At 34.6% G+C, this 72089-nt stretch overlaps 1 long non-coding RNA gene across 2 annotated transcripts; it reads right to left on the bottom strand.

The window, feature by feature from the left end:
- Positions 1-26537: 26537 nt before the first annotated feature.
- Positions 26538-38187, bottom strand: LOC125491772 (uncharacterized). 2 transcript variants are annotated; one of them, XR_008968359.1, is made up of 3 exons: positions 37525-38187; positions 27760-27824; positions 26538-26732 (listed from the first exon to the last, which is right to left on the bottom strand). It is a non-coding gene; the product is annotated as an uncharacterized LOC125491772 (long non-coding RNA). The 2 variants fall into 2 exon arrangements; XR_007268434.2 differs by lacking the exons at positions 26538-26732; positions 27760-27824 and adding an exon at positions 35188-35452.
- Positions 38188-72089: the final 33902 nt, after the last annotated feature.

The following is a 72089-nucleotide window of genomic DNA, read 5'->3' on the forward strand; positions in this document are numbered from 1 at the left end:
AGCAGGAGCATTGGTTAACCCAAATGGCATTACATGAACTCGATGTGACCATAACGCGTTCTAAAGGCAGTCTTAGGTACATCCTTATCAGCTACCCTCAATGGATGATAACTATAACGTAAGTCAATCTTTGAGAACACACTCGCTCCATTCAGTTGATCAAATAGGTCATCTATTCTAGGCAAAGGGTACTTGTTCTTGATGGTAACATTGTTCGACTCTCTATAGTCATTACATAACCTCATACTCCCATCCTTTTTCGTCACGAACAAACAGGAGCTCCCCAAGGCGATGCACTAGGCCTGATATAACCTTTATCCAAAAGCTCTTGCAATTGCGTCTTCAACTCACTCATCTCAGGAGGTGCCATTCTATAAGGTGCCTTAGATATAGGTGCAGTTCCAGGAACTAAGTCTATGGTAAACTCAACGGCTCTTGCAGGCGGCATACCTGAAATTCACTCGGAAATACATCCATAAACTCGTTCACTATTGGAACATCCTCAAGTTTTAACTCAGCTTCCTTACTCACATCCTGCACGCTACAGAAGAATAGCTCACACCCCTTTCTCATCAACTTCTTCACTTGCATAGCCGAAATAACTCCAAACTTCTTGGGTTTCCCAAATCATCTATATGAGGTCAATTTTCCCGAAGGATTCCTCAACACTACCTTTTGAACTTTACAATCGATATTGGCCTTGTAAAGACTCAACCAGTTCATCCCAAGAATCACATCTAGGTCTCCCAAATTGAATTCTATTAAGTCATATGGAAATACAAAGTCTCTTATCTTTAAAGGCAATTTCTAAACACCTTGGTACACCTTATGATCTCTCCAGTACGTATTCTAATAGGCAAATCATTCACTACCAAATCTACTATCCAATTGAATTTCCTTAGTCCAACCTTGCTCACATCACTGAGCATTTAACTCCTCAGTGGCTACTACTCCAAGTGCAAATATAGACAATGCTATGAACTTGCTATAATACTTAAAGATAGTCATGCTCTCCATCCTAAGGTTGATAAACTTCTGGGCTTTTAGTTTCCTCAAACAGTCATAACATACCCTCTTTTCTCTTACAGCAGCAATAAAGGATTTCCAATTAACTCTTTCACAATACTGAGTCTAGTCTCATTCTCTTTCTACTATAAGCCAGTCTCATCTTTCAGATACATTATAACTTGACCTACTTTCACACTCTCAGGACAGTTCACAGCCCAAAAAATCTTTTCAAACGCCCTAATCCGACTCTCTAAGAGGATAGGGTCAGCTTACCCCTAAGGTACGGTGGTTTAATTTTAGCTACGTACTCTCTCAAACATGTCCCCATCAAAATCGGGACTCTCAGGTCTTTCTTGAGTCGAATTCTCTGCCAATAGGCGAATAGCAGAAGCTAAGGCATCATTGATGTTTGACACTCTACTTCGCGACTGAAACTTAACGTAACTCTACTTTAGGTTCCAGCACAACTTACATGTCCATCTAATAAGGCAACATTTGATTTGATCATTAAAGATCGCATCAACAAACAATTTCACTAGTTCCAACATGAAATGTTCTCTAATAATCACTAATCATCCATGTAAAATATATTCACATCACACGTGCAAGTAGAAACAAGCAAGCAAGAATATAATCACATGATGAAAAGAATGATAATAAAATAAGAAAAATATTCCCATCACGTGCCCAGAATAAATTCTTACTCACTCATATATATAAATAATAGATTTCATTCCTCAACGTAATAAGAATATTCTCCCAATCCAAAATAACCAACTTATTCCTCAACAATATCAGAATAAGGAATTTAACCCATTGTAGCTTGACTACTTTCCAACAACTAATCTTAAGCATCAATAAGTACTCTATGGAATTACACCATCATTCTCATCCTTATTTCCTTTATACTTTTATGGAGTAAACATTTCATCTTCAAAGTCTCCAGAGTCTTCACTATAATAATAATAATAATAGTAATAGTAACAATAATAAATCGAATTCCTAGATCTAGTATATCTTCAAATCCTTTTGGGTTGATGTCCATTTTCATCCATCTCTAAAACATTCACATCGCTCAAATAGGTCTCCAAATAATATTGTAGATGTCCTTTCAGGTTTGCACTCTAGTACATTCAAACTCTTGAATTACTTCATATATCACTAACATGGATGCCTACTTTTAACACATAATGCATAATGATCTCTAAGATAATGTAACTATAACTTCTAGGCTCATGACATCGAACATTCTCATCATCACTCAATATAATTGGGTTATGATGGCTTCCTACTCTATTAACTTGCCTGACAATTCCGTTAACTTGTCTGGCAGACATGGTTAGGGATCTACAACAAATAAACTATAATGGTTTAGCACTCTCTCTAACGTGTTCCCACAAATAACAAGGCGTAAACAAAAACAAAGGCATGTAAATATACACTTTGCAGGCAAGAATTATAAACAGTTAGCAGGGAAGAAAATAAATATTCATGCATCAATAGCAGGGAAGTATAATAATGCATCATTACAGAAAGAAATGATAATATGCATATTTGCAGGGAAGAAAAATAATAATGAGGCTTAACTAATTTTCTAATGCAGGCATATAATATTTCTATCCTATATGTTCTCCTATACTACCCATTCTCACAATGCAATACTATAAACCTTAAAGGCATGAAAAATAATGCAGACACTTTTATAAATAACATTACTTAAGTGTCTAAAAAAAATTTCGAAATATAAAAAAATTTCGAACCTATGGATTTCCGAAAAAAAATTTCGACTCGACAAATAATAAAAATTTCGGACTTAATATTTATTCGAAAAAAAATAAAATTTCGAAGCTCGTATTTTCCCAAAAAAAAAAAATTTCGAAACCTCAAATTTCCGAAAACAAAAAGTTTTCGGTATATAATGAAAAAAATTTCTGGTTAAAAAAAAAAAAAATTCTATGTTCAACTTTTCGAAATAAAAACGTAGGAGCAATACTAAGGTTTCCTTCAAATAACTAATAAGCTAGGTAACTTAATAAGCTAAAGTCACTTAATAAGCTAGTTAGTTAGGCGCCTATAAGTCTTAAACTAACCTAAAGCTCCCAGATACCACTTTGTAACACCCCGATAATTCTCTTTTTCTAGAAAATACTTTTATAATAAACCTTAGAGAATTACCCAGACATTATCCCCCGTGTGATAACGTTTCAGCTTACTCAGAATTTTGCAGCGGAAAACAACTTACTAAAAATCAACTTTATTAAAACTTATGAAACCAATAACAATGTCTGAAACTAAAACACACCAACTTAAAACTAATGTCTGAAAACATAAGTTCCTACGAAAGCAACTTAAATGATACTAGCAATACAATGAGTCTCTCCATTCCAGATTCCCAATGAGATGCATCTGCGAACCTGTAATGTCAATGCTTTCTTGACTCTGCTCCCCCGAAGGATCACCACAGGATCAATAGGCAAAGCTATGATCACACACACAACAAGCACGTAATCAGCAAAGCTGAGTACTACATATCAGGCATAAACAAACCTAAACATGATACTACAAAAGTAACTTGCAGGGGCAAATAATAATATAAACATATAATAATCTGCAGACAACTATTACTGAACTAGACTCCAAACTTTATTTCTTTTTTTAAATGGAATAGTTATTGGACGATTTGACTTATCTAAAAATAGGAAATATGGGAGCTACCACATATTTCAAAAATGACCTACGATATCGAGGAACCTTTGAACTGAAAGAGGGATGGTGATCAATCCATTCCTAGAAGAACCCATGGCACGCTTACCATGAAATTCCAACCCTTAGTGTCCAACTCTAGACGTGCACCAGTCTAAAGTCTATAACCTATTCTCGTTTCACTTTACGTTGTATATATTTTATTACTTGTGTTGACACAACAAACAAGCAACACATAACTAATACTCAAACAGTCATAACAGAACCTCTTTTTATCTTTGGATTAACAAGTGATCACAACTCATCAATCAAGACTCCTTTAACTCCTTTTTATACTTTATTGTCTTGCTTGTTGAACCTCGCCAACAATAAACTTTACCTTTATATAGGTAGAACTTGTAACTTACCAAATAAGGTCCACGGTCCTTATAAGATAATAAATACTCAAAGAATACATGTAAGACATGATTCACTCTAATTTATATTAATTCACTCACGAATTAATAAATAAACTTGACTTATCCTGCTTGCATCAATCTTCCATACAAACATTTATAATCATAATCACTTCTAGTTTACATGTAGCACACATGCAAATAACATGTAAAAACAATTCCAGTAATCATATATATGAACAAATAGAGTCCTATACTTGATACTAATAAACAAAATACTCTTAGAGCATGCTTCTAAATCACATAGCACGTAGATGTAACACCCCGATAATCCTCTCTTTCTAGAAAATACTTTTATAACAACCTTAGAGAATTACCCAGGCATTATCGCCCGTGTGATAACGTTTCGGCTTACTCAGAATTTTGCAGCGGAAAACTTATTAAAATCAACTTTATTAAAACTTATGAAACCAAATGACAATGTCAGAATTAAACACACCAACTTAAACTATTGTCTGAAAATATAAACTCCTAGAAAACAACTTAAATAAAACTAATGTTACAAGAGCCTCTCCATTCCAGATTTCCCAATGATATGCATCTTCGAACGTGTAATGTCAATGCTGTCTTGACTCTGCTCCCCCGAAGGATCACCACAGGATCAATAGGCAAAGCCATGATCACAAACACAGACAAGCACGTAATCAGCAAAGCTGAGTACTACATATCAGACATACATAACCCTAAACATGATACTACAAAATATACTTGCAGGAATAAATAATAATAAACATATAACAACTGCAGACGACTCTTACTGAACTAGACTCTAAACTTATATTTCTTCTTTAAATGGAATAGTTATGGGACGAGTTGTCTATACTGAAGTAGGAGATATGGGAGCTACCACATATTCCAATTGACCTGCGATATCGAGGAACCTTTGAGCTAAAAAGCAAAGGTGATCAATCCAATCCTAGGAAAATACATGGCACGGCGGACTATGTATCCCAACCCTTAGTGTCCAACTCTAGACGTGCACCAGTCTAAAGTCTATAACCTATTCTCGTTTCACTTTATGTTGCATTCATTTTAATACTTGTGTTGACACCAACCAAGCACATAACACACATAACTAATAATCACATAAACATCACAAAACTCCATTTTATCTTAGAATTGACAAGTGTTCACAACTTATCATTCAAGACTCCTTTAACTTCTTTTATTCTTTACTAACTTGCCTGTTGAACCTAGCCAACAGTAAACTGTACCTTTATATAGGTATTAACTCATATTTACCAAATAAGATCCACGGTTCTTACAAGATAAATAAATACTCATGAGTCTATGTAACACATGATTCAACCTACTTACATTAATTCACTCACGAATTAATACATGAACTGGACTTATCTGCTTGCATCAAACTTCCATAAAAACATACATACTCATAAATACTTCTAGTTTACATGTAGCACATAGGCAAAATAACATGTAAAACAATTCCAGTAATCATATATACGAACAACAGAGTCCTATACATGATACTAATAAATAAAACATCCCTAAAGTATGTTTCTAAATCATATAGCACGTAGACTATGTACGTACCTTGTGTAAACAATCGGTAGGCCACTTTTACACTCTAAAAGTCCCTACTATGAATTCTCCGCCTAGAAAATAAAATAATAAAATAAATACTTTGAACTAAAAATTTACAGCAACTTTAAAAACGTCCCAAACCTTTTTAAACGTCTTTAAAATCGTTTTTATGTATTAAACTTTCGTTATTTTTAATCCCTAGTATAGTACAACTATTCTAGTGATTAAAAATCATTTAAAAACCCTTAAAATACATACTTTCTGAAATTCCAGCACTTATAAAAATTTAAAAATCTTCTGAAAATAAATTTAATACATATAAAATCATATTCTAACCAAAACTCATATTTATACTTTAAATATATTGTTTCTAGTGATTAAAAACTCTAAAAACTATATCTTTCATAATAAAAACTGAAAATGATAAATCTGAAATTTATTATTTTTACATATATGACAACCGAAATATATTTCCATATAAAATAATATTTAAAATCATAATCATGCTAATAAACAATAAAATAATAATTAAAATAACATAATAAACAATATTATAATGGAATCTTAGAGAAGAAGAAAAGAAAAACAACCAAAACAAGGAGGAGAGGAAGGGCGCCGGACGGTTGGCAGCGCAAAAGAGGACCGGCGGCAGCTTTCTTGGTTCAATCAAGGTTTTGTGACGTTTCTTGTTCAACAAGAAACATTACTTAGCGAAGAAGAAACAATCTTTGAGAGAAAAATATGAAACTCACGCACAAAGGGAAGAAGAGAGAGAAAACCGGCGGGTGAGAGAGAAAGAAAAGTATCACGTGCAAGGGAGGAGAGAGAAAGTAGAGTGTAGGGTAAAATATTTGGGTTTTTAGGATATTTAAATAGGCTAATCCTTTTGGGCTTAGGAAAAGATATTTCAATAATTAAAACTTTGATGACTAACAAGATGGGCTTATTAGGACTTTAGTCATCAAATAATCCTTTCCCTTTTTATTTCTTTTGGGCTTTCGATTCCATTAAGCTTTCTTTTCAAATATGCTTTTAATAATTAAAACTCTTATTAAAACATGCTTAATTAAAATATTACAAATTTTATTAAGCTATGAAAAATATTTTTAGTTGACTTTTAAAATAGTCAACCCTTTTTAAAAGTTAAATCATTTTCCAAACTCATTTGAATTTAAATATAACCACATAAATACTTTAATATATTTATGAATATTCTTTAAAATTGTGGGGGATTACAGTAGACGATGTATGTTCCTTGTATAAACCAAACGGTAGGCCACTTATACTCGCTAAAAGTCTCCTACTACGAAATCTCCGCCTAGAAAATAAAGTAACGAAAATAAATATCTCGAACTAAAATTTAAAGCAACTTTAAAACGATCAAAACCCCCTTAAACGTGTTTTAAAATCGTTTTTACGTACCAAACTTTCGTTATTTTTAATCCCTAGTATAGTACAACTATTCTAGTGATTAAAAATCATTTAAAACTCTTAAAATGCTTATTTTCTGAAATTACAGCACTTATAATATTTAATAAATTTTCTGAAAATATATTCAATACATATAAAATTATGTACTAACCAAATCTCATGATTTATACTTTATATATAGTTTCTAGTAATTAAAAACCCTAAAAACTATAAATTTCATGATAAAAACTAAAATAAACTTAATATATTAAATCTGAAAATTTGTTATGATAATAATCATAATAACCGAAATATATATATGCATATAAAACAGTAATTTAAATCATAAACATGGTAATTGATAATAAAATAACACAAAAACTAGTACTTTAATGGAATCTTGGAGAGGAAGAAAGAAAACAACCACAACAATGGGAGGAAGAAAGGGCCGGACATCAGCAGCCACGGAGGAAGGGAACCGGCGGTCAAATTTCGGTTCTTGAGAAGTAAATGTGACGTTTCTTGTTGAACAGGAAACGTTACTTGGAGAAGAAGAAACAAATCTTTGAGAGAAAACTTGAAGAAAACGACGCACAAGGAGGAGAGAGAGATGCCGAGTGAAAGAGAGAGGAATCACGTGTGAAGTGGAGAAAGAAAAAGTGTGTAGGGTAAAATAATTGGGTTTTTAGGATATTTATATAAAGGCTTGTACTTGTGAGTTTAGGAAAAAAAATTTTAATAATGAAACTTGATGACTAATAAGATGGGCTATTTAAAACTTTAAACATCAAATTACTCTTTCCTTTTTTTATTACTTTTGGGCTTTCGATTCCATTAACTACCTTTTCAATATACTTTTAGTATTATAACTCTTATTAAAACATGCTTAATTAAAACATTTCAAATTTTATTAAGCTATGAAAAATAATTTTAGTTGACTTTTAAAATAGTCAACCCTTTTTAAAAGTCAAATCATTTTTCAAACTCATTTGGATTTAAATATAACTACATAAATACTTTAATATATTTATGAAAATTCTTTAAAATTGTGGGGGATTACATCGCGCCACCTTCATGGAGGGAAGAGACCTTGCATTTAAAGCCGCCTTTCTGGACGGGCTATTATGTTGCACTTGCCGCCTAAATGAACGGACTCCGCCGCCTGGATGGACGGCTTACACTACAAAGAGGATGAATTTTTGGCCGGAAAATAGCTATTGTGGTGGAGCTACCCACTACCTTTTTCTTGTTTGTTATTTATGTCTTGTATTTTTTTTTAACTGTGAAAAAAATAGGGGGGGGGGGGGGGGGGAATGCATTGAAAGAAAATGATGAAAGAAGTAGCTAGATGCTTTGCACCGAAATGAAACAGCTTATAAGTAGCATCTATCTTCATATTTTCTATAAATTGCAAAAGCTACTAGCTCCAATGCCAATGTGATGACACATAATCTGATGACTTGTCCCTTATTAATTATCAGCAGCTATTCCCAATACTAACTTGAAGTTTGTCTTCTAATGAATTCATCAAAAAGTATACGTTACATGCCATTAAATGTATCTGACAAATTTTTTTTCTCTTGTCTTCTTCTACACATGCATCATGCATGTCTACATCCTAGTTGGTGTAAGTACACTTTTATGAAAAGGGGGGGGGGATTCAAAGTTACGTAGGAAGTGGATTCAGTGGAATCCAAAAGTGCTTTTGTGAATTATCATTGCAAGAGTTTTAAAATACTTTTGTCTTTTCTTTTCTTTTTTTCTCTCCCTTTTTGTCCTAACTTGTCATATTGATGTTTTGGACATAAAAGCATATATAAAAGCAATTTTAAACAATAAATGGTATGACTAGTATCTAATATCTCAAACTATGAATTAGTTATAAGTCATAACTATTTCTTTTTTTAAAAAAAAAAGAAAGAAAAGACTAGGGTGGGTCCCAAGATTTGGGCCACCCTAAAGCATCCTTCCGGATGATTAAAGCAAATGGTAAATCAGGAACATCAAACCAGAAAGTCGTGTTAGTCGTCGCATGACCACGATGTGCCATCCAGTCCGCCGCCGCATTAGCTTCCCTGAAATCATGGCGAATTTGAACATCCTCAAATAAAGAAAGATCCTTACCTGCATCTAAAATTATGGAGTTAATAATCCAAGGAATTTTCCAAATTTTCCTTATGGAATTGATAGCAACCAAATTGTCTCCTTCAAGAACAAATTTTGAAATTCCCAAAGACTTGGCCCCTCTAATACCTTCACGCATGCCTTTAGCCTCTGCCATAAGAATAGGGTCCGAAGCATCTAAACTTCCAGCCCCACAGAGCATAACATGACCTACGTCATTTCGAATGACAAAACCAAATGAAGTCTGACCATTCGATAACTTTGAACCATCAAAATTAACTTTGTAATATCCTACTGGGGGGGGGACCAAGAAACCTTGTCTCTTGTTTTAGGAATAGACCGTGGCTTAGCAAGTGGGTTTAAAGAAGAGTCAACAACAGAGGTCTCCTTACCCATCATCTGAAGATTTCTAACATAATTTCTAATCATCAGGCTCGCCTTGAACGGGGAATAAGACTCTTGACGAAAAATTACCCCATTACGAATGTACCAAACAAACCACCAAGATATAGCAATACATTCAATCTGATGAACTGAGAACTTAGCTTTAAGCTCTAGTAAATGCTCCGCAAAGGACACCTCCCTCCCAATAACTGGTGGGGACTCCACTTCAAATGTGTTTGAAGCTCTTCAAAAACATCAATGATGAACGGACAGCTAGAAAAGAGATGAGCTGAGTCCTCCAAATGAAAGTATAAGTCATAACTATACGTTAACTAATTTATTTTTGGGGAACTAATTATTATTAGTTCTTAAAGTAATACTCTATTTTCTGTTTTGTTAGCACGTTACGTATTACATATCAGTATATATCTTACCTATTAAATGTGAATAGTGTTTTTACAGCACTATAAAAGGGATTTTAACCCTTCTCATTTTCTCGCCCGCTTCCCTCACTCACTTCTACCCCATAAAAATTCTCTCTCGTAAAATTTCACAAATTTCATCTCCACTATTTTCGGCCACCATGTACAATGTCGGAACCCGCCTTCCTTAAAACGGCACACCAGATCTTCTAGAATCTTACAGACAGTTGAAGGTCATGTGTAATCCCCCACAAATTTAAAGAATTTTCATAAATATATTAAAGTATTTATGTAGTTATATTTAAATCCAAATGAGTTTGGAAAAAGATTTGACTTTTAAAAAGGGTTGACTATTTTAAAAGTCAACTGAAATTATTTTTCATAGCTTAATAAAATTTGAAATGTTTTAATTAAGCATGTTTTAATAAGAGTTTTAAATATTAAAATTATATTGAAAAGGTAGTTAATGGAATCGAAAGCCCAAAAAGTGATAAAAAGGGAAAGAATCATTTGATGACTAAAGTTTTAAATAGCCCATCTTATTAGTCATCAAGTTTCATTAATTAGAATCTCTTTTCCTAAGCCCACAAGTAAAAGCCTTTATATAAATATCCTAAAAACCCAAAATATTTTCACCCTACACTTATTTCTCTCCTCTTCTCACGTCATTCTCTCTCTTTCACTCGACAATCTCTCTCTTTCCTCCTTGTGCGTCGTTTCTTCATCTTTCTCTCTCAAAAGTTTGTTTCTTCTTCTTCAAGTAACGTTTCTTGTTCAACAAGAAACGTCACAAATATTTTTAAAGGCCAAGTTATTGCTGCCGCCGGTCCTCTTTTGCTGCCACTGCTGTCCGGCGCCTTTCTTTCTTCCATTATTGTGGTTGTTTTCTTTCTTCCTCTTCAAGATTCCATTAAAGTACTAGTTTTATGTTATTATATTATCAATTAGGATGTTTATGATTTAAATTATTGTTTATATGCACATATGATTTTCGGTTATCATATATATTATTATAATAAATTTCAGATTTAATATGCTAAGTTTATTTTAGTTTTTATCATGAAATTTATAGTTTTTAGGGTTTTTAATTACTAGAAACTATATATATAAAGTATAAATCGAGATTTGGTTAGTACATAATTTTATATGTATTGAATATATTTTCAGAAGATTTATTAAATATTATAAGTGCTGTAATTTCAGAAAATAAGTACTTTAAGAGTTTTAAATGATTTTTAATCACTAGAATAGTTGTACTATACTAGGGATTAAAAATAACAAAAGTTTGGTACGTAAAAACGATTTTGAAACACGTTTAAGGGGGTTTTGATCGTTTTAAAGTTGCTGTAAATTTTAGTTCGAGATATTTATTTTTGTTACTTTATTTTCTAGGCGGAGATTTCGTAGTAGGAGACTTTTAGCGAGTAAAAGTGGCCTACCATTTGGTTTATACAAGGTACGTACATCGTCTACGTGCTATGTGATTTAGAAGCATGCTCTAAGAGTATTTTGTTTATTAGTATCATGTATAGGACTCTATTTGTTCATATATATGATTACAGGAATTGTTTTTACATGTTATTTGCCTGTGTGCTACATGTAAACTAGAAGTGATTATGATTATAAATGTTTGTATGGAAGATTGATGCAAGCAGGATAAGTCAAGTTTATTTATTAATTCGTGAGTGAATTAATATAAGTTAGAGTGAATCATGTCTTACATGTATTCTTTGAGTATTATTTACTATCTTATAAGGACCGTGGACCTTATTTGGTAAGTTACAAGTTCTACCTATATAAAGGTAAAGTTTATTGTTGGCTAGGTTCAACAAGCAAGTTAGTAAAGTATAAAAAGGAGTTAAAGGAGTCTTGATTGATGAGTTGTGATCACTTGTTAATCCAAAGATAAAAAGAGATTCTGTTATGATTGTTTGAGTATTAATTATTGATGAGTCATATTAATATAGATATTTCATGATGCATTTAGGTTGCATTTTAGGATCATTTAGTTGCATTCTTAGCCAATAATTGCATATAGTTACTTAAGTTGAGAAGATATCACTCTTGTGTGTGTTTTCGGTGGTTTTGATAGTTTTCAGGTATTGAGAACACAATGAGAGTATTATTGGACAAGCTTAAGCATGAGAAGCATCTAGGAAGGTGCTAAGTCAAATGAGAAGTCCAAAGGGCATCTTCGAGTCAGATTGCAACCCAAACATAGCGGAAACATATTAAAAGAAGTATGGAAATTGAGTCATGTGCATTCTTTTGATCATAACTCATTTTACAGAGATCGGAATTTAGTGATTCCAGTGGGGTTGGTAACTAGACTTGAATAGCTTTCCAACAGTGTATCACACGCCCCGATACGACTTCTAGATTGCGAGATATGGTCTTTACAAGTTGACGCTGTTTTGCAGGACGAAAACCCGCGCCTGCTGGTTATTCCGTGTTGCTTAGTCGAATAACGCTTTATCTTTTGACGAATTAGACTCTATTTTTCTAGTTGTTTTAGGAAATAGAAAGGTACAAAGACTCAAGGGAATATTGTGATTTCCTATATTATTTTCTATTTTGTTTTTTTCCATCATTAATTCATTGGAGATTAGGACTTTTTTTTTCTCAATTAGTGAAGAACCCTAGTTTTGCTTTTTCCCCAATTACATTGAACTTTCAATAGAAGCTTTGATTTTTGCAAGATTTGTTCTACAATTGGTATTATTTCTTTTCTCTTCTTATTCCTATTCAATCCTTGATTATTAATTCATGTTTGCTTATTTAGTTATGAATATGTTTTCCCCAATTATGATTGAGTAGTCTATTTCTAGGGTTTAAGGGGATCCATGATCAATTAGGAAGGGATGTTTATTAAAGTATTGATTTTTATTGATGCATGTTGATTCCTATTGAATGTTTGTATGTCTATTCAATCCAATTTGGCCAGATTTGATTGTCATAGTGTTGCAATATTAGGTTATGCGCCGAGAGGTATAAACTTGATATTAAGGCTAGTTTCAATAAGTAGAGTTGGTATTAATAAATTGCGAGAGCCTATTAATACCGTCCTATGGTTGATTTAGACTTGAGAGAGCAAATTAACCTATTTAACTGCATTATTAATTGTTGACTTTGTTGTTTTATCCCGAAATATTGATCATTGGTGAACCTATGCCCTAGACTTCTTATTATTGATAATTCTTGATATAGTTATAGTCTAGTTTAGTATAATTATTCAGAAACACTTGTTTCTATACTCTAGATTTGATTGACAATTAGGAAAAGAACACTGTTTCTCTGTGGATTCGACCCTACTTCTCTGACTACTATTTGTTAGAGGACTTTAGGATTACTTTTGATAAGGTGATAGGACTTTAGCCTGTCAGTTATGTGTTGCTTGTTTGTTGTGTCATCACAAGTAATAAAATATATTCAACGTAAAGTGAAACGAGAATAGGTTATAGACTTTAGACTGGTTCACGTCTAGAGTTGGACACTAAGGGTTGGAATTTCATGGTGAGCGTGCCATGGGTTCTTCTAGGAATGGATTGATCACCATCCCTCTTTCAGTTCAAAGGTTCCTCGATATCGCAGGTCATTTTTGGAATATGTGGTAGCTCCCATATTTCCTATTTTTAGATAAGTCAACTCGTCCAATAACTATTCCATTTAAAGAAAGAAATAAAGTTTAGAGTCTAGTTCAGTAATAGTTGTCTGCAGATTATTATATGTTTATATTATTATTTGTCCCTGCAAGTTACTTTTGTAGTATCATGTTTAGGATTATTTATGCCTGATATGTAGTACTCAGCTTTGCTGATTACGTGCTTGTTGTGTGTGTGATCATGGCTTTGCCTATTGATCTTGTGGTGATCCTTTGGGGGAGCAGAGTCAAGAAAGCATTGACATTACATGTTCGCAGATGCATCTCATTGGGAATCTGGAATGGAGAGACTCATTGTATTACTAGTATCATTTAAGTTGCTTTCGTAGGAACTTATGTTTTCAGACATTAGTTTTAAGTTGGTGTGTTTTAGTTTCAGACATTGTTATTGGTTTCATAAGTTTTAACAAAGTTGTTTTCTAGTAAGTTGTTTTCCGCTGCAAAATTCTGAGTAAGCCGAAACGTTATCACACGGGCGATAATGCCTGGGTAATTCTCTAAGGTTTATTATAAAAGTATTTTCTAGAAAGAGAGAATTATCGGGGTGTTACATCATGTTTTACATGGAAATGATACTTATATCAGTTTTAGTAGGAATTATTGTAATTCTGTTTCTGCATATTGTAAAACGCAATTATAATGCTTAATTATGTAAATGTTCTATTAATATGCTATTCACACATGTGGTTTATTTTTGGACATGATAGTCACATTCTGGTTTAAAAAAAAATGCAGCCTTTTTTATATATATTTATTGTTCACCTTTCATGTTATTATCATGTTTCGAACCCTTAACCTCTTGAACGGTTAAGGATTCTCGGACCACTATAGCTTACATCCTAGTGTGATTTTCTTTCAGAACTCTATATATTTATGCATTAATTTTCTACTAATACTTTTAAAACATCACATGAACTCAGAAACGGCTAGACTTGCAAACCGAGACTTTGAGATCCTTGAAGCCTCAGGCCAAAGGTATCTAGAATGGAGGGTGGATGCAAAAGCTTACCTAAAGTCACTTAGCCTCGACCACACCATTGTCGAAGGTGGTGCCCCTACCCCTTTGGAGCAAGCGAAAGCATTAGTGTATCTCAAACACCATATACATGAAGAACGCAAATTTGAATACATCCTTGTGGAAGATCCCAAAGAGTTATGGGATAACCTAAAGGATAGATTTGAGCATTGGCAAAGAATTATCGCTCCAAGGGCCCAACATGAATGGTCAGTACTCAGGTTTTAGGACTTTGCATCAGTGCGTGAGTACAATTCTGCAGTACTTTGCATCACCTCACAGCTAAAGCTGTGCGGAGAACCTGTATCTGAACGAGCCATGATTGAGAAAACCCTCTCTACTATGCATGCCAATAATGTTGTTCAGCAAGAACAATATCGTGAAAGGCGTTGCCAAAATTTCTGCGACCTAATTGCCATCCTTTTGGTTACAGAACAATCAAATCCTGCTCTCAATTCATAATCAAAGGCCAGCAGGTTCCAGCGCAGCAGTAGTTGAAACAAATGCCACTAGAGGTGGCAAGCGCTGGAATAAACGGGGAGGTAACTCAAATTGGAATGGCCAGTTCAAAAATAGGGGTAATGGAGAAAGAAATGACAATGGAAATGGCAGGGGAAGAGGAAGAGGACGAACGCCAAAACTGGCGCCCAAATAGAGGACGCGGAGGAAGAAACTCCCAACAAAGAATACAAGAGAAATGTTTAAAATGTGGCATTCAAGGGCATTGGGCAAATGAATGCCGCACAACCAAACATCTTGTGCATCTATATGTGGCCTCTACTAAGGGTCAAGGGAGACGTGGCGAAACAAATTTCTTCACCGAAACTACTCCACTCCTGGACCTCGATGTAGCTGATTACCTCATGGAAGATATTTCTAATGGCTAGCCCTCTTATCCCCCTAGATCAACCTATGATGTTGTTTTTTCACTTTACTTCATGTACACTTGTCTTACTTGATGTCTCTTGTTTCTTGCATTCCTTTTTATCATTTCATGTAATGTACCTCTTTCTATGAATAAATTTATGTTTTAATGAAGATAATGACAAACAAAAGGTGCCCAACAATGCCTGATTGAAAGTGCCACTACACATACCATCCTGAGTAACAAGTCATACTTCACTCAGCTTAAGCCAAGAAAAGGCGACCTCAACACCATTGCAGGCACTGCAAATATGGTTGAGGGCTCAGAAAGGCATGCATAGTGTTACCAAAAGGAACACACGTCACTATAAACAACGCATTGTATTCAGGTAAAACTCAAAGAAATCTATTGATTTCAAAGATCTGCGCACAAATGGTTAACATGTCGAAACCATTAACGAAAACGGAAAGGAGTACATGTATCTCAATAAATGTGATGATGGCAAGAAAATAATCCTTGAAAGGATGCCATCATACTCTTCAGGACTGTATTTTACTTATATCAGTCCAGTTGAAACAAAGTTGGTGTCCCACCATAAGGTAGACAACCAAGCACTATTTACTCTATGGCATGATCGCTTGGGTCACCCAGGAACAAGCATGATGACGAAAATCGTCCGAAGCTCAAATAGGCATCCGTTGAAAAACATACGGGCCCACACTCAAATGAGCATAATTGTAAGGCTTGTTCCCTTGGCAAATTAATCATAAGACCTTCTAAAAATAAACTTGAAGGTGAAAATCTTGCATTCCTAGAAAGAATCCAAGGAGATATTTGCGGGCCAATACACCCATCAGGTGGACCATTCAGATACTTTCTGGTTTGATAGACGCATCAACACGTTGGTCTCACGTTAGTCTACTATCAACAAGGAATGTTGCTTTTGCAAAACTGCTAGTGCAAATTACGCGTTTAAGGGCTCAATTCCCAAACTATCCCATAAAAAAATCCGACTTGATAATGCCGGAGAATTCACATCCCGCACTTTTAATGACTATTGTATGTCAATTGGGATAGACGTGGAACATCCAGTAGCCCATGTTCACACACAAAACGGCCTAGCGAAGCATTCATAAAGCGACTACAATTAGTTGCGAGGCCATTACTCATAAAATCAAAACTCCCATCTTCTACACGGGGACATGCTATACTACATGTTGCGGCTTTACTGAGACTAAGGCCGAGCACCAAGCATGATCTATCCCCACTATAGTTAGTGGTTGAAAAGGAACCAAGCCTTGCTCGCCTACGAATTTTTGGGTGTGCAGTCTATGTTCCCATAGCACCACCCAACTACTAAGATGGGCCCACAAAGAAGGTTGGGAACTATGTTGGATTTGAATCACCGTCCATCATAAGATATCTAGAACCGTCAACTGGTGATCTTTTCACCGCTCGGTTCCGATTGTCACTTTGATGAGACAATTTCCCAACCTTAGGGGAGATAAAGAGGCCCATGTTGGAATGAAATATCATGGAATGCCAAAAATTTATCATATATTGATCAAAGATCAAATATGTGTGAGCAGGAAGTTCAGAAAAGTATACACTTGCAAAACATTGCCAATCAATTGCCAGATGCATTCACTAATTGAAAAGGAGTGATAAAATCACATATACCTGCTGTGAATGCTCCTGCACAGGTTGAAATCCCAAGAGAAAAAACGGAAAATCCACTCGTAAATGAATCTATAACACGCAAAAGGCTTGGAAGACCACTCGGAGCCAAAGACTTGAAACCGAGGAAGTCTAGAAGAAAAGGAACAAATAATGGGAAAACTAGTGATTCTCCTAAAGTGGAACAATTTTCAAATGAAGAAAACGTCATCAACCCCCAAAATGAGCTCAAAGAATCAGATGCTACATCTGAGGGGGAGCATGAAAATGTTAGCATTGACAATCACGAAATTTCAATAAATTTTGTCCATTCTAGAAAGCAATGGAATAGGGTAAAAACTCCGATTGATGAAATATTTGCATATTCAATAGCCACAGAAATCACCACTGATATTGAGGACACCGAACCAAGATCGATGGATGAATGTCGACGAAGGAGTGATTGGCCTAAATGGAAAGAGGCCATTCAGGTAGAATTGAAATCTCTCAAAAAACGAGAAGTGTTTGGCCCTATAGCCCAGACCCCAAAGGGAGTCAAACCCGTTGAATATAAATGGGTCTTCGTGCGAAAGCGAAACGAGAAAAATGAAATCGTACGATACAAGGCCAGCCTTGTAACCCAAGGTTTCTCCCACAGACCTGGAATTGACTACGAGGAAACATACTCTCCAGTGGTAGATGCCACGACACTAAGATTGCTTATAAGTCTATCTGCATGCAAAGGACTACAAATGCGCCTTATGGATGTCGTGACAGCATATCTCTATGGGTCACTTGACACTGATATCCACATGAGAGTCCCAGAAGGACTTGAAGTACCTGAATCCTTAAGGTCAAAACGTCGAAAGCTACATTCCATAAAATTGAAAAAATCACTTTACGGTTTAAAACAATCTGGAAGGATGTGGTACAACCGTCTTAGTGAATACCTCATGAATCGAGGCTACAAGAACGACCAAATTTGTCCATGTATCTTCATCAAACAAACTGAAAATAGGTTTTGTTATAATTGCAGTATATGTTGATGACTTAAATATCATCGGGACACCCGATGAAATTGAAGAAACCGCTAAATGCTTGATGAAGGAATTCGAGATGAAAGATCTTGGAAAGACCAAATTTTGTCTTGGATTACAAATTGAACACCTAAAGGATGGAATCCTTGTTCACCAATCCAATTATGCCGAGAAAGTGCTAAAAAGGTTATATATGGACAAATCACATCCGTTGAGTTCACCTATGGTTGTTCGTCGCTTAAAAATTGATGAAGATCCTTTCCGCCCTAGGGAAGAAGGTGAGGATATACTCGGTCCCAAAGTACCATACCTAAGTGCCATTGAGCCTTAATGTACTTAGCCATCAATACTAGATTAGACATTGCATTCTTGGTCAATTTATTAGCTAGATACAGCTCCGAACCTACAAACAGGCACTGGAGTGGAGTTAAACACTTACTCCGCTATATACACGGGACAACGGATATGGGATTATTCTATCCACGAGACGAAAATCCTACCCTTGTAGGATATGCCGACGCAGGTTACCTGTCAGATTCAGTCAAGGCAAAATCGCAAACAGGTTATATTTTTAGCTACGGAAATACAACAATCTCTTGGAAGTCAACAAAACAGATTCTAACAGCTACTTCATCAAATCAAGCTGAATTAATCACACTTTAAGAAGCTGGTAGAGAATGTGTATGGTTGAGATCTTTGACTCATCACATACTCAGTGAAAGTGGTATCCAAGAGACACAAGAAGGTCCAACTATAATCCATGAAGATAATACCGCTTGCATTACACAAATTAAAGAAGGCTATATCAAAGGTGACAGAACAAAGCATATCGATCCTAAATTCTTTTCCACCCACGATTAGGAGAAATGAAGGAACAATTAATGTCACACAAGTTCAGTCATGTGACAATTTAGCCGACCTACTCTCAAAGGCATTACTAGCAAAGCAATTCCAAGAGCTTGTACGCATAACTGGTCTACGTCGCCTTCGAGATATACGTTAAATTGAGGGGGAGCGCTATATGCTCTGTACTCTTTTTCCTTCGTCCAAGTTTTTATCCCATAGGGTTTTTCTTGGCAAGGTTTTAACGAGGCAGAAAAGCATATATGCATATCAAAGCCCAACTGTACTCTTTTTCCTTTATATTTGTTTTTATCCCACTAGGGTCTTTCAAATGTAAAGTTTTTAATGAGGCAGTTGTCACTCCGTAATTCTTAAGATCCGTTCAAGGGGGAGTGTTGTAATATTCTATGTAAATAGTGAACGGATAAAACGACGCTGTATTTTTCCGTCCATGATTAGACACTTCACTGCAGTTATGCAGTGATATGATGTATCACCGGGTGAATAATTCACCCGGCACTATATATACCGCACTTCGCAGGAGATAATGAAGAACACAACAACAAGAGCATACTCTCGAATCTTGCTTAAAATCTCTCTATAATACAACACTAACATGGTTTTTTTTTTTTGTAAAAAAAAAAGACTACGGAAACTGTGAGCCATAATCAACATGAGCCAACCACCTCAACTTTGGCTATGTTTAATTCACCTGAAATTTTCTGATCTGAACTTATCTTATTTGATCTGATCTGAACTTATTTTTTATGATCTGATCTGATCTGATCTGAACTGATCTAATCTGATCTGAACTGATTTGATCTGATCTGATTTACAAGATCTTATCTTTTATAAAATATGTTATTACTTTGTAATTCATTATTATGCAATAAAATATATCATTTTATTTCTATTACAACTTTTACACAACTTTTATTAATAATAATAATAATAATAATAATTATTATTATTATTATTATTATTATTATTATTATTATTATTATTATTATTATTATTATTATTATAAGAACAACAACAATTATTATAATCATAATAATAATAATTATTACTAAAAATAATTATATAACCCCGAGTCATTAATTTATAAGAGCACTTATACAATGGTTCACACTTTCCCTTAAAAGAAAAATGTTTCATACTTGAGAAGTCGGCAAACTCAACTCTTTTTTTTTATGTAAGATAAAATAAGATATACAAACAATTATGACTTGCGCAAGAAAGAAATAAATAGCGTGCAACTTCAAATAGCTAGAGAGATTTGGAATCCGGTAGGAAGAGGTATACCGAATCTAAATTTATAATTTATATCTCGCACTTAGCTTATTCTGAAATGTAATCCGAACTTAGTAGTTTCTTTGTCATGAATATGAGCTATCTTATTTTATATATTTCTTATTTTTGCGTCAATCTTATGTTCTTAACACGTGGCTTACATTAATTTTCTATTATTTAATAACAACAAAATAACTTAAATATTAACCATTTATAATGATAACAACAAGATTAATAATAATTACAATTTAATAATTAATAAGTACAATAACAACAATAATAATCCTTTTGAACAAATGTACTAGTAAATAATAATACTCCCTTTGTATTTTTTTTATCTTTCTCACTTAGAATCTTGACACTATTCACAATTGGAGAGAATTTTTTAGATTTTTCTGAATATATAAGAAAAAATATTGTCATGTGGGGTCTTGTTTGATTCGTCTCAATGAGTACTTTATTAATATTCAATTATTATAATTTTTACTAATACGTAATGTAAGATATTTAATAGTAATAATGAGTTTTTAAATATAAGCATGATCTAATCTGAACTGATTTGATTTGATCTGATCTGATCTAAACTTATTTTTTCTGATCGGATATGATCTGATTAGATCTAAAATAAGCAAAAATAAGATGAACTGAACATAGCCGTTGTTTTCCCTTTTTCTTTTGCCTTTGAAATGATTTTACAAAATATTAAAATCTTTTATTTTACTTTCTCAAAATATTTTAGAACACTTTGAAAACTACCAAAAAATATCAAAAAAATTCTGAAAATTCTGAGATTAATTTAGACATAAAAAAAAAACAGTTGGAATGTTTTTTCGGAATGTTATTGGACTATTTAGTATGTGAATTAGACAATTGGGATCCAAAATTCAATTAAATGAGGTTTAGTGAGGTATTGAACATAATGAACCAAATGACATGCATGACTATCCAATCCCCATAGGATTATTTTGATGGATAATGGGAATTGATTGTGATTGAGAGAACATCTTCTACTTAGTAGGTTTGTTAACGAACAATTTCGTGTTTGGTAATTACGTAAAAACATCTCAGCTGGGATTAATTTGGTCTTTTTAGTACAATGAGAGACAATGAGGCCCAAAATGTGAGTCAATGAGGTTTGTAAGGTATTTAACCTAATGGACCATGTAGCATGATTGTCTAATCTCCATAGGATTTCTTTGATGAGTATTGGGGAGTGGATTGTGACTGGGAAAACATCCTGCACTTAGCAGGTTTGGGAATGTCCAATACCATATTGGTAATTACCTCAAAGCATCTGATTCATCGGTAAAATCCAAAATTTAAATTTCAAACATGATTCTTTGGTAAAAATTTGAAATTTCGAAAAGGATTCTTTGGTAAAAAAAAATTATAATTTTTGTTTTTTTTTTTAATTTTCTCTCTCCTCCTTTCTTCACCTTCCTCCCTCCTCTTCCATGGAACATCTTTAATTTTAGATTTTCTCTTTCCTTTCTTAATCTAATATCTTTCTTTTATCATGAAATGGTAAGAATTCATGAAGAAGTCATGAATTTGTGATCGAGAAGTTGTGAAATTGAACATTTATTTTTCGGTTTTTAGGAAAAATTTTAATGGGAAATTTTTCTCTTTTTTTTTATCATTGTAAATTCATGAAATAGATGAATAAACATGAAATTGATAATCGTCGGTCGACCATGAACACCGAAAATCATGAAATTTGAAGTATGAGTATGAATATGAACAAACTCAAATTCAAAATTCTCGATCATTATGAATTTCACAAAAACATGGTTTGGATTGTTATAAAATTCAAAAAAACGTGGAATTTAAAGTATGAGTATGAATATGATTTTCTAAACATGGTCGACCATGGAATTTTTGATTTTACCATCGGATCAGATGTTTTCCCAATACCATGTTTGGTAATTGCCTAAAATCATCTGATCCGGCGGTAAAATCCAAAATTTAAAATTTCATAAAGGATTCTTTGGTAAAATTTTGTAAATCAATTTCTTGGCTTCCCTCTATATGTTGCATATATTCATATCATATAATTTCCATTCTATCTATCCTTGTAATATTGATTTCTCTCTCTTAATGTTGTAGCTACCAGCTTTTGCTTAGTTTTCGAACTTTCGAGAAAATTCGCACCATGTATAATTCGAGCTGAAGAAAACTTCAAATTTGACTAAGGTGATTATTTATCATATGAAATTTAGGAAGAGAATATTGAGAAAAACCTGGACCCAGTGTCATATATTGGCCCAATCCCCATGTGATTTCTTTGTTGAGTTTTGACAGTTGTTGGAAATATTGTTTATACAACGCTTGGTAATACCTAAAAATGTCTGTTTTGGGGGTAAAATACGAAAATTGGATTATTTCAAATAATTTGTAAAACCAAGATACTAATAGCATAATTGTACTTTTGCCTATCCATTATTTCAAAAGAAATTCAAATTCTCCCTCCCTAAATTTCTCTTTTCAAAAACTTCCCTCATTCTCTCTCCTAAACCTTTCCTCATTCTCTCTCCTCAACTTCCTCCGCATTATCTCTCATCAACCACACTTTCTTCTTCAAAAAACCACAACAGTGCACTGGCAAACATAAGGCGAAGTCTGGGCATCAAATCTGGTAATATTTTCGGCATTATTTACTGAAGGTGAGTTTGAATTTAGGGTTTAATTTTAGGGCAATTTCGAACAAAGATATAGTGGATTCTAAAGTTGGTTGTAGAGGCAGTGTGGACTTGATCTTCCACGATCTGGTGGTATCTCGTGTTTGCGTCCATAAAACTGAAGAGAGCATACCCTGTCGTGTAGTCAACCAATTTGTCAATATTTGGCAAAGGGACGTCGTCCTTCGGACATATCTTGTTCAGGTCTGTGAAGTTGATACACATCCTCCGTGTTCCAACTTCTTTTCGAACCAGCACCATGTTGGCTAGACATTTAATGTATTGGCACTCTTTTACGAAACTTGACTCGAGAAAGTTCTTTACTTCCTCAGCAGTAGCTTGGCTTGTCTCGACCCCATGGTGTCACAACTTCTGCTTTAATTTATGAGGCGATGACCCTCTTTGATGTTGAGATGGTGTACCATGATTTTCGGCTCGATGCAAGGCAGTTCATCGATTCTGTATGCAAACATGTCTATGTAATGCCTCGACCTCTTAGCATCTTTATTAGATTAACTAATCTTGATTAGTAGCAGTGGAAGACCTAGCCTTTGGTCGGTGCATTACTAGCGTACTTTCCATTAGGAAAATACAAGGCAACATACTTAAACAAACATATAATAACGTGGAAACTTAAATGTACTAGATTATATTAAAGTAAAACAGAGTTAATGTTAATTAAACTAACTAACTACTTAAGTTACAAAAGCTGTAAATGTTTGAGTCATTTTAATAACATTTCCTCATTGCTAAACCATTGTGTCATCCCCATCGGTACCTAAAATAGAAAAACAAAACGTCATGAGCCGAGGCCCAGTAACATAATACTCTAACAACGTAAATTCATTTCAACTCATTTTATTTTTAAAACGGGGAGAAGAGAATATCGCAAACATCATTTCATAAACATATACTTTCATAATGGAAATTCAACCATTATGAGATATTATCCTTTATAATCTTACCTCATTCTTAATGGTAATTTGACAAGTGCAACATCATAGCATCATAATCCTTAAATCGAAAGGGGACCACAACAAAGGTGACACTTGCGGCGCCGATAACATTAATCCAAAAGACGGTCACAGTAAAGGTGACACTTGCGGTTCCAGTATTCGAAAGACGGTCACAACAAAGATGACACACTTGCGATGTCCATAAAGTACTGACAAGAATTATCTTTCACTTTCATTTATCATGTTTCAACATTTTTATATTTACGTCATAAAACATCTCGTAAGCATCATGAAAACTAATTTATATCATAACATCATCGTAAACATCAGTTAGCAAAACATTGCATATCCCGCAATCCATAAACACATATCATCAAAATATTATGTAAAAGCGTCATAAAATGAAGTTGGAAGGGGAGTGCGAGTGTTAGCGGTAGACGTTACATCGAGTCGCGATTATTATACTTGATAGCCGGGGGAGACTTGTAATGTGCCTTTTCTTTTCTAATCTATTAAAGAATTAATAAAGGACGACTTATTAATATTTTATTATAGATTTCAAGTTCTACGATCCATTCCATCATGTGCCTATGTATTACTAGAGAGTTTATGAAATTAATGGTTATGGAAATCTCATTATCATTATTTAGTACTTAAACTATAACTCATGACTCGACTAAATTTATTAAAAGGTTCCAGATGACACATTCAATATGAGTTCTAAGTCCAAATTAAATACTAACAAACACTAGTGATAGGTTTCATGAAATTTCATGTTTAATGACTTGAAGGTGTGATTATAGAACTATCTTATTATACTAAGCTTTTAGTATCAAAATTATCGTCTATTAATTATCGGGCTCTTGATAAGTACTTAAATATTATTTTCAACTATATAGCTAAGACATGAGATTCATTTAATTAAAGCTAGAAAGTGGAAACCATGTGTTAATAAGTGAAAACAAGTACCTTTCAATTACATTACCCAAAATTTATAAAAGAGCTTAATAAAGTGAAGTTATATATGTTTCTCATTAGCTTACGATAGTAATAATCCAAGTGTACTTAAGTAATATATTTCAGTTATAACTAGGTATCATGAAATGACTCAATATATATACTCCAATTAATTAAAAGCACCAATGGTAATGTCATAGTCTATTTTAGACCATATTTAGGTTGTATGATTATTTCATGTAGTAGAGAAACTCTATAACATTAAATTTAATTAACTAAGTTCAATCAACTTGGTTTATTAATCATACTAAGTCTCTATATTCAAATCAGCCTTGTACGATTAAGAGTACCATTATATCTAAATAAGTATACTATAATTGGAGATTATAAGCTCAACTAGTTTAATTAATTATCCCAACATACAAATGGATCATGTTAATTAATCATTAAGCCAAACTATAATAACTTAAACTTTTCAAAACAAATAAATTGGAGGGAAAGGTATGTAGCATAACTATATTGGATGAAGTAGACGGACAACGACACAACGCAAGGGGGGGGGGTGTCGGTGCTAGCGTCAAGGGGAGGAAGCAGCCCAGGTGGGATTGAGGAGGAGAGAGGAGCAGCGAGATACGAGAGGGGGAAGGAGGAGCAGCGAGAAGATTAGGGAGAGGAAGGAGGAGTTTTGTTGGAGCGGTGGCAGGCCAGTGGTGCGAGTCTGGCGTGCAACAAGGGTGACCGATAAGTGGTGGTTGGAGGGTGGCCGGAAAAACACGGGGTTGGGTTGTAATACCCCATATTTTTGAGTATCTATCTAGGTAATTAAAATATTTATTTTCTTAAATAAATATATTAAGAAAAGGGTGTTCTTGTAATTTCACTGATTTTAAATTTTTTTAGCGGGAATATGACACCAACTTGAATTTGTCAAACTTTTATCCTAGTCAAAATTTTATTAAATAAGTTTTCTTTTACAAAAAGAAAAACAAAAGCATTTAAAATATTTGAAAACAAAAAAAAAACAAAAAAATATATATTTAAGGCCATATAGCTGGCCATCATCATGATTTAGGGGAAGTGTTTTTTTTCATAACTCCCTAATTAGTGTGTAGGTTACAAATCTTGGTTTAATATCCTAATTTATGGTGAAGGTTACATACTATTTAATTTTGGAAGTTAAGTACTACCTATTCTACTCCTATAAATACCCACACCTTAAGCCATCTTTTCCACACAAAAACTTTGGCGAATCCAAACTCTCTTACTTCAAGGTTCTTCTTTCTCTTCTTATCTATTCTAGTTTTAAATTTCTTATTCAAGTTCTAATTTTCTTTATGTTTAGACAAAAAAAAAAGATTTTCAATGTTTCTTACTCAAAAATATTATGCTCTGTAACACCCCGATAATTCTCTCTTTTTAGAAAATACTTTTAAATATACAAGTAGAGAATTACCCAAGTATTATCGCCCGTGTGACAACGTATCGGCTTATTCAGAATTTTGCAGCGGAAAACAATTAACTAAACTTCAACTTTATTATAACTCAAAATGAATAACAAGTGTTTAGGACTTAAACAAACAACTTAATCAACTCAAACAACTTAAATAAAAATATGTTCTCAATAAAGCAGAAATTAAACTATGCTAGTTACACAATCTCTCCACTCCAGATTCCCAATGATGCACATCTGCGAACCTGTAATGTCAATGCTATATTGAATCTGCTCACCATAAAGGATCATCACAGGATCAATAAGGCAAAGCCATGATCACACATACAAACAACGCACGTAATCAGCAAAGCTGAGTACTACATAACATAAGCATTCCTAAACATGATACTACATAAATAACATGCAGGGATAGATAATAATATAATCATACAACATTCTGTAGATAACTTTTACTGAACTAAACTCTAAACATCATTTCTCACTTTAATGGATTAGTTATTGGAACTGAGTTGTCTTATCTACTAATGTCTTCACCTACGAAGATGAAATACGGGTGCTACTAGGCACTACAACGCATTTCAGATTGACCTACGATATCGAGGAACTTTTGCTAATTGAAAAGAAATGGTGATCAATCCATTCCTGTAAAAAGCCATGGCTCGCTCACCATGTACTCCAACTCATAATGTCCAACTCTAGACATGCACCAGTCTAAAGTCTATAACTATTCTCGTTACACTTTACGTTATTTACATATTATCACTTGTTATGACCCACACACAAGCAACACATAAATAATAACCAGACAATCACAACTGAACTTCTTTTATCTTCGGATTTAACAAGTGATCACAACTTACAATCCAAGAATACTTTCTTTTTAATCTCAACTTTCTTTACTTGTTGAACCTAGCCAACAATAATCTTACCTTTATAAAGGCATAACTTGTCAAACTTACCAAATAAGGTCCACAGTCCTCATAAGATAATAAAAATAATACTTGTCAGGGAATACATGAATAACATGATTGAATCTCTTCAACATATATTAATTCCTCATGCGAATTAATAAATGAACTTTGTTTTCATGCTTGCATCATTTATTCCATACAAACATATAATCTAGTATTCATAATAAATCTCAAATCACATGCTTGTACACAGGCATAAAACATGTAAATCAATTACTAGAAATCACATATATATGAACAAAATAAGTTCCTATACATGATACTAAAATTTAATCCTCCTTAAAACATGATACTAATCACATAGCACGTAATAATTTACGTACCTCGTGTAAACTAGCCTGTAGGCCACTTTTAATCCTTTAAAAGTCCCCTACGAGATATTCTCCGCCTAGAAATCAATATAACCGAAATTAATAACCTTAAATAAAAATTACAGCAGCCTTAAAGTACTTAAAATCCTCTTTAAATACGTTTAAAAGTTGATTTTAATATCAAAACTTGAATTATTTTTAATTCCTAGCATAATACTACCATACTAGTAATTAAAAACTCTATAAATAAACCCTTTCTAAATTACAGCAACTTTAAAAATTAATAAACCTCCTTTAAATATATATAACATATTTAAAATCATATTCTAAGTTAATCTCATAGTATCTAATATGCTACTATGGTTTTCTAGCAATTTAAAACCCTAAAAATTCATGTTTTCATGATTAAAACTATAATCTAATCATAATAACAAATCTGAAATTTTTTTCTTATAATATAAACTATAGATGAATCGAAATTACTTATTAAAACTGTAATTTAAACTAATAATCATGATTAACAACAATAAAAAACATAAAAAATAGTCTTTAATGGAATCTTAAGAAGGAAGAAAAGAAAATAACCAACAAAGGAGAGAACAAAGAGGCGCTGAAAATAACAGACCACAGCGGCAGCAACTCAACGGCTTTTGGAAGGCTTGTGATGTTTCTTGTCGAAGAAGAAACGTTACTTGAAGAAGAAGAAGAAAGGAATTTGGAAGAGAAAAGAAGAAACCGTGGAAGAGAAAAGAAGAGAGAGAATGCCGTGTGGGTGAGAAGGAGGAGAGAGAAAAATATTTTTTTGTATGGGATAAAATAATTGAGTAATAGGGTATTTATAAGGCTTCCCTTTTGGGCTTAGGAAAAGAATAAAGTTTAATGAAAATTGATGATGAACGACATAATTAATTCGGGACGTTAATCATCCCTATGACTCTTTTCCTTTTTATCCTTTTAGGATTTTCAATTCCATTAGACTTCTTTTTCAATATAAATTAGTATTTAAAACTTTTATCAAAGCATGCATAATTAAAATATTTTCAACTTTATTACATCATGATATAATTTCTTTGACTTTTAAAAATAGTCAACCTTTTTAAATAGTCAAATCATTTTAAAACTCATTTGTGTTAAATATAAATATATAAATACTTAAATATATTTATAAAATCCTTTAAAATCATGGGGGATTACATGCTCATGATAGGTTCTTCATGTTTACATTCATGATTAAGTTCATGTGATAAGTTACTTATTCGATTTTTATATTATTGGTTTGTTAGGAGATCGTTCAAGATTATAACTAAGTGGAGATACTAGTATACTTTTTGTGCAAGCTCAAGGTATGTTATGTAGCTAGATCTTTTGAAATGTGGTTTTATGTAATAAAGTTGTTTATTGATTTGATGGTTGGATTGGTTTAGAAATTTGGTTTAAACTGGTTCTAATATTTTATTATTCCCTATTGGAAGTGAAAAGAAGGAATGATTTTATCAATCATGTTTATATATAGAAGTTTTATTATCCTTCTTGGAAAATTAAAGTATTTTACAAGGAAGGGTTGATTGGTTTTTATGAACACTGAGTCTTCAAAAAGTTGTTTAGGAGGAAAGGAGGTTTATTCATGACTTACAAGTCATATTATTATTATTTCAGCTTGATTAATATCAAGAGCTTCAAAGACCACTTGGGCAATATTAGTTACCCATTGATAGAGCTCCGTGATGGGGTGACTAACTTGGGGGGTGTGCAACTTAGCAATGAGAAGAGGAATTGTTTTCAAGATTATTTTTAATAATCCAAGTTGTTTGGAAAGAGTTTGTTCTTAAAAGGTTATCCTTGAATTATTATTCAAGTGTTTTGAAAAAGTTTGTTCTTAAAAGGTTATTCTTGAATCATTATTCAAGTGTTTGGAAAGATTTTGTTCTTAATTAAAAGGTTATTCTTGAATTATTATTAAGTGTTTGAAAATAGTTTATTTTTAAAGAGTTATTCTTGAATTATTAGTGATGGAATTTTCGAAATGAAAAATGTTGCGAACTAACAAATGTGTTACTTATATGATATATTTTGTACTCAGTTTTATACTGGCGCATATTTCCTTTTTCCTATTTAGCTTTACCCTGTTTACCTTTTTGGTAAGAAGTATTGCAGGCGAATTTTGGATGTGCATGAGAGCATATAAGAATGGAAACTTCAATTAGATTAGGGTGTTTTATTTATATCGAATATTGATATAATATTTACTTTTATTAATAAGAAGTATTATTATTATTGGTTAAAGTCTTCCGCTGCAAGTTATATTTGTTAGTTAGTAGTTGGTTGCCAAAAGCGTGAGTCACGTGGCTGTAATACTCCTAAATTACTAAAATATTATTTACTAAATATTTTATTTAAAAGTGAGTAATTTGGGAGTGTTCAATGGGTGGTAGAAGGTTGCATAAATTTCGAATTTTTGATTGGTGATGAATTGTGAATTTGGCTTACTATTTATAGAAATTTTATAAATAAAAACTCCATTAAGAAACTAGAAGCCTAATGTTGAAGTGTACTTGGGGAGCAAGGTCTTCTGGAAGCCTTGGAGAGAAAGGAGATAAGGCTTAAGGAAGAAGATGAAGTGGGTGAAAATGGTTATTTTATAATTTTAGAAAATTTCTAATTATTTGTATTTACTAAAATTAGCAACATCTCCTACTTTCTTTTAATCTTAATACTTAACTTCATTTTACTTCCAATATATTAGAGAAGTGATGAATAAATTTTTAAAAATTTATTTAAGCTAATTATTTATGTTAATCAAGATTACATTTTCGAGATATTACAGTCTCGAATTTCTTTAATGGTATATATAATCTAGGATCTGATCTCATCGGGCACTTGCTTGCCGAGTCAAACCGTTTGGCTTTTTTCCTCATTGATGCACAATTCCTCGTCTTCGTCCACCGTACGAGGCCTGTCATACCGCTTTGGGTTCTCTCCAACATAGAGTCCTATGATAGGCAGAGGTAGGTTCTTCAAGCTCAGGTTGTTCCTTTTCTTCCATACTTCCTCAAAATGATTTTTTGGGGTGTTCACATAGCATTCCCGCACAGACTTTTGATCACCGAACAACTAACTGACATTTGAGTCCTCTGCTCGAACTATACCAGCAGTTAATAGAGAATATTGTAGCTTTTACTAGGTTGAGCGTTGGTCGCCCGATGATCACATTTTATGGGAGGTCGACATGACAATCAAGAAGTTGACGAGGAAGCTCCTTCCCTTCCCTTTGTCTCCCATCCAGACTGGCAGTTTCATTGATCCCAGGGGATTCAATGATTGCCCGTCGAATCATACTAACGACTGGCTGATGTGAAGGAGACCACTTGCTTGGTACTTTAGCTTTCGAAGGAAATTTATAGTCATGATGTCAGCAGAGCTTCCTCTATCTATCATAACTCGACCCACCCGTAGATTAGCGATCTTATATTTTAAGATCGACGACTAGGGGGTCCGCGTGGGGGATTTCGATAGGTCATTTTTTGTCTTTGAATGTCATCCTAGAGCACACTGCAGAGGAAGTCACATTCGTTGACCCATTTTTGAGGGTGTAAAGGTGTTTCTTTCGAGAGGGGTCGATTAGGCCACCCGAAGCGTACCCTCCAGCTTGTCATCACTCTTAAGTCTCTTTATCTGCGAGGTTCTTTGTTCTTTTTCATTCGGGTTTTTCAAAAACCTGTTCAGCTTTCCTTTCAGCCAACTTGTCTAATGCCCTCTTGAGCTCTCGACAATCGTGGGTAGTGTTCCCGAAGTCGTGGTAGTATTCACACAAGGGCTTTTTTTATTCCTCATGCTAATGGATTTCTTAATGGGGAGGGGGGCTTCAGAAGGATGGGTTTCTCCTTTATGTCAAGGTAAATTTCTCTTCTATTGATATTATACCGTGGGTTGTACACGTCATCATCTGTTCGAGGCTTCTTATCTCTATCTCTTCGGGGAGCGTCCCTGGAGGTGTCAGCTCGAGTGAGATGATCATTTTTCTCTTGTGCGGCTCCTCATGGGTCATGTAGATGTCTGAATCTTGTATGAAACTTTTGGGCGATATGTATGGTCTCAGATAAAGTAGATGCTTTGCTTTCTGCCAATTTCATCTTGAATCTAATCGAGGGATACAATCCCAACATCAAGGCAGGGAAGGCCACACTATCCTGAAGGTCAAACACTTTCAGGGACTCCTTATTGAATCTCTTGATATAATATACCAAACTTTCATTTCTCTACAATCTCACAGACATTAATAGTTGCCCATGTTTCGATACCGCTTTCTGGCTATGAATTTCTGTTCGAAGGTTGCTTCGAGAGAAGCGAAGTCTGTCTGAGATTCTTCTAAGGGGAGTTTGGTGAACCACGTCAAGGCGAGCCCTTTAAGTGTTGTTCGAAAAACTTACACCATGCAACTTTAGTCCTTATTTGAGCGCTCATCTTCACCTTAAAGGTCATAAGATGGTTGATAGGATTAGTGGTTCCTCCCTCACGCTCAATCGAGGGAAGCTTCACCTCTCGAGGATTATGGGTCTGCATAATTTCTTTGCTGAATGAAGTGATGAATCCAAGGTGGCCGAAGTGAGCATTGGGGCGCTCGCTTGTATTGGATGTGCTCGATTCTTCTTCATATCTTTGACTGGCTTGTTCATGTTCTTGATGATCATTCCCGTCCCTGGTTAGTGTTGAGAGCCGGCTCTTCCTCTCGCCTAGACCGGACTTTGTGCTAATTTAATACTTCACTAGTGTCTCGAGTACCCTTCCTAAGAGCTCGTTCATTGATGATATGTCTAGCATCCCCCCTCCATGATGGGGCTTAAGTTGAGGCTTGAGGTGCTCGAGTTTCAGGTTGGGAAGCTCGAGTCTCAGGCTAGGGAGCTCGAGTTTTGGGCGGGAGTGCCTGGCCGTTTTGATCAGGGTTCGGATCACGACGTTAGGTTCAGGGGAATAGGAGGCCTGTTCAACATCCCTTCTCCCCCGTTCTCAAGGCTATATATAAGACCTTGAATACTTCGTTTGAGCGTGTATAGACACCAAATTTTGAACCCTATTGTGAATAAATATTTAAATAAAGATTTTTGAAAAGAAATAAAAAAGCAACATTTAATTAGACATTAGTAGCTTTCCTACAACATAAAAATTGTATTCATATGAATTTCGTATAATTTTATATTATTTTTATAAGATGTTCAAGAAAATCACTGAATTCGTAACACTGATTTCTTCATCGGTTAATGAAATAAATGAAAAAATATCTTAATGATGTCCTATTCAAGTGAAAATTTCCAAATTAATCCTAAAAAGTGTCTAGAATTCTACCAAAATTCATATGAAACTCAATTCATTAAGTTGAGTTTCAAACTACAAATTGTATAAAGGTCCTATTTTGACCGATTTTAATATAAAATTCACCATAATTTGAGATTGGACTAAAAGCATGTAAAATATTGGCACAATATAAAGAACTCACTGACATATCCATATACATATCACATGCTCAATTTCACGCCCTTGAATGAAAGGTAAGAATTTTTGAAGTCCGAAAAAGAACAAAAGTGTAATTTATAAAGTTGAAATAAAGTGATTAACTCAATTTTCATAAAAGAATATTTTCTTGTCATAAGAAAAACAATAATTGAAATTCATTAAATTCAATTTCCTCTTAAATTTACTCATTTTTATTATGTAAATAAAAAGGGAAAATTACTCATTTTGATTATTGAAAATTCTACATGGTGGAAAAAAAAGGATTTTACAAGGTGACCCCGCATTATTGTTTTATAAAAAAAAGTGACATTAATGACCTTTTCCATCCAATTTTTTGTTAATTAATTTATTAAAAAAAGAAAAAAAATATATTTTTTTCAATTCCACCACCCCACCTGTAATACCCCGGATTTTTAGGCATTTATTGAAATTATTTAAAACAATTCTAAATTTTATCTTCAAAACTCATTTTAAATTATTTCAAAATCACTTTGGAGGGAATTTTGAAAATTATTTTAGTTTGAATTCAGTTAATTAGTTTGAATTTTAAAAATTATTTTAGTAATTTTTAACAATAGTTGCTCTTGACATTATCTTATTTATTTAATTAGTTATTTAAACAAATATTTTATAAACAATTTTATAAAAATCCAAAAATTCATTTTTAGGTAATAAAACTAGATTATACATTTTAATATGTAATTTTAGGATATTTTTTGTGTTTTTTTGAAAAATAGGTTTCTTTTAAATAAAACCGAAAAATTTAAATATTTAAATTATTTTATTAAGACTTATAAAATCAGATTTTTATGAGATTTATATTGAGTTAGAAATTATGAGATTTTAATTAATTTGGGAAGATTTAGCAATCTTCTTAAAATCAAGCAAAAATTGATTTTAGAAAGAATTTTTATAAATAAAGGAAAATTCAAAAACAATTCTACTGCATCTACAGCTAGCTGCACGACAGCTTTGTAACATGCATGAAAAGTTTAAATTTTTTTTGCCCTAATTTTAAGGATTTAGGAAAGTTTTACCTCTTTTATACCCTAATTTACACAAGATACCCCTTTAATCCTTCACTTTCACTTCACCAAAAAAATCATGAGAGTTCTTAATAAAGTTTTCTCTAAAGTGAGTGCTCTCTTTGAGTAGTTTTTGTTCTTCACGGAGGAGTTTTAGCAAGAGGTTTTGTGAGTACTCTTTTTCAAGTTTGTTTAGTTCCTAGTTTTTGATCTTTTTGAGTTCTATAAAAAGATATTTAATTGTTTGAGCATGAAAAAATTTAGAATTAGTTAGTTTAGCATAATTTGTTTTAGAGTTCATATATTTTTCATCCTGTTGATTAGAACTACTTTATAATTGATAGGAGGATTTCGTTCGTGAGCATTCCATTGCTAGTTGATTTTCTTGTTTCGTGAATTATCAAGGTACATTTACGTAGCTTGATCTCTAATTGCTAAGTATACACTAGTTATGTACTCCCTCTGTTTTTTTTTATCGTTCTCACTTAGAATCTTGACACTATTCATACTTAGAGAGAATCTTCTCAATTTTTTTCAATTTATAAGAAAAAATATAGTCATGTGGGATCTTGTTTGATTCGTCTCGATTAGTACATTATTAATATTCAATCGTTATAATTTTTACTAATATATGATGAAAGATATTTAAGTTCAAAAATGTGCATTGGAAGATGTGTAAATGGAAAGTGAGAAAGATAAAAAAAAAACAGAGGGAGTATGTTTTAGTACAAATTATACAAATTGGTATATGTAGTTAGCTTGATCAAATCTTCTTATATTGGGGGTGTTACAAATAGTATCAGAGCAACCCTACGATCGCTTGTTAATCGTGTGGATAATTAATCCAAGGTTAGTCGCTAGCGGGGCGACCCACAGGTCGTTGTGGCTAATATGTGGAGTCCTCAGGTGAAAAAGAAAGAAATTGTAATAATAGTATTATAGGACGATGGCGGAAACATCGTCTTCTGGGAATGTCACTACTACAAGAAATGCGTTTAAATATCTAAGTGATAAAACCAACATAAATAGATAGTATAAATAAATTAAATTGATAACCAAAAGAGATAACTAACTCCTAAATTAATAAAAGAGTCTAGGCCTAAACATCTAACATTTTAATGCTCACATCTCAACCCGAACCCAAAACCAAATAAGATTGTCATCAACATAACCTGCAAAGATATACAACAAATATCCACAATCAGTGGGCTGTAACTAACAGCTCTCCCAGCTCAATTAGGATCCATGTAGAAGTTATCAAGCGTTAATAAATAAGTCCCAATCAACATAAAAGATCAAACTGAACCAAACAACAGCAGAACAACAACTAACAGTTTAACATGGTTAAAATAAAGTACATCATGATTAATAAACTTAATATAGACATACAAGATCAAAAACATAAGCCTCCAAAATAATATAAATAGCTTTTGAGAAAGAGCAGAACGCCAGTGGATCGCAACCCACTTCCTAAGGTTTGTCAGATCGAAATCTCCAGACAGCCTATGGGCTTACATTCCCTACTGCCTGTGTCTAAGAATGGCCAAACTCCCGATGCAGGATATTACCCAGCTTAGTACTTTCCAACCTCTAGGACGACAACAATTAACCCATGTAATACCCCTAAATCGCAACCTAGGTGGTTGGCATGTTCTTCACCGGGGACTACATCTATCCCACCGGATATCTTGATCTCAATAAAATATTTCTACCGATAAATATAATAAACATTTATTCATCAAAGATAAGTAATAAGGTTGCCCTTAAGGCCTTACACCTAAAATCAGCAGAGACTAAGATCGCAATCCAAGAGTCTCAATAATCCAACAATATTTATTCTTCTCAGAGTAACAGTGATAATAACAATACTAAATAAAAATCATTTCGCCAACCAAAAAGAATAAACACTCTTCAAAACATAATTATACACCAGAACACAGTAAAATCAAATACTCCAACTACTACACCCTCGTTGTCTGAGTTTGGGTACAAGGTTAATTACAACGTTAGTTATAATACCCCCGGTACATAACTCTTGGCGAAACGGTACTAAAGACAGTATTATTCTCCCTCGAGTACTGAAACGTCGACAACTTAGATATTGATTTATAAAACTACAACACATTATATCCCATCATTGATACAAACAGACAAAAACATTATAAAATAATGAATTTATTCATAAATATTTTACAAAGATGTAGCCCAAGCAACTTACGACCATACCCAATATAATAACTATCTTTGTAAAATAAAATAAAATAAAATAGAAATTATGACTTAACTATTTATAAACATACAAATATATCACAAAAAAATATATATAGTCTTACAGAAAACACTGATATATTGAATGCAATACACTTCATAACACCAAAGCATAATACTTATGCATATAACACATTTTACACCAAACTGGCAAGCCAACTAAGATTTGATGAAGCTGCCAACAACATATACTAAAGGAAAGTAAAAGAAACTAAGTAACTCATATGATAACATAAAGCAAAAAGGAAAGGAAAGAAGGAAAGAAACAAAACTATTAAAGTGGTAATACATAACACTTTGAACAACAATGCAACAACAAACTAAACTTCCTGCATGCCTCATTAAATCATTGAAACACACAAGAGAAGGCAAGATCAACAAGGAATGAAACTATCCCATGTTTGTTGCAAGCACGTTTCTCACGCATGAACCACAACTGAGGGCCTGTTCTCTTCGGCATAAAATAGCTGAACTGAATTGAACTGAACTGAATTGAACTGAACTGAATTGAACTGAACTTATCTGAAATGAACTGATCTGAACTGAACTGAACTGAACTGAACTGAATTGAATTGAACTGAAATGAATAGTGATATGTGAGAGTAAAAGTATTGTCAAGAGCTGAACTGAACTGACTGAACTGAACTGAACTGAACTGAACTGAACTGAAAATAAGCTGGGGAGAACAGGCCCTGAACAACAATATTACATCCAACATAAGCCAACATATCTCTCCAATACAAGACAACAACACACCACTTATAAACATGACTCAACATACACACTCCAACAACACAACAAAACTTCAGTAACTAACAATCATAAAATCAGGAAATTTCAAGAAAATAACCACACTAACATATATATAATTTTCCCTACCCATAATTCTAGCACGATACTAACCCAAACTAATTACCCATTAATACCAAATAAATCCCAAACGAATTCTAATCGTACTAAGATCGCTGTTAGTTACCTGAATTTTAGGTGGAAAAACAATACTGGAACGGCGGAGAAAGAAGAGAATAACATGGCTCCCGAAGACTCCAAGAAAACCGCACGACTCGTCTGCTTGAAACCAAAACTGCGACCAATTCTTCCCTTATATTCAAAAACTGATGATACCATGAGTAAGATCTCTCCGAGTAGATGAATTTCGACTACTCACACGTCCAATTCCGATAAAAGACGAAGGAGATATGGGGCAAACAAGATGGGTGTGCAGAAATGGCCGAAAATGCGAGAAGGGAGAAGGACTTTTCTTTTTCTTTGTAAGGCTGGTGTGAAGGGAGTTTAGTGCAGCAAAAATAATGTGATGGTTCATATCATAAAGCAAAGGTTTAATTGCATTAAGATGGGTTAATGGGGGGATGGCTCTTCACCTTTTGGTGGTTACAAAGAGGGATAGATAGAAGATGCTAATACTATGCTTAATACTTCTCCTCTAAATTTTGGACAGCATAAGAAGGATATGGGTTCGCAAAAGAATTCTTTATGTTGGTCGACCCATATTATATACAACACTTAAAAACTAAAATCACACGCTACCTAAATTTATCGAATTACTAACTATATGATAAAATAAATACGCACATTATATACACTTTAAATTAATAATCACAACAACATAACACAATATAAATAATTATACACTTTTAAAAAAATAGTTTTTAATAATAAATTATTTTCTTTTGATAGAAAATATCATTTTAATGTAAACAACACCAAAAATAATGAGTGAAAATTACGTGGTGTTACAGGGGGTGTTACAAATAGTATCAGAGCAACCCTATGATCGCTTGTTAATCGTGTGGATAATTAATCCAAGGTTAGTCGCTAGCGGGGCGACCCACAGGTCGTTGTGGCTGAATATGTGGAGTCCTCAGGCGCAACTGTGGAGTTGATGTTCTCAAGTGAGGGTGTATGTAATACCCCTCATGACTGCTTCAAAGGGATTTAGCAACTACTCATTCCAACAAGATGCATCTTTCTTTTAGAGAGCTCATTTCCTTAGTTACTCCACAGTTAAGCGTGCTTGACTGGGAGTAGTCCACGGATGGATGACCTCATGGTTTCTCAGGATGCGCATGAGTGATGAGAACGAAATATGCCGGAAGAACTTATGTTGGTTATTGAGGATAGTTGTTGGACCTTGATGCACATTGGTGATTATAGACTCGACTCCGGATGGGTCGGGTGTTACACCACCCCCTTCCCCTTCCCCCCTCCTTAATCAACACCACCTCATCCCCTGTTGTGCCACCCCCTACAACTGACCTTAACCCAGCCCCCTCCCTCCTCCTTAACCAGCACCAAACCCCTAATGCGCCACCTTCCTACAACTACCCTTGAACCAGCTCCCCTACCCCCACCCCGCACTTATCCTCGACCTAGCCCTTTACCTCTCCCTCAACTGTCTCCATCGTCAACTCTATCCCATCCCCCACCCTGCTGCGCCACCCCCTTCAGGTTTCCTCGACCCAGCCCTTACTCCCTCCCTCGTCTTCCTCCCTTATCAATCCCATACCCTTCCCTCATGACTGCCCTCAAATCAACAATCCAGACACCAATCACACCACCACTGTAATACCCCAAATTTTCAAAGTTATTTTATTATTTACTAAAATTTTTACTTAAATTTACTTTTATAATAATGCAATTTTATTTGATAATTATGTTTATTTAAGTAACGATTTTATTTAGTTTTGATTTATTTAATAAGTTTCAATTAAATAATTTACTTGTTTTATTATTCATTCGATTAATTTTAAATACTGGGAAATTAAACTCTTTATTTAGTTATGGGTACCCTTATACAAGTTATCCATCCATATAAGCAACGCCCAAATGCCAAACCATAACCCATATGATTTTTAGACAAAAGAAAAGTTAAAATAAAAACAAACAAAAAAGGTGAAAACAGTTTCACCATCTTCCTCCTTTCCCTTCTTCTTCTTCTGAACTCCAGCTCCAAAGGAGCCCAAATTGTCAACAAAATTTACAACTCTTGTCATTAGAGTTGAATTCCAATCCACAAAATCAGATTTTAGGGGGTAAAAATTTCAAAAGGCTACCCCTAAAACTCCATAGCTCTCACACCTCACACATCCACCATTAATGGAGCTTGATCAAGCTCAAATTTTCTGACCAACCTCTTCTATAAATACCGAATTTCTTTCACCATATTACTCAAGCTAACAATCTCAAAAGGTTTGCTTCAATTCATTTCTCTTCTTCCTAAATTTCTGATTTTGGTTTTGAAAATTAAAAATGAAATTTCAATCCACCATTAAACAACCTCCTTTGCTTCTCTTCACCACCGCACCACCTTTGAACCACCACACCGACGGAAACCACTTGAACCACCAACCGAACTACCAAGCCTTGCAACCCGCTACAACCGCTAGCAAAACCCATCGCAGCCCAGCCTTCACTTCGCCCTTGCGACCCCCCACTTCATGGTGCCTCTGCAGCGCCCTGCTATCACCCTTGCGACCCGCGCCCATCCTTTTCGCGGCGTCTGCTACCTCTCCGGCCGCCGAACCAAGAGCACCACAAAACTCCTTCACCTCCCATGCTTTCGCCTCCTCTGTTCTCTCCCTCCTCTTCTTTTGTTCTTCCTTCTCAATTTGAGGAACTGAATTCCTAAAAATACTTCCTTTCTCCTTTTCTTTTAATTCAATTGTGTTTTAAAATTTGTTTTATTTGGTTACTTTTATAACCTTCCTAAAAAAAAAATTAGCCTACTCTATTTAAGTTAGTAAGTTTTGGAATAACTTGGTCTTTTATAATGATTTTAAATTTCTAAAATAAAATAAGGAGTATAATAAAGTTAGTTTTTTTGGTTTAAAATAATTGTTTAAGTTAATAGAAACGAAGTTGAAGTAATTTTGTGAAGTACTTAAAATGAATTCATAAATGATTTACTTTGATTTGTAAACTCTCTTAAACATCATTATAGAATTTCTTTAAAGTTATTTAGATTATTTAAATCGTTTATTTTATATACGTATATTAAAATGGGTTATTTAGGAACTAACTTAGATCTCGTTAACATCTATTGTAGACTCCGATTGTATAGACGGCGAATATCAAGAGTGCTAATATGTTCGTGAACTTAACTTTTGGGCACGTGTCATGAGGTAATCTCCGATGTACATCTAAACATAGATCCCGTCAGTGTAAGACGAATTGATTACGTGATTATGTGCTTATAACTATTATAAGTATGGATTATAATACGAATTATTGACTTAATGCCAATTATGAGTACGAATGACAAAATGAACAACGACTATGGATTTTGATTATGAATCATGACTATAGACAATGTACGATATGACAAATATAGTTGTTATAATATTATTAAAATCGGTTAATGTCATTTAATAATGTTATGGTTATTATTTTATTATTATTATTATTATTATTATTATTATTATTATTATTATTATTATTATTATTATTATTATTATTATTATTATTATTATTATTATTATTATTATTATTATTATTATTATTATGATGATGATGATGATGATGATGATGATGATGATGAGGATGATAATGATGATGATTATGACTATTATTGTTATTATTATTGTTATTAATATTGAGATTTTATGAAAGTTGGAATTAGTAAGAACTTGTGATAATGAAATGATTATGAATCTGAAGTGATAAATGAACTCAAGTGACAGTTGTATTTATGAAATTAGTTATTGAAACTGCTGTGAATGGATTGAGATTATGATGGATTGAGACTATGATGGATTGAATATGTTCACACTGGATTGAACAAGATGACGTAAATGTGTACGTGATTTATGTGATGACTTGATTAAAAGATGTTCAGGGCCGGGGATAGAATTTTAGAGGCCCTGTGCCAGTTTATAAAAAGAGGCCCTTAAATCTAAAAAAATTTAAAAATCCCAAAGATAATTATTAACTAAATGTAGACAGAAAAAATAAAAATTAGTTGAATTTACAATTATAGGAAGTAATAATCGTAATTACAAAATTAAAAAAAGAAACTAAAAATAAATAAAAATTACCAAACAATAATCTTTGTGGTTATATACTTGTCACCTTTGTTGGAATGAGGAAGATTGAATGAAGAACTCAAGTATATTGGTGGATTTTCGGATCTTATAATTGCCTTGATAATTATTGCAAAGCTTGTATACAATATATATAGGGTGATTGAAGATAATTCTAACTCCAAATCTAACAGATTAATCAACAATTTAATGACAAAATTGAAAATTAAACTGTTGAATTAGATAGTAATTACCTTCATCTCTTCCCAAAGATACAATTCAATTCCACAAAGATGATTTTACAAAAAAAGAGTGTGACTGTTGATAACTAAAGATTAAAGTAATTAATTAATAAAGATTGAAAAGTAGAAGAATTAATTTAAGATGATGATAAATTTTTAGAAGATTGATAGATATAGAAATTAAGATGATTTTTTGGCTATGGTGAAATTGGGAAAATGTGAGATACTGTATTAAGTGAAGTGTGAAATAGGAAAGGACATCTCATAAAGTGAGGAGAAAATGGGGGGGGGGAAATGACAAGTAATAGAAGTAATTAAAGTACAGCATACAACAATTAATTGTCAGAAAACAAAGGCACGCTGATTCGAACTTGGGTCCAAAACATCACATTGCGAAAACCTTACCACTGCTCCATACACAATTATCTGTTATATTATGGTAACAATAGGAACAAGTAAACAAATTTCGGGGCCGCTTCCAAACCGAGGCCCTGCATGGTCGAGCACATCGCGCCGGCCAAGCGCCAGGCCTGCAGATGTTAATCACGTAAAGAGATATATTGGAGGGAAATGATGAACAGGTTACCCTGTATGAGTGGTTCAGCGGCCCTTACATGTTCTCTGGTTATTATGCTGATTATTCTCTTACTGTCTTTCTTCTATCTTGTTGTGATCCAAGTAGAAGGGGTGTGCACACTAGGGACTCTGTTATTATGGCCATTATGTTGTCCGTAGGTGGTTACAGGGGATTGACCCCATCCTACAATGTTGTAGTAAGTGGTTACAGGGGATTGACCTCGGCTTACTGGAGTTCTCTTTTCTCTCCTTGAATAACTGGATTAGTGATATGATTATTCAGTGTATATATATGTGTCTATGTGCCGTGACTTCCAAAAACTATTAATCTACTGTTTTACAAAGTATTTTCAACTTAAGTATTTTATGGGATGGAGTTGGAATTACTCAGTTTTTCTGATTATTGGGAGCTTGTCTCACTTGTCTCTTTTCGATGTATTTACGCAGGTGGGCGATCGATTGGGGGAACAAAAGGGAGATCAGTTAGAGTTGTCATCCACTTAGCATATGATTAGCTTCCGTTGGAACTCTGAATCTCTTAAGTATTGGTAATGTTTAATGAACGATTTACTTGGTTGTAAGGTTTAATGAATTTGAGTTTAGTATACTTTAATTTAGCCTTGTGTTGAACCCTAGTTTTGATGATGACAAAGAAACAAAGATGCAAACTAAGTAGTGAACTAATGAGTTATTTAAGTGTATGGTGTTTAAGGTATCAATGAAAGGAACTGGGAGAATACAAATCAAGGAAGAAGTCAAGAGAGGATTTCAAAGGCTAAGTAAAGAAGTTTCTATATTGATACTGGAGCAAGCATTGGATCAAGAAGAATAGAAGCTAGGCGTTTTATTTTCTAGTTCCAATGTAAAGGAACAAAGAAAGAATGGTAAGGAACAGTGGCAGTTTATTTGAGAATGAGAGTTTGTTCCTTTGTAAGGAACAAACTAAGTGGCACTAAACGAATATGTTAAAGGAACTTAGTTAATAAAAGGAACTAGACTTAGGCGTGCCTAAATTATAGGAAATTAGTTATATCTAATTTCAAATGATAAAATCAGTTTTAAAAAGAAAATCTGTTTAGAAAAGATTTTATTTTTCGGAAAAATAAGAAAATAAATATCCGGTTTTAGAAAGATTTTTTAAAGATATTATTTTCTTAAAGATTAAAATTCAGTTTTAAAGATAAAAAGTGTTTTAAAAACTGATTTTCGGATAAAGCTCAAGGAACTCCTATTATTAGGAGTAATGCGCTAAATTATCCACGTTCATTTTAGTTCATGGGATCATGGGACATGATGTAAACGTGTTCCTTAGGGGAAGGAACATCATGGGTTAATGGACTTAAACATGTACTCTATTTAATCCCACGTTCTTCATGATTAACACTATAAATATAGAAGTCTAGATAAGTTCCAAATGTGTCTGACTAAGTAATTAAGTGAGTTTAACTATTAAGTGTCAGTGCCTTCATTCTCTCATAATAGCCATTTGTTCTTTGCTTCTTACTCTAATTCCACTAAGCTTATTTCGATCAATTGTATTTTGGTTTTTGGGGTAAGGGAACTTTGAGTGAAGTTCTGTAAGAGAGAGGCTTTGAGTGAAGCTTGTATGTGTGAGAAAACTTCGAGTGAAGTTGAGAGGAACTGCTGTTAAGGGAACAGTGGCTCAGGAACTTGAGTTTAGGAACTCAAGGTGTGGCTCGAGTTAGAATTAGGTTGTAACAAAGTTGTTTGGCCTAATTAGTGAAAGTGTTGAGTTTAAAATCCCTAGTGGTCGAGGTTGTTTCTTCTTGTTGGGCCCAAGAAGTTTTTCCTCGTAAAAATCCCTTGTGTTCTTTTAGCTTGTTTATTCGTTTAAGTTTTAATTTCCGCAAAAAGTTACGTTTATTTCTACACCTACAATTCACCCCCCTCTTGTAGTGTTCCTATGGAAATAACAATTGGTATCAGAGCAGCAACTCACGTAAGATAGGAAACCCTATTGAGAAAAAGATCCAAGGAACAATGAATACCACGAGAAACTTGAAGAAGGTTATTCCACTCAAAGGCCTCCTATGTTCAATGGGAAGTACTACAACTATTGGAAGAACCGCATGGAGATATTCATCAAGCTGAAAACTATCAGGTATGGAGAGTCATTGAAGTTGGTGATTTCGAAGTCACAACTACAAATGACAAAAATGAGGTAACTCTTAAACCCCTCTCTGATTATGACAAATCTGATTTTGAAAAAATGGAAGTAAATGCCATGGCTATTAAACTTTGCATTGTGGACTTGGACCCATGAACATAATAGGATCATGGGATGCAAATCCGCAAAGCAAATATGGGATTTACTAGAAGTAACCCACGAAGGAACTAATGAAGTTAAAAGATCGAAAATTGATTTACTTATGAATCAATATGAACTGTTCTGCATGAAATCAAAGAAAGCATCCGAGACATGTTTACTCGTTTTACTAACATTATAATGAGTTGGCTTCTCTTGGAAAGTTTATTTCATCTGAGGAACAGGTTCGAAAGGTTCTTAGGAGTCTTCCTAAGGACAGATGGATGGCTAAAGTCACTGCTCTTCAAGAAACAAAAGACTTCACTAAGTTCAACTTAGAACAGCTGGCAGGGTCACTTATGACTCATGAGCTTCACCTTGATACTGAATATGGTGAAAGCTCCAAATCAAAATCAATTGCTCTCAAAGCAGATGATGAAGATGATTCGGACTCAGAAGAAGAAGAAGCAGCCCTCATGGTTCGAAAATTTCGAAAGATGTACAGGAACATGAAGAATGGAAACTTCAAAGGTAAAACTAAGAAATTTTCTAACAAAGCTGCTTGTCATAAATGTGGAGTACAGATCACTTCATCAAGAATGTCCTCTTTGGGAAAATGACAAAACCAAAGAAAGGAACAAGGAACGCTTTGCTGAAAGGAACAAAGAATCAAAGCACCTTTCTCTAAGGCAAATGTCGCAAAGCTATGATAGCTGCTTGGGAGATTCAGAGACGGAAGAAGAAGAGGAACAACCAACTGAAGAAACAGCAAACCTTTGCCTCATGGCAAACACTGACGAAAAAGAAGATGAAGAAAAATTGAGGTAAGTCAACATGGACTTGAGTCAGAACTAGATGGTAAAACTAGGCTGAAATATATGATCTTCTTTATGATGCAATTCTTGAATGTAGAGATGAACGTGAAAAAGTGAACAAACGGAACAAGCCTTAAAGTTTGCAAGGAACACATAGAATGGCTTAAGAAAATGAGAACAGATGTGAAACAAGATTCTTTGATTTATTTGATAAAAACTTAAAACAAAGAATTTATGAAGTTTGAAAAATGAAAATTATCTAATTAATTTAGAGATTTCACACTTGAAGGAATTTGTCCCTGTTCTGAGTTCCTTTGATATAAGATCAACCCCTTTGAAAGGATACAGATCTGAGATTGAAAAAATAATAAAGAGAAAATTATTTTAAAGGAACAGATCTGTAATCTTAAAAAGGAACTGGTTGTCGCAAGGAACAGAGGCAAAATCATGAAAGTTCCTAAGTGGATTGAGAAACCACAGACCAAAGGAAGGAAGGTCTTGGTTTTGAAAACTACAAGAAAAGGAACAAGACAAAGAAATATGTTGATCTACCTAGTGATAAGTTTGTATGTATTGTGGCAAGGTAGGTCATTACATAAATCAATGTCAATAAAATCTGAGATGATTGGGAAAAAGTGACAATAAGTAAGAAAAAATGGGTTGTCAAAACAAATCCTAGTCAAGAACAGGAACCCACGAAAGATGGGGTTCCTACAACTAACACTAGTTGATTTTTGCAGGTTGGAGTGAGGGGGAACAACACTGGTATCTCGATAGTGGTTGTTCCAAGCACATGACAGGAGACAAAACGAAGTTTCTCTCACTCACAACCTATGAAGGTGGGAGTGTAACATTTGGTGATAATAAGAAAGGTAACATAGTTGCTATGGGTAAGGTCGGTAAGTCACCATTACACTCCATTGAAAATGTATTTTTAGTTGAAGGTCTAAAACATAATCTATTAAGCATTTCTCAATTCTGTGACAAAGGAAATACTGTAAAATTTGATAAAGAAAAATGCTTATCATCAACATTAAAACTAAGAAGGTTATCTTGGAAGGAACAAGGAAAGGGAACACATACATTGTGGATCTAGACCTTGTTCCTCAAATCAATTTAACTTGTCTTAGTGTTATTGAAGATGATTCACTTCTTGGCACAAGCGTCTAGGACATGCTAGCTTTTCATTACTTGAGAAACTTAGATCAAAAGATTGTTTTAGGATTACCATCATAAAATTTCATATTGATCAAGTTTGTGATGCATGTGCACGAGGTAACAAGTAAGATCCTCTTTCAAATCTAAAACGATTGTAAGTACCACTAAACCATTAGATTAATTCATATGGACTTATGTGGACCCATGAGAATTCAAAGCAGAAGTGGAAAGAGGTATGTACTTGTGATTGTAGATGACTACTCTAGGTACACTTGGGTTATTTTTCTCACTAGTAAAGATGAAACTTATGATGAGTTCCTTGTCTTTGCTAAAAGAGTTCAAAACTAAGTGGACATAAAATAATGCACATTAGATCAGATCATGGCAAGGAATTCGAAAATTATAAATTTGATGACTAAGCAGAGATAATGGCCTAGATCATAATTTTTCTGCCCCTAGAACACCACAACAAAATGGTGTTGTAGAAAGGAAAAATAGAACTTTGGAGGAAATGTCTAGAACCATGTTAATTGCTAGTGAACTTCCAAGGAACTTTTGGGCTGAAGCTGTTAATACTGCTTGTCACATAATTAATCGTGCCATGATGAGACCTATCATTAATAAAACTCCTTATGAACTTTATTTGGAAAGAAACCAAATATCACCTATTTTAGAACATTTGGTGCAAATGTTATGTGCATAATAATGGAAAAGATAATCTTGGAAAATTTGATGCAAGGAGTGATGAAGCAAATTTTTAGGATACTCCTCACATAGTAAAGCTTATAGAGTATATAAAAGAACTATGTGTGTTGAAGAAAGCATTCATGTAATCTTTGATGAATCTGACAAATATAATCCAAGCATACAGGTTGATGACTATGAGATAGGGTTAGCAACCAGTACAAGGAACAGATTCACAAGAAGAAGAAGAAGTGAAAGAGGAAAGGAACAGGAATTGAAAATAATGAATCAATGATGTTCCTGTTCCTCAAGGAGGAGAAGATGCTCCTGTTCCTCAAATGAAGGAACTGAGTCCACCGAGGCTAACAGAGGAACAACTGAGCAGAGTTCCTCATCTACTCAAGGAACTCATGAGGAACAACATGTTCCTATAAGAGAGTTTCAACCAAAACCTTGGAGATTACAAAATCACATCCTGTGGAACTCATAATCAGCGACATATCCAAAGGTACGCAAACTAGATCTCAGTTAAGGAATTTTTGTGCATTTCATGCGTTCCTATCAATGATGGAACCCAGAAATCATGAAAAAGCCTTAACTGACTCTGGTTGGATTACTGCAATGCAAGCTGAATTAAATGAGTTTGAAAGAAATAAGGTATGACATCTAGTTCCCTCATCTAAACAACAAAAGGTAATTGGCTTAAAATGGGTGTTTAAAAACAAAGCTAGACTTGTAGTAAAAGGTTATAATCAACAAGAAGGAATAGATTATGAAGAAACCTTTGCTCCTGTAGCTAGATTAGAAGCCATTAGAATTTTAATTGCATTTGCTGCTTACATGGGATTTAAATTATATCAAATGGATGTTAAGTGTGCATTTTTAAATGGCTATCTAAACGAAGATGTATATGTTGAACAACCCCCTGGTTTGAAAATAATAATCTCCCAAATCATGTCTACAAGCTTGATAAAGCTCTTTATGGGTTAAAACAAGCACCTAGATCATGGTATGAGAGATTATCAAAGTTCCTTTTAGAAAACAATTTAAAAGAGGAAAGGTTGATAAAACCTTGTTCCTAAAATCTAAAGGAACTGATATTTTGCTTGTTCAAATATATGTTGATGACATCATATTCGGAGCTACTAATGAAACATTGTGCAAAGAATTCTCAAGTCTCATGAGCAATGAATTTGAAATGAGTATGATGGGTGAGTTAAATTTCTTTCTTGGACTACAAATCAAACAAACTGAAAAGGTATAATTGTTCACCAACAAAAATACATAAAGGAACTATTAAAGAAATATGGCCTCGAAAATTCAAAGATAAATCACACTCCTATGGGAACTTCAACTAGATTAGATGAAGACTCCATAGGAACAAGTGTTGATCAAACAAAATATAGAGGAATGATTGGTTCACTTTTGTATCTAACTGCTAGTCGTCCAGACATAGCTTTCAGTGTTGGTTTGTGTGCTAGATTTCAAGCAAATCCAAAGGAGTCTCACCTCACTGCTGTGAAGAGAATTCTTAGATATCTTAAAGGAACAGATGATCTTGGACTCTACTATCCAAGAAGTGATACATTCGAACTAAAAGGATATGCAGATGCAGATTATGCTGGAGATCTTGTAAATAGGAAAAGCACCTCAGGTATGGCACAATTCCTTGGTCATAGTTTAGTTTCTTGGAGTACCAAGAAACAAAACACAGTTGCTTTATCCACTGCTGAAGCAGAATATGTAGCGCTGCTGCATGTTGCTCTCAAATGCTTTGGATAAAACAACAACTTAGTGACTATGGAATAAACTTTGAATGTGTTCCTATTTATTGTGACAATACAAGTGCTATTGATATCTAAAGATCCAGTGCACCATTCTAGAGTAAAGCATATACATATCAGACATCACTTTTTGAGAGAAAATGTTGAAAAAGGTTTGATTAAACTTGAGTTTTGTCAAACGATTATCAGATTGCTGATATCTAACTAAGCCTTTGCAAAGGATAGATATGAAAAATTAAGGCTTGAGTTAGGGTTAATAAAAATTAAGTGATTGTTCCTATGTCATTCCCCCATGTTTGAATCAATTTGAGTGACTTTGTGTGCTAAAAATAATTGTGTTTAATTGCCTAAGACCATTGCAAATTGGAATGTTGCAAAACATAAACATGAATTCAAAGAAATTAAACAACTCACAAATGTCACATAATACTCCCCTTACTGTTCCTAAGGTAAGAAACATGCATGATATGAAGGACATTGATATGTAGCATTAGTTGTTCCTATAGCACAAGTTCCTTAGCATTTATTTTCTTTCAAAAATTAAAATTCATAAAAATCCGAAAAATCCGAAAAATCCCAAAAATAAGGGGAACAGATTTAATTAAATCTTATTCTTATTTATTTCTTTTCTTTTATTTTTTTTTTTGCTTTATTTTTTTCCCGCGTGTCATAATTACTATTACATGCAAAACTTCCTTCTTAATTCATCTAAGAAACCGTGTTCCTCTCAACTCTTCATCTTCACCATAGCCGAAACCTCATCACACCTCTTTGATACTCCATAAAAACCTCCAAATCTTCACAAATCATGGCAAAAACTTCAAGAAACTCTCTTTTCCAACATCAAAAACACCGACACTTCAAAAATGGAAATTCTTCATCTCCAACAAAACCCTTGAAACCGACATAATTCAAGAAAACCCCATAGAGGAACAACAATTAGAATCTCCTAGAAGGAGTATGCGTAGAAGAAATGATTGGGGAAGACGATGAAGAAGAAACCCCGGAACAATCTCAGGGGGAAGAAGAAGAAATTGCACCTGTTCCTTCCAAAGGAACTGTTTCTTCATCTTCCAAGAAACGGGTCGAACGAAGTGAATCTAGGTATGTTTGGGTTTTGCGTCGATTTAGAATGGGCAAATAAATTGAATTTCATGAATTAACCTCCATTCTAAAGGAACAAGGCATGGAATTCTTGTTTGAATTCGCCTTTAATAATGCTCTTGTTCCTCTAGCTATGGATGATTTTGTGCAAATTTGTTAATACTAATGGAATTGCACAACTGAGGTTAGAGGAAAGAAAATAAGGTTTAATCAAGCCACTTTGGCAAAGTATGGGAAGTTCCTTGCAAAGGAACTGATTTGTATTTAAACGGAAAGGAACTGTTTCTTTTCCGAATTTTCCTCAAGACAAAATTTAGAATATTTTGGAGGAACGCTGGCCAAAACAAACTTAACCATAACCTACTCTCTCCCCTTCACAAAGTACTATTTAATTGGTTTGGAGAGCACTCATTCCTCGAACTGAAAAGAGGAATGAAGTGGGTCTCTTGGATATGTGTTACATGTTTTGCTTGGACCACACATACAAATCAACTTTCCCTTCCCTCTTCATTCAACATCTTAACTCACTGTATTGAGAAACTGTGTTATTGGTACGGTGCCTTTATAATTTTACTTCATCACTTTGAAGTAAGACTTACGGTTGGACCACATAGGAGTCAAACAAGGGAACATCTTGAATGAGAAGACCTCTAAATGGACTTGGTTGTCTGTCCAAGAAGGTGTCTCATTCAAGGAGATGCTCCAGTTCCTCAAGAAAAGAAAACTGCCTAATGATTAGAAGAAGATAATGATGTTATCTTGGATGAACCTGTTCCTAACCGGAGGAACCGAAACCTAAGAGGCGCAAACACATTGCCATAAGCCTAAACCTCTGTTCCTCGAGAGTGAGGAAGAGCACTCGTAAAAATTGCTCCAGTTTCTGTTCCTTCCAACAAGGACTCTCCTTTAGTCCTTTCGGATAATGAGGAACAGGACCCTCACTCTCAAGGAACCTACTCCACCACCATCTCCAAACTCTCTGTTCCTTTCACAAAATCCCTCCATTTCACCTTCATCCTTCTCTGTTCCTTCCAGTTTTGAGCAGTTGAAGGATGAAATAAAAGGCCCAAATCCTTTTGCTTCCACCTCCACAACTCTTCCACCACACCACCATTCTTCCTCCCATTTATCACCCTTCACCTTCTGTTTCATTCCGGAACAGATGACCTTCCATCTAACCCTCCAGTTCCTTCACAAAATCCCCATCTGCCTCAGTTCCAAGGGTAAGGAACAGGAACTCCGGATGATGCTAACTGGGTTAATGTGTTTGTCTTCCTGCTCAACATATGATAAAATTTTATAATCATCTTCATTGGACTTTGGATGCCAAAACTGATACAATGTAAGTCTTATGAAGACTTGAGTGATACGTGGTTGCGCAACAAAAGAAGATGGACTCTATGGCCGTGCCTTGGAGGAGTTGAAGGAACAGGTTGGACTAATCATGGGGTGGTGATGAAGAAATTGAGGATGTGGTTGAAGAAGAAGTTGTAGAGGAACACCATTCCCCTTCCCTTTCTTAGTTTTTTTTTTTTTGTTGTTCCTGTTTCTTTATCAAGGAACACAACTTTTGTTTATCCTTTTTCTTTTTCTTTCTTTGTTTTGTTATGGAACAAGTGCTATATAATCAATGACTTTTGCTATTATGTCTGTTTCTAAATGATTTGCATAATTTCTTCCTTGGAATGGCTAGTATTATGTGATTGATGTTTGAGCAAGTTTACTCTTTGATTTTCTAACTTAACCACAATGGTGCTTGTATATTGGTCTTAAGGTGTTAAATCAATTCATCAATATACATGCAGAGTCTATTCTTTTTGAGGATGACAAAGGGGGAAAAGATTTAAGGAACAAACTGTACATAAACTTAAAAAATTGAAAAATTGAAAAAATTAAAAAATGGATAAGGTAAATGAAAAATCAAAAATAGGTTAAGGTAAATGAAAAATCAAAATTCAGTTACTCACATAATTGTGTTTTATTTTTCATTTTCTTCTTTATGTTTTTTCATTATCATTCACTTATATTATTTGTTATTTTCCTTAGTTTGTACCTTTGTTGTCATCATCAAAAAGGGGGAAATTGTTGAACCCTAGTTTTGATATGACAAAGAAACAAAGACAAACTAAGTAGTGAACTAATGAGTTATTTAAGTGTATGGTTTAAGGTATCAATGAAAGGAACTGGGAGAATACAAAGTCAAGAAGAAGTCAAGAGAGGATTTCAAAGGCTAAGTAAAGAAGTTTCTATAGTTGATACTGGAGCAAGCATTGGATCAAGAAAATAGAAGCTAGGCGTTTTATTTTCTAGTTCCAATGTAAAGGAACAAAGAAAGAATGGTAAGGAACAGTGGCAGTTATTTAGAATGAAGTTTGTTCCTTTGTAAGGAACAAACTAAGTGGCACTAACGAATATGTTAAAGGAACTTAGTTAATAAAAGGAACTAGACTTAGGCGTGCAACAATATAACGGTTAAAATTATAGTTAAGTCATGCCTAAATTATAGGAAATTAGTTATATCTAATTTCAAATGATAAAATCAGTTTTAAAAAGAAAATCTGTTTAGAAAAGATTTTATTTTTTCGGAAAAATAAGAAAATAAATATCCGGTTTTAGAAAGATTTTTTAAAAGATATTATTTTCTTAAAGATTAAAAATTCAGTTTTAAAGATAAAAAGTGTTTTTAAAAACTGATTTTCGGATAAAGCTCAAGGAACTCCTATTACTTAGGAGTAATGGCTAAATATATCCACGTTCATTTATAGTTCATGGGATCATGGGACATGATGTGAAACGTGTTCCTTAGGGGAAGGAACATCATGGGTTAATGGACTTAAACATGTACTCTAGTTTAATCCCACGTTCTTCATGATTAACACTATAAATATAGAAGTCTAGATAAGTTCCAAATGTGTCTGACTAAGTAATTAAGTGAGTTTAACTTAATTAAGTGTCAGTGCCTTCATTCTCTCATAATAGCCATTTGTTCTTTGCCTTCTTACTCTAATTCCACTAAGCTTATTTCGATCAATTGTATTTTGGTTTTTGGGGTAAGGGAACTTTGAGTGAAGTTCTGTAAGAGAGAGGCTTTGAGTGAAGCTTGTATGTGTGAGAAAACTTCGAGTGAAGTTGAGAGGAACTGCTGTTAAGGGAACAGTGGCTCAGGAACTTGAGTTTAGGAACTCAAGGTTGGCTCGAGTTAGAATTAGGTTGTAACAAAGTTGTTTGGCCTAATTAGTGAAAGTGTTGAGTTTAAAATCCCTAGTGGTCGAGGTTGTTTCTTCTTGTTGGGCCCAAGAAGTTTTTCCTCGTAAAAATCCCTTGTGTTCCTTTAGCTTGTTTATTCGTTTAAGTTTTAATTTCCGCAAAAAGTTAGTTTATTTCTACACCTACAATTCACCCCCCCCCCCTCTTGTAGTGTTCCTAGGGAAATAACACCTTGCATTTATTTCCAAGGAGATAAGTGTGGCGGTAACGCCACCCATTGGGACGAACCCTCGTGGATTTTATTTCCCCCCAAAACCCGAGTTTCATCAAATGAAGAAGGGTTCGGGTCGGCGGGGGTGTTATAACAACAACATTGCTTCTATATATCTCCTATGTCTCCTTCTTGCACCCAAGAAACCCACCACCAGCAAAAAACCTATTGTGAGGTGCACCCACAAAACCCACCCATGAAATCCTTCCCCCGTGCTTCCTCTCTCCCCCCCTCTCTCTCGTAATTTCTCGTGTTGTGAAATGCTGCCAGTATTGCCGGTGAGCGAGGTGGGAGACAAGTGGCATGGTGAAGGGGTGGTTGGGTTTGGACATGGGAGGGGGTGGCGTTAGTTGAGGAGGGAGGAAGCAAATGGGTTTTTTTTTTTTTTTTATATAATTTGATTTTTTCTTTTTTTTAAAGTTAATTAGTAAAAAGTTGGATGTAAAAGGTAGTAATGTGACTTTTTTTTGTAAAATAATACACCAGGGTCACCTCGCATAATCATTTTTTTTCACCATGTAGAATTTTTCATAGTTAAGGGCCACCACATAGAATTGTCCAAATAAAAATCAATAAAAAATCATCATAAAATATCAAATTTAAGAGGTAATTAATCTCTAATTTTCACAAGTTTTCAAATGAACATGAATTCCAAAGCCCGTTCAAGAATATGAAGATCAAGGAGCATCATAGTGAAGATCAAAATTGAAGACTTGCATAGATCATAGAATTTGTACATTGTTGTTATAATAATAGTTTCTTTGTAAATAATTATTATATCAATCAATTAATGAAAAATATAGAGATGTGTACGCATAATTGTCAAAAATATTTCCACAAGTCATTCTCTTGAATAAAATGAGCAACCAATATTATAAATATCGCACGTTGGGCCCAACATATCATAGTATATGAATTAAATGATTAAATCTCAATTAAGAGGAAAATTGCAAATCTAGCTAGCTTAGTTAAATTGTATGATGATCCATCTTATATTTTTGAAATTGTTCTCCATAATCTTCAAATAGATCAATTATATAATCTGACATATTTAAATAAGTAATTACGATCTCCTAATTGATTTTAGGCCATTTCATGTGTCTTATTTTAAATGGCCAATTCCGAGTAGCCAAACTCCAATTCAAGTTGATCTTTTTTCTAATAAATGAATTAATAATCTTCAAATAAGATTATTTGTCACCCATCTAAAATCCTTCAATTAAGAAGCAAATTTATTTTCTAAGACCTCTTGAAAAATCTTAAATTTAATCACTAATTAAAGTGATTATCTCAAACTTAAATTTAATCACTAATTGAAGTGATTATTTCAATTCTCAATTTAATCACTAACTTAGATGATTACTTTCATCTTATTTAATCATTAACTAAGGTGATTATCTTAAACCTTGGTTAATTACTAATTAAGGTAATTAATTAACCCTTTTTATTTAATCACTAATTAGAGTAATTATCTTAATCATAATTTTATATTACTAATTAAGGTGATTATCATAATCCTAAGTTTGATCACTAATTAAGATGATTATCTTAACATTCAAGTTTAATCACTAATTAAGGTGATTATCTTAACCTTCAAATTTAATCACTAATGAAGGTGTATCTTAAGCTTCATGTTTAATCGCTACTTGAGGTGATTTTCTTGACCCTTGGTTAATAACTAATTAGGGTGATTACCCTAACCTTCCTATTCATTCACTAATTAGGGTGATTTTTTGACCTCATTTCAATCATAAGCTAGAGTTATTACCTCATTTCTAGTAGATTTGTCTAATTTAAAAGGTGAGTTATTCATAATCTATATTATTTTTTTTTTGCATTTCATCCCCAATGAAATTGGTCATCTATGGTAAGACATAAGATCGAACTACGAGGGTTTTGATCCATGGGTGGATTTAAATTTTGCAATGATTGGTACATAGTGCAACTTCAATGCACAAACCTACCATGTACAAATGATGTATTAGTTCTTCAAACACAAAAAAATGGTTGATCTGTATATGTATAAATTATGTGTTTTCTTTCTTTTGACTAGCCATGATTACTTTAAAATGAAAAATGACGTATTTAGTCAGAGCCTAATCTGTAGAACGAAGGAGGAGACGTGTTCCATACCTTCACACCTCTTAAGCTAAACCCCGAACCTTATCTCATAGTATGAAAGACCAATTTTCAGAAAGCCTTATCCATATAAAATCATCATCGTTTTTAATGATATTTCTTAAAATTGATTATAAAATGATTTATTCAATAAATATGTGCCTATTCAGATATTAATAGGGAGGTAATTTCAATGTTTTATAAAAATCATAGTCCAATGAGAGACTTTTGTGGGATTCGAACCGTTAATTAAGAATGTTAAAAATCGAGTAACATGAGTTGGCGATTCCACTAGGGACTATACTTCCATTTGAAGTATTATACATTTAAACCTGAAAAATGCTTTATTTTTCATATGTATATATCATGAAAAAGTTAATCATGGCTATCCACAATTTATTTTTGTATATACATGCTTATATAAAAATTACGTGTACTTGGTAGTTCATAGATCCATACACGTGCATTCTTTTTAACCATTTTCTTATTAGGTATGATATCTCTGTGTATTGACAAGAGTCAGAATTTTAGAATGACAAATTAATGAATTAAAGGCGTAAAACATGCATTCGAGTTGGGTGTATCTCCATACATTATATATATATATATATATATATATATATATATATATATATATATATATATATATATATATATATATATATATATATATATATATATATATATATATATATATATATATATATTTGTTTGTTTATGCAAACTTTTGCTTGTTTTGTAGGACCACTAAAAGCGCAGGCAACAGTAAGTCCATCAATAGGTCCAAGACCATTACGGGCCAATATATCGGAAAATCCAGCATTAATATGGTTCATGTTCCAAAAGATAACAACGACGGTCAAGTCCAATGCTAATCTTCAGCTAAGTATAATTATTACGCAAGATCTAGCTCCACACACATTTGTGTTTCAGCAAACTTTTGCTTGTTTTGTAGATACTTCTTCATTTTGTAGGCTTTTTCTTGTCTTGCAAAATTATGTATATATGTGTTTCTACAAATCTTTCCTTGTTTTGCAAGTACTTCTTTCATTGTGCAAGCTTTTGATTGTCTTGCAAAATTATATTTTTCATATGTATCTATTTCTGCAAACTTTTGCTTGTTTTGCAGGTACCGATGTGAAAAGAATGGTTTTAGATTGCAGAGCAACTAGAATCATTCACTAGTGGAAAAATAAGGAAAGGCTGCGTGACAGGCTAAAGTCGTATCAGCTTATCAAAAGTAATCCTAAAGTCCTCTAACAAATAGTAGTCAGGGAAGTAGGGTCGAATCCACAGAGAAACAATGTTCTTTTCCTAATTGTCAGTCAAATCTAGAGTATAGGAACGAGTGTTTGTGAGTAATTATACTAAACTAGACTATACCTATATCAAGAATTATCAAGAATAAAAGGTCTAGGGCATAGGTTCACCAATGATCAATATTTCGGGATGAAACACAAAAATCAACAATTAACAATGCAGTGAAATAGGTTAATTCACTCTCTCAAGTCTAAATCAACCATAGAACGGTATTAACAGGCTCTCGCAATTTATTAATACCAACTCTACCTATTGAAACTAGCCCTAATATCAAGTTTATACCTCTCGGCGCATAACATAATATTGCAACACTATAACAATCAAATCTGGCCAAATTGGATTGAATAGATATAAAAACATTCAATAGGAATCAACATGCATCAATAAAAATCAATACTTTAATAAACATCCCTTCCTAATTGATCATGGATCCCCCTAAACCCTAGAAATAGACTACTCAATCATAATTGGGGAAAACATATTCATAATTAAATAAGCAAACATGAATTAATAATCAAGGATTGAATAGGAATAAGAAGAGAAAAGAAATAATACCAATTGTAGAACCAATCTTGCAAAAATCAAAGCTTCTATTGAAAATTCAATGTAATTGGGGAAAAAGCAAAACTAGGGTTCTTCACGAATTGAGAGAAAAAGAGTTCTAATCTTTTATGAATTAATGATGGAGAAAACAAAATAGAAAATAAGATAGGAAATAATAATATTCCCTTGAGTCTTTATACCTTTTTATTTCCTAAAACAACTAGAAAAGTAGAGTCTAATTCGTCAAAAGATAAAGCCTTATTCGACTAGGAAACCCGGAATAACCCGCGAAACAGAGTCAACTTGTAAAGACCATATCTCGCAAACTAGAAGTCGTATCGGGGCGTGTAATATACCGTTGGAAAGCTCTTCAAGTCTAGTTTCCAACCCCACTATAAATCACTAAATGCCGATCTCTGGATAATGATTTATGATCAAAAGAGTGCACATCACTCAATTTCCATACTTCTTTTAATATGTTTCCGCTATGTTTGAGTTGCAATCCGACTCGAAGATGCCCTTTGGACTTCTCATTTGACTTAGCTCCTTCCTATATGCTTCTCATGCTTAAGCTTGTCCAATAATACTCCAATTGTGTTCTCAATACCTGAAAACTATCAAAAACACCGAAAATGATAACCTACAATATGACTCATCAAACTCCCCCAAGCTAAACTGTTGCTTGTCCTCAAGCAATCAAACAATAGACATGGGAAGAAAATGATAACCTACAATATGGGACTAAAACAGGGTCAAGCACACAATCCAAAACACGAGAGATATCAATACTACATGAACCAAGCATCGAGTATCAATGAAACAAAGCCGCATAGCACGTCATGTGACCAATCAACTCAACAATCTTACCACAAACCCTTTCCCCCAAGCTGGACTTAACAAAACTTGACATACCTCACTATAGGTATGTGAACTAATACCCTCTTGTGTTTAGGGCGAAAATCAATGACACTCAACGATCTCAACCTATATATATCAACTCAGAAGAAGCAGTACTCTTTAACTTTGACCTTTTGACTCACCTTCAACACGAAAAATGCAACACACAAAGATCAAGAGGACTTTCAAGGGTTGTAATGAGGCTAGGGTTAAGGGTATGGATCATATTTTGGGAAATGTGGTGGAAAAGCCAAGAAGGGGAGCAAATATCAATGCAAAAACGGCCTAACAAGGCATTCACAACTTCATATAACACCATCATTACCAAAATATCACCACAATATCTTTCATGCATAGTAACCCATATATAACCTTTTCACTTTTCTTTCAAAAATATGTTCACTTTCTTTGTTTCTTTCATTTCTTTTTCTTCATTCTTTTTCCATATTGCCAAAATGTCTTTGAACCACATTCAAATTCGATGATAAAGCTCATTAATAACACTTTCCTTCAACAAAACCATGCATTAACTACATCCATGTAATACAGTATGACCAGAACTAACACTTGCTCCCCCAAGCTAGGCTTGGGACAATAATCAAATGAGGTTAAGGGTTGTAATATGGGTGAAAGTAGCAAGAAAGGGTCAAGAAAGCTCAGCGGGGCTAGAGACGGGAAATATGTAAACAAGTAGAACTCTGGAGCTAAAATCATGAAATGAACGCCTCAATCATATCAAATAGTGTACACAATCAAGTATCAAGGAGTACCAGGTCAAAATCAAGATCAATACATCAACTGAGGAACTAATCACTCATGAAAGAACATAACTGACACAGATTCGTCAGTTTATTAGACACGGAAGCTCACATGGGTCAATTTTGTCTGCACAGTAAAGTTAAAGCCAGCCAGAGAGATCAAATAGTCTTACCAAGGCCAATCAATCGTATCACAATTATGCTATGAAGAATCATGAAACCACTGTACAACAAAGCTGAAGAGCTGTAGTAGAGATATCCACAAAGTTCTCGAAGGTGTGCCAACAATAGTCCCATAGATGAAAACTAGAATGAAATGAGCTAGCTAAAGTGCAACTATGATGCAACTAAGAAAGCAGTACATTTTTTTTGGTTACACGTAAAATCCTATTCCTAATGAACATGCAAAAGCGTGTAACAACTACAAAGCAATAAAAACTACACTAGAAAGCAATAAAGGATAGAATATCCCTCCCCCAAGCTAAATACAGCACAGTGTCTCACTGTGTAAAAAGTAAGGGAAGGGAAAAAAGAAAGCTCACGCAACGGGAGCTTCGTCCATTGAGGAGGGCTCTGGAGTAGTGTTGATGGCAATTAGAACTTCAACACAAGTACCACGTGAAGGACAAGATTGAGTGATGTAGGGGACTTGATTGAGGAAATCCAAGTATGTATCCAAGAGTCCCAATTGAAATTTCAAAGCACCTTCAAGAAGAAACCCCAATTCAATGAGAAAGTTTAGGGTTTGAAGATGATGTGAATGGAAAAAAAAGGGGGGGGGGGTGGCGGTGGGGATGTGTGGGGTCGAGAGTGTTTGAGGGTGGGGTTTTGTTTGTTTTTTTTTTTTTTTTTGGTTGGGTATCGTTGGTTGGGTGTGCGGATGGTAGTAGGGGAGTTCGAAATCCCGCGGGCGCGGGCTATAACCGCGGGCGACAGAAAAATGTGATGTGGGGGAAATTTTGGTTGTGGGCACGGGCTACACCCCGCGGGCGCAGGCTCGACCCCGCGGGCGGACAGAAATTTGGGGGGGTCGGGGGAGTTTAGGCTGCGGGCGCGGGGTTTCGGGTGGGGGGCGCGAGGTAAGTGTGGAGTTCGGAAGTCCCGCGGGCGCAGGCTAAAACCCGCGGGCGGACAGAACAATGGGGAGGGAAGGTCGTGGCTGGCCGCGGGCGCATGTTGAACCTCGTGCTTGCACCTAGGGTCAAAATGAGCACACCGAAACCACTAAATAACACTTGTTAGCATGGTTAGTCTAATAAAAATAAAATTAAATAATAAAAAAAATGAATATGGAATTCAAGTGAATTCAAAAACATAAAAGAAACTAACTAAACTAAAAAAAAAAAAGAAACGAATTCAAGTGAATTCAAAAACACAAAAATAAAAATAAATTGAATTCAAGTAAATTCAATATGCAAATATTTTTGTTCTTTTCTTTTTTTTAGAGAAATGAAGAGTAAAACAAAAAGGAAGAGTTAGAGATTCGGGTTGCCTCCCGAATAGCGCTGGTTTATGCAGGTCCCGCACGACCGTTTACCTCTACATTACACAGATCGATCGAACCTCTTTACCTGTTGGCATCCATCAAGGTCAAATTCTTCACTTGCTAGCATCTTCTCAATAGCAGCTACTTCATTGCTCCATATACTGCCATCACCTATGGAAGAATCAAGACAAAGTACCGCCTCCAAGGGGTCTCTATAGAGAGCTTCGGGAATGTTATCATGGAAAATTACAACCACATCAATACTCCAACACTTTTCCTCTAGCATAGGACTTTTCAGAGCAGTGCTTAGATTAAAAGTGACCTCATCATCTCCAACAGATAGTGTAAGCTTACCATTTTTCACATCAATGACGGCACCTGCATTATGAAGGAATGGCCTACCCAAAATGATTGGAATTTGCCTATCTTCCTCCATATCAAGTACAATAAAGTCCACGGGAATAAAGAATTTACCTACTCTAACTGGTACATCCTCTAAAATACCTAGGGGGTATTTAACAGAACGGTCAGCCATTTGTAGAGTAATATTGGTAACTTTAAAAATTTTCATATTCAATTTTGAGGAAACAGACAATGGCATAACACTCACACTAGCCCCCAAATCACATAAAGCTTTATCAATGAACAAACTACCAATGTGACAAGGTATACAGAAACTACCAGGATCTTTTAATTTTGGTGGAGATTTATTTTGTAAAAGGGCACTACATTCTTCAGTAAAAGCAACCGTCTCCACCTCATTAAAAGCCCGTTTCCTAGTCAAGATATCTTTCATAAATTTTGCATAAGCAGGCACTTGAGTAATTAATTCTGTGAAAGGAACTGTTACCTGAAGATTCTTGACGACTTCCAAAAACATACCAAATTGCTTGTCTAGCTTACTCTTAAGGTGACGATTGGGGAAAGGAAGTTTGATAGGAGGAATCCCAATACCAGGCTTTTTGGCTGCATTGGTCTCTTCATGTTCAGTTGCTTGCTTAGAGTTCTCCTTGTCATTTTTAGCTTCAGCTGGGATCTGTTCCTTATCATTTTCCACACTCAAAGTATCATCAATAGGTATGGGTGGTCCATTGTAGTGAGAACCACTTCGGAGAGTGATTGCATTTGCCGAATTTGTAGGCTGAACAGGTTGTGCTGGAAGAGCACCTTGTTGTCGAGTAAAGTTCGAAGTAGCCAATTGTGCCAACTGATTCTCCAACATCTTATTGTGAGCAAGAATGGACTCAATTTGTGCTTTGTCAGCTTGTCGATCCTTTTGCATTTGTAGCATCATGTTTCTCATCTCAACCATCATTGGATCGGCAGGAGGTGCTTGTTGAGATGGATTGAAAGGTGGTCTAGAGAAACCGGAGGGTGTTGGGAAGGTTGTTGGTAATACCTCTGGTTCATCTCTGATTCTGGTGGAGTAATAGAGACAATGCTGCTAGAATCAGAGTCAGAATCCAAGGGATTATCTTCCCTTGAATTATCTCGCAACTGTCTGGAAAAGTTCTTCTGTCTATGAAAGGATCTTTCGATTTCAGGATCAAATGGTAGGCAATCTGAACTCAAACTCCTGCGCATAGAAGAACTAAAGCACAAACAATGAAGAGATTTCGTCCAAAAGAACAAGTGTTCTCTGAGACGAGAGTGTATAATCTAGACTCTAAAACAATTGAAGAAAATGGAACAAAACCATTTCCCCGGCAATGGATTTTGACAATTGACAATATTTTGGGTCCCTTGGTGGCGACATTTAGTTGAGATTGGATTGATGGGTATTACATTGGTTGTGTGGTGATTCTTGTGAATTAGTTGAGATTGGATTGATGGGTATTATATTGGTTGTGTGGTGATTCTTGTGAAGTTGTTGTGATTGTTTTGTGGTGATTGTTCTTGGTTGTGTGCTCAAAAGCGTCATGAGATCCTCCGCGAGAGTCTTGTCTAAGCCTAAACCCATCTAAAATCCCAATGAGCACTCTTGCAAAATACAAAAGAAAACCCCCTCCAAACTACCTTCAAAGACTTCCACAACTTCAAAATCCAAAGCATCTAAATCCACCACTTCCAAAGCCACCACATCCATCCCACCCCCTCCACCTTCACCCCCACTCTCACCCTCCACTCCCCGGCAACGGCGCCAAATTTTGACACGCTAAAGTCGTATCACCTTATTAAAAGTTATCCTAAAGTCCTCTAACAAATAGTAGTCAGGGAAGTAGGGTCGAATCCACAGAGAAACAGTGTTCTTTTCCTAATTGTCAGTAAAATCTAAAGTATAGGAACGAGTGTTTGTGAGTAATTATACTAAACTAGACTATAACTATATCAAGAATTATCAAGAATAAAAGGTCTAGGGCATAGGTTCACCAATGATCAATATTTCGGGATGAAACACAAAAATCAACAATTAACAATGCAGTTAAATAGGTTAATTCGCTCTCTCAAGTCTAAATCAACCATAGAACGGTATTAACAGGCTCTCGCAATTTATTAATACCAACTCTACCTATTGAAACTAGCCTTAATATCAAGTTTATACCTCTCGGCGCATAACCTAATATTGCAACACTATAACAATCAAATCTGGCCAAATTGGATTGAATAGATATTAAAACATTCAATAGGAATCAACATGCATTAATAAAAATCAATACTTTAATAAACATCCCTTCCTAATTGATCATGGATCCTCCTAAACCCTAGAAATAGACTACTCAATCATAATTGGGGAAAACATAATCATAATTAAATATGCAAACATGAATTAATAATCAAGGATTGAATAGGTATAAGAAGAGAAAAGAAATAATACCAATTGTAGAAGCAATCTTGCAAAAATCAAAGCTTCTATTGAAAATTCAATGTAATTGGGGAAAAAGCAAAACTAGGGTTCTTCACTAATTGAGAGAAAAAGAGTTCTAATCTTTTATGCATTAATGATGGAGAAAACAAAATAGAAAATAAGATAGGAAATAATAATATTCCCTTGAGTCTTTATACCTTTCTATTTCCTAAAACAACTAGAAAAATAGAGTCTAATTCGTCAAAAGATAAAGCCTTATTCGACTAGGAAACCCGGAATAACCCGCGAAATAGCGTCAACTTGTAAAGACCATATCTCGCAAACTAGAAGTCGTATTGGGGCGTATAATATACCGTTGGAAAGTTCTTCAAGTCTAGTTTCCAACCCCACTAGAATCACTAAATTCCGATTTCTGGATAATGAGTTATGATCAAAATAGTGCACATGACTCAATTTCCATACTTCTTTTAATATGTTTCCGCTATGTTTGAGTTGCAATCCGACTCGAAGATTCCCTTTGGACTTCTCATTTGACTTAGCTCCTTCCTATATGCTTCTCATGCTTAAGCTTGTCCAATAATACTCCAATTGTGTTCTCAATACCTGAAAACTATCAAAAACACCGAAAACACACACAAGAGTGATATCTTCTCAACTTAAGTAACTATATGCAATTATGGACTAAAAATGCAACTAAATGATCCTAAAATGCAACCTAAATGCATCATGAAATGCCTATATTAATATGACTCATCACTGCGCTAAAAAAGGCCCTTAGGGCTGCGCTTTTTGACATCAGCCCTTTCAATAGCAGCCTTCACTTTTTAAGTAGGGTTGCGCTTTGTTGAACCCTAGTTTTGATGATGACAAAGAAACAAAGATGCAAACTAAGTAGTGAACTAATGAGTTATTTAAGTGTATGATTTTCTAAGGTATCATTGAAAGGAACAAAGAGAATACTAAGTCAAGGAAGAAGTCATGTAAGGATTTCGAAGACTAAGTGAAGATGTTTCCCAAAAGTGATACTGGAGCAGCATTGGATCAAGAAGAATAAAAGCAAGACGTTTTATTTTCTAGTTCCATTGTAAAAGGAACAAGTAAGGATGGTAAGGAACACTGGTAGTCTTATTTGAGAATGAGAGTTTGTTCCTTTCTAAAGAACAAACTAAATAGCACTAAACGAATCTCTTAAAGGAACTTAACAAATAAAAGGAACTAGACTTAGGCTTGAAGCAGTATAACGGTTCGATTATGAAGTTGAATAAGTCATGCCTAAATAATAGGAAACCGTTTTTATCTAAGTGAAAATCAGTTTTAATAGAAAATCTTTTTTGGAAAAGATTTTGTTTTTCGAAAAAGAAAAGAAAATAATTATCCAGATTTTAAGAGGATTTTATTTAAAAGATAATATTTTCTTAAAGATTAAAATTCAGTTTTAAATATATTTTAAAGTTAACTGATTTTCGGATAAAGCTCAAGAAACTCCTAATCTTTAGGAGCAATGGCTAAAACATGTCCACATTCGAAAGGAGATCATGGGATCATGGGATATGTTAAGGAACGTGTTCCTTAAGGGAAGGAACATCATGGGATAATGGATTTAACATGAACACGATTCTAATTCCCGCGTTCTATATGTTTGTCACTATAAATATTGAAGTCTAAATAAGTTCCAAAGTGTGTCTGACTAAGTAATTAAGTGAGTTTAACTAATTTAGTGTCAGTGCCTTCATTCTCTCATAATACCCATTTGTTCTTTGCTTACTTACTCTAATTCCACTAAGCTTATTTCGATCATTTGTATTTTGGTTTTTGGGGTAAGGGGACTTTGAGTGAAGTTCTGTAAGAGAGAATCTTTGAGTAAATGTAGTAAGAGTGAGAAAACTTCGAGTGAAGTTGAGAGGAACTACTGTTAAGGGAACAGTGGCTCGGGAACTTGAGTTTAGGAACTCAAGGTGTGGCTCGAGAATAGAATTAGGTTGTAACAAAGTTGTTTGGCCTAATTAGTGAAAGAGTTGAGTTTAAAATCCCTAGTGGTCGAGGTTGTTTCTTCTTGTTGGGCCCAAGAAGTTTTTCCTCGTAAAAATCCCTTGTGTTCCTCTAGCTTATTTATTTGTTTAAGTTTAAATTTCCGCAAAAAGTTACGTTTATTTCTACACATACAATTCACCCCCCTCTTGTAGTGTTCCTAGGGAAATAACACGCTTGAAAAGTGCAGCCCTTCACAAGGAAGGGTTGCGCTTTCTTGATAAAAGCGCAGCCCTTCAAGCTTAGAAGGGTTGCACTTTTTAGGTAATATGGATACATTTAACATCGCTCCACAAAGGAATTCCCGAATATCCACTTTATATACCCAAGTAGCTGAATCATCACCTAGGTAGTGGAATTGAGACTTCTCCAAATCCACCTTCATTAGGGAAGAATCAGGCAAGTTATTAACCTGAGCATGTAGCCAAAGACATGACTTGCTAAGAGATTGGATCACTTGCTCACACATAAGTGGTGTTCCTTTATTAGGGAAGAATCGGGCAAGTTGCTAAACCGAGCATGTAGCCAAAGACATGACTTGCTAAGAGATCGGATCACATGCTCACACACAAGTGGCGTTCCTTTTTTGCGTTGCATCAGGAGATGAGCCCTTGGATGAAATCAATCCTACAATTGCAGGAATAGATTGTGATTCCACTTTGTTAGTGTTAGCTTTTGAGTCCATCTCATTCGATTTTGAATGGTTTCCTTGCGAAACCTCTTTGTTCACATCCAAATTATTCACATTTTTTGCCTTTTCTAGTTTTATGTAAAGCTTATTTAGAAAAAAACACAAAAAAACATAGTTGAAAAGATCATTTGGTTCATGTCAGTTTTATTGTAGAGAGAAGAGGAGAGGAAATAAAGTAGCTATAAAGCGTATAGTGATTATAAACAACAAATTGAACAAATAATGGAAATAACTATAAATCAACTCCATAATGTGCATATAATTTTGAGCTGGGCAAAACTTCTATATCACTAACATCATGCTTAGTCACATATATTTTACCTCATCTGTAAATCGCACCCAAGCACATGGCCATATCATAAAACTACCCTCCGCATCATTGAGAACAAAGAGGCTCCAATCCGCCCTAGCGGTCGATAGTGAGAAATCTTCAAATCCACATATAATGGTGTCTACGGACACATTAAAATAAGAACCTGCTACGGGCAGCAAATGCGATGTTTGGCCCATTCTCGATGGTTGTGGCCGACCATAAGCTACCACAACCAACTCACCATCTTTTGATTCGGAAAGTAAAAGATCACAATGTGTCTCCTCCTATTTAAAACATAATTGGCTAAATCAAACATTAAGAACATGATGTAATATATTTTTTCAGAAAAGAAACTGAAAAAGTAATTCTTTATTTACCTCTAAATCAAGTACCAGGGGATCAAGTAGTGGAGGATTAAGTATCGAACCAGGTACTTCTCTAGGTGTGTCAGGATCTTGCTGGCTTAATTTGTCCCCAGGAGTGATAGTGAGCTCGTCAAAGATAGGTAATCCCATGTGCTCCAAGATGGCACTGAATTGATTCTTCATCCTCTTCTCAAGCTCCTTTATTGCAGATTTCATTTTGCGCTCCATATCTTGTGATGCATTAGAAATTGAGCTTGAGCTTGTTGCGGACTACTCTTCACCGTAAACTTTTTTCAAGACTAGTCGTACCCCTCCTTTGATTTTCACGCGTCCATCATGATCCTTACCTAGTACCATATGTAAGGCATCCTTGTTCGCTTTGGGAACGAACTCGCTTGAAACCTCTTTGTGCTTCCATCCAAGTAGTGAAAGAAAGAACACATAAGAAAATGGTTAGTTGGAAACTTAAAAACTAAATTCAAATAAAGTGACACTGAATACTAACCATAACATCGGCTATCTTCTTTGTTCCCAGGTCAAAAATGGTTCTTCTCCCATTTGCATCTCGATTATGAAGTGAACAATACCAATCGGCAACTCGATCAATCTTCTTTGTCGTAACTGTAGAGATAAAAGTTTCCTCCGATGATGAGCTAATGCTCGGGTAAAAACCATCTACTTCAAGCCATTCCTTTCTACTCTACTCATAAGTTTTAGGACCCATATGATGATAAAAACTTCTTCTTGCTTGAACTTATATAAGCTTTAGCGCGCTTTTCCTATAGAATCAATATAAAATATATAAATAAAAGGTAACTATAGTCAATAAAGGAATATAATAAAAAAAATTGACTTGTTGGCTCACGACAAAACACATTTTTCATAAATTTACAGGGGGGTGGAAAGGGGGCTAAAAGGAGGGTGGCAGGGGCTGGCAAGGGGCTGGCAGGAGGGTGGAAAGGGGGCTGGAAGGGGTGTGGCAGGGGGCTAAAAGGAGGATGGCAGGAGGGTGGAAGGAGGGCTGGAAGGGGTGTAGCAGGGGGCTAAAAGGAGAATGATAGGGGGATGGAAAGAGGGTGGCGGGGGGCTGGCAGGGGGTAGTTTAGATTTAGGTGCAGTTCTACCCAGATGATTTATGCTTGCAATCTATCCCATCCTTCATTTAGGAAATCTATGGCCTGTTGCAAATCATGCTCTTGAGTGTACGATCTAATGTTTGGGCGTATTGGACTTCTAATCCCAAATAAAAACACAATAATTCTAATACAGGCAAAGAGACTGTAGGAGGTGAATTTCTAATTAAAAACCTTACTTATCAGAGTTGAAAATATGAGATAAAAACTTAGAATTGCTTTCGGAGTAGTTTTTTGGGCAACAAATGCTTCCCAATCCTCTTTTGTGATGTGATCCCATACCTCATAAGGCAACTCCACCAGTCCTTGCTTCGTTTCCGATGCCATTTCATTTTCCCCTCCCTCATTTTCCTTTTCCTCTCCTTCCTCATTCTCCTTTTCCTTTCCTTCTGCCAACTTCTTAGACTTGGTTCTTTTTCTTCTTAAAGTGATCCATCCTCTCACTAGCTTTGTCTTGAAGTCTCCAAATCTCTCTGCAACAGCTAATAAAAATACTTCCTTCTTGGCTTCATCAGGTTCAACATGAAATACATTCTACAAAAAATAAAAACAAAAAAGTTGCTTAAAAAGTATGTTATAAAATGCAGCTAAATACTTGTGAACTCTTATACACTTACCACTATATCTTCCCACAATGCCTTCTTCATACCCTTCGGCACCTCTTTCCATGGTGTCAAAAAGAAAAGTTTTCGCATGCAAAGGCCAACTTGTTACCCATACATATGACGCCACTTACCCCATGGCTGGCCAAATTTATCGTATTCAAGGTGCATGGGTTCCTTGTTTTTAAGTCTTTTAGGTCTTTCCAGTAAGGAGTGTCCAAAAGACAGACTCCTTTTTCCATAATCATTTGTTCTGTTTCATTGTTTTACCAAAGATCGTTTCAACACCCTTTACTTATCAGTCAATGGTCTACGAGCTACACCCTCTTCAACAGACCCATAAAATGCCTTCTTCTTCTTACGAAAAAGGTGGTCGAGTCATAAGAACTTTCGGTGAGGCACGTAGACATGTTTGCAATTAGGAATAAATATGGATGCCATGTCATCCATACATATAGGATATACTTTCTTACCTCTATTCTTATATCTAGATAAGTAATCGTACGCCGAAAACTCATTAATGGTGCAGAAAAGCATTGCACGCAAGGTGAACATCTCATTAGCATGAGCATCAAACACAAAAACCCCTTCACCCCATAGCTTTTTGAGATCATTGATAAGTGGTGCAAGATAGACATGTATGTCATTTTCGGGCTGTTTAGGACCCGAGATTAGTGGCGACAATATCATGTACTTGTGTTTCATACACAACCAAGGAGACAAGTTATATATAACTAAAAGCACAGGCCATGTACTATGCAAAGAGGTCATACTTCCGAATGGATGCATCCTATCTGTACATAGTCCAAGCCTCAAATTACGATCTTCATTCCCAAATGGCTTATGCAATCTATTAATACTCATCCACTCAGGAGAATCTGCCGGATGCTTCAACAAACTATCTTTCTTCCTTTCGTCTGCATGCCACCTTAGATTTTTTACATCTTTTTTTATGGAAAAAAACCGCTTGAATTTAGGTATTATTGGAAGATACCACAACACCTTAGTTGGGCGCCCTTTCGTACCTCCAACCCCTTTACGCTTGTAACATGACTTCCCGCAAAGTGGACACTCATCGAAATTATCATATTCATTCCTATATAACACACACTCATTCGGACAAGCATGTATCTTCTTGTACTCTAAGCCAAAGGGACACATAAGCTTTCTAGCATAATAGTCCGACTTTGGAAGTTCATTGCCATTGGAAAACATCTCACTTAACACTACATGAAAGTGAAACTAATATCGGTCCAATTTTCCTTTGACTTAATGTTGAAAAGTGTCAACGCGGCAGAAAGTTTGGTAAATTTTTTACAACCAGGATAAAGTGGCTTTTGAGCTGCCTCTGTCAAAGACTCAAAAACACGAGAATGTTGTCCTAAATCATCCTCGACACCATCCATCATCTCATCCACATGATCATTGTCATCATCATCAATCTCGTCCTCGGTATCATATTCCATTTCCTCAGATGTGTCTTCTTGCTCATGGACATCATTTGCACAAGAATTCCCTTCATACACGCCGTCCTCACCATGACAAATCCACACATGGTATTCAGGCCTAAACCCATTACGAAGTACATGCTCCCTAAGCAACTCAATACCATTGACTTTGAACACATTACTACACTTAACACAAGGACAATAAAATCCCAATTCCCCCGTCCGAGCTTAATCTTTTAAGGCAGAATCACAAAATTCCAGTACCCCATCTACAAATTTTGACGAATCAATGTTACCATACATCCATGAACAGTCTCTCGCCATACAAACAGACCTTTAACGACTAATTAAACACATATAATAACACATTGTCAATCATTTAAGCATTAAACAATATGAAGATACAAATTCAAAAGTAGATTTATAGCATTAATATATGCATCTTTCAAAGGTCCTTATCACTCCAACCCAACCCATCCTTGGACGTCTAATCCCTCTAATAAATGCATGTCAGCTTCTCGATTCTATGAAAAATCCGGCAGCATTTCCCTACAGTTCTCCAAGTACACAATGTAGGTAATCACTTATCTACATATGCACACAGAGAACAAATTACGAAAATGAGAAGCCGTGATTTTCCATAGAAACGAAAAGAAAACATACATTTACCACCAAAGTGAGATCAAATGTTCAAGAACGGTCCCAAAATGGGGAATATCCAAGACTTACTCCTAATGAGTAAGTCTTGGATGGGCATCTAGGCTTATGATTATGATGATACTTTCGTTGTGCATAATAAAAACAAACAAAGTTCAGTCCTTGATTTTTAAAGCATTCTTAATGATTCAAAATTAACATACAAGTAAATCATTTGAACAAAGATGCTAACTAATTTTACATAAGAGTAAGAGGGAGCACAACTAATTAACCTACGGGAGATCGAGAGAGAGAGAGAGAGAGAGAGAGAGAGAGAGAGAGAGAGCAGAAGCAAGTAGACATAGACGGGGTGTAAGATATGTAGGCACCCTGAGCATTATAACCAAAACCAGAGGATTGATATTAGCAACGACTTTAGCAGACAAAATAAGTAGTCATTCAACCCCTACTAATAACTTCCTTTCTTAGTTCCACTAATAACTTCCTTTAATAAAACATAGGCACGGGCGGGGTGTAATATATTAGCTCAATGATACCTATAATTCTCATTTAGTAGTTATATACTAGGAATGACTCATGAGGTTGATGATCCTTATTGTAGCATTACAATTTAGGCACCAATAGTACCAAATAGTTCATTTAATAACTACTTATTATGTAGATACTGTAGCTTTGAGTATGATAAAAAAAATGCTAGTGGTAAGGCAATCTTGAGAGGTAAGATATCCGCCACATTGTTGGACAGGAATCATCAATCATAGAGAAATTATAACTCAAAATTGAGAATGCCAAAAAAAAAATAAAATAGAAATATACTAACCTTACTACACTAACCAGACAACTAAGGTGTGTTCACTTCACATTAAAGAGTAAGTCTCAGATCTAATAAGTTTGGAATACTTAGAATGAATTCTGAATAATTTCAAAGAGTTCTCAGAAATTCCAAATAGTTTCAATACGACAAGTTTCAAAAAGTTTCGATAAAGTATGATAAGTCTTGTTCACACCCTAAGAATAATGAAAGGAAACAAAACTTGGATCCTGCAAAGAATTATAAAAAGGAATGACGACATCTTCATATTTGTAATAGCCCTGTTTTTAAGAACCTTTATTTAAAAGCTAGAAGTGGATAAGACCATCATTCTTAATGGTTAAGAAAGCTTGTGGATAAGCATTACCATTCTTAATGATTAAGAAAGCTTGTGGATAAGCATTACCATTCTTAATGGT

Source organism: Beta vulgaris, chromosome 1 (assembly GCF_026745355.1).
Source record: "Beta vulgaris subsp. vulgaris cultivar EL10 chromosome 1, EL10.2, whole genome shotgun sequence".
In the NCBI taxonomy this organism is placed as follows: Eukaryota; Viridiplantae; Streptophyta; class Magnoliopsida; order Caryophyllales; family Amaranthaceae; genus Beta; species Beta vulgaris.